Below are 68,472 nucleotides of genomic sequence, written 5' to 3'. Positions count from 1 at the left end.
AGAGTGAGTTCTAGGGCAGTCAAGGCTACACAAGGGAAACCCTGTCTGAAAAAAAAACAAAACAAACAAAAAGGATCATGATACGTTTCAGTTTCAGAGAGAACTTTGTAGAGGGTCAGCTAACTATGGTGGAGAGTGGGACTAGAGGCAAAAAGGCTCTTAAAGAGAGAGGCAAGGACTGCATGAACTGAAACAGTAGATACAAACAGATGTAGAAACTGGGAAGGATTGCTAGATAAGTTGGAAACCCCTGACCACAAAATCTATGCTCACTAACTGCTAGTTTTCTATGGCTATAGTGAAAGACACTGGAGACCCTGGCTTCTATTCTTTTTGTATTTACTAGCCAGCTGTGGGCTCTTCAAGCAACCCATTTTTCACTCTTTCAGTCACATATGTAAAATAAGGATGAACCAGGTAATCTCTCCAGACTCTCCTGGCTTCTAAATATTTTTAAGGTAGACATCAACACATCCTACCCCAGCAGTTCCTGACTAAATGATGGCCCTCCCTCCCTCACACTGTTCTGTGCTGCTTCCCGTACCGATGAGGGGATATCCATGCAACTTTAACATCTCAACTCTGGATGAAGGCGTGGGCACAGAAAGCACATCTAAGCACAATGAGGTTGTGTGAACCTAAGTATGGCAAGGTTGGACACAGGATCTCAAGTGTGCTAGGATATCCTGAGAATCAGCTGGTCACAAAAGGCAATTGATCAGGACCCAGGGGAGACAGAGGAACACTGGAAAGCTAGGGCTCTCACTGTAGTACCTTCACAAACTTCTGATACAGTAAACTGGGCTTGGGATGATTGCACTGGGTAGTCTCCTTGGAAAGGCGCCTTATCTGCACTCCATCCTGTTAGAAAGTATCGGTGAGAAAGTGGCATGCTGTACCTCCCTAACCCACCCCAGGTCTGCAAGTTTCTGACAAGCTCATACCTTTCCTGTGTCCACTACCAAGCTGGCTGCAGTCTTGTTGAAGAGATCACTCCACCAGTGGTTTGTAAATTCCTTGGCAGGGTCGTGTCCCACCTCCAGGTGAATAATAAATGAAAGTCAGTTTGAGCACTGCCCACCTGCCCTCACAGGTCCCCTCTCCCACTCATGCTGACCACCTCCCAGTCTTACCCCATGGGTATCTTGCTTCAGTGTCACCTTGAGGGCCTGGGTGATGCCATTCTCTTTCCTGCCCAGGCCCTTGCCTGCAGAGGACAGTGAGTGATTTATTTTGTACCCTGCCTTGAGCCCTCACCAAGTCTTCCTCAGCTTACCGCCATTCCTTACACCAGTCACTGGGTATACTCTGCCTTTCAGAAACCTACCTCACTCCATTCTTTCTAGTCCTGCCCACTCAATGAGTTCCTCTGTCTGAGCCAGACTATCTTTTTTTTGTCATATCTCTTTACTGCCTCCTCTAGCCTGCCCAACCACTTGTCCCTCATTATCTCCCACTGTCCAAAAATGGGAATTTTCCCATTCTTTCCTTTTCCAGATGGGCAGAAAAGTTGTACTTCTAAAGATTTCTCTTTAAACTCGTTTCTCCTATTACTGAACTGACATGGGGCCAAAGGGAGTTGGGAGGATATGGAAGAGGCTCTAGAATACCTTGAGTCCATCCATGCTTTAGCAGCTGCTCTTCAGCAAACTTCATCCCACGACTCTTGACCACTGGGGTGATACTCATGGTGGGCAGAGGGGCTCCCACATCAGGCTCTTACCAGGGAAGATGTGGTACCATCCTAGAATAGGTAAATAAGGGGCTGGAGATGCAGCTTAGACAGCAGAGTGCTTGTCCAGCACACACAAAGCCCCAGGTTTCAACCCCAGCATCATGTGAAATAAGGCATGGTGGCATACAAGTGTGATCCCAGCACTTGGAATGTGGAGGCAAGACATTCAGATCATCTACAACTCTATAGAGAGGTTGAGGCTAGTCTGTGCTATATGAGACCCTAAGTGAGTAAAAACGAAAGGGGTGGTATGATGGGCCTGGGGCTGTATCTTAGTCAGGAGAATGCTTGCCTAGCATGCATGAAGCCAGGGTTCAATCCCCTGCATTTCATAACCAGGTGTGGTTGTGCATGCCTGTAATTCTAGCACTGGGGAAGTGGCAGCAGAAGGATCAGGAGTTCAAGGTCATCCTTGACTACAAAGAAGCTTGAGACCAACCTGGAATACATGAGACTCTGCATAGTGCCTAAACTACATAAAGCTGCTGTGTAAAGCTTTTCTTTCTTTAAAAAAAAAAAAAAAAAAAAAGCTTATGTGTATGTATGTATACCAAAGTACATGAATATTCACTATATGCATGCAAGAACTGGAGTTACAGTTGTGAGCTGCCATGTAGGTGCTAGGAACTGAATCCAGGTTCTCTATAAGAGCAGTGAGTGCTCTTACCCACTGAGCCATCTCTCCATCCTCAGAATTTTTTTTTTCCTTCAAGACAGGGTTTCTATACATAGCCTTAACTGTCCTGGCTGTAGACCAGGCTGGCCTCAAACCCACAGAGATCCACCTGTGGACTCCCTGAGTTCTGGGATTAAGTGCACCACCACACCTGGCTCACTCCAGAATTCTTTTTTTCTTCTTTGGGGAACCCTCTTTCTGGTCAAAAGAGCCAAAACCTAATACAAAGCAGGATGAAGGAGCGCTAGTGTTCGTCCTGCTACCCAGATGTGTGGCATCAGGCTATGCTGAAGCCTTGATGTGAGATTTTTCATTTCACCTTGCTACCCTACTCAGGGTACAAAGTAAGCTGAGCATCAAACAGCTTAGGTGGTGTGATGGTTGTTATTAACGGACAACATGGCAGCAATCATCTAGATGGCAAGCCTCCAGTTACACCTGCAGAGGATTATTTAGATTAGTTAGCCTCTGTTCAGGTCTCTGAGGGATTATCCTTTTCAAATTAACTGAAGTGGGAAAACCTCAGTCAGTGGCACCATTCAATGGGCTTGGGCCCTGGACTAAAGAAAGCTACGCCAGAAAGATGGCTCAGTGGTTAAAGGTGCTTCCTGTCAAAACCGATGACCTGAGTTTAATCCTAGGGACACACTTGTGGACTGCACTCTTGGGAAACACACAGCAAGTGACACAGGAGCTTCTAGACTTAAGGAGCTTCTAGACTTAAGGAAAAGGTCATTGATCGGAAATTCAGTGGGACCAGAGTCTGCAGGGGAACTTAAATACAGAAGCCAGGCAGAGTGCTGATTATGCAGGTCACACAGGGCAAGGCCAGCACCTGTAACCAGGAAACTGGAGGTACGACTTGCATATGAGACTCAGACCTATGAAGTGCCACCCACTGCCCAGACCATAGCTTTAACACTAGCTCCCAAAGGCAGGCTTCTGGGAACCTGGGAAGGAACCCAGAGACTCAAGACTGAATCTAGCAAGCTAACCAAAGGCCAGACTGCTTTCACATTCTCCAACACCCCCCCCCCCACACACACACACACATTCCTCCTTTCTTTAATACCTGGTGTTAGTTTAGAGGCCCAGCTCTGTCCTGTTCTGCTTCTCTCTCCTTTTGCCTTTTCTCTTCCCAGAGAACACACACTCACCAGATCTACAGGACCTCATCTATGTTTCAGGTTCCCAGGGGCTGGGAAAGTCCTTCAATATTTTTCTGTTTGGTTATTACTGTGTTTCATAGTAAGCCTACTCTTTTATACTGACTGTGCAGGCTGCATTCTATTTCGGGAGAGCAATGGGGCTCAAGCTGTATGGTCAACCATCAGTCTAGCACAGGAAAACAGCACCTCAAACCCAGAACAACCTTGGCCCTAGTGTATATTGTAAACACTTCTGAAAGAAAAAACTTTTTTTTAAACTTGAAAAAAAAAATAATTTAATTATATGAGTGTTTTGTCTGCATGTTTGTGTACCATGTGCACACAGTACCCTCAGAAGTCAGAAGAGTATGTTAAGATGCTCTACAACTGGTATTATAAGTGGCTGTGAACTACCATGTAGGAGCTGAAAACTCAAGGTTCTCTGGAAGAGCACTAACTCTTAACTACTGACCCACTCCTGCCCATTAAATAAATTCCACCAATGATATAATCCCTGATGTGCAAATCTCAAGGAACACAAAACACCAAAGTAACAAAACTCCAAAAACTGAAGAGACCAGGAGATTAAAAAGTGGTCAGGACATTAGTACAGGACTTCAAAAGCACCATTTGTACTTCTAAGCCCAGCAAGAGCCAGCCAGTCTAATAAGATGTTAGAGACTCTGTTTCAAAAAACAGCTGGCTAATTCCTAAGGAATTGACCTATGGCCCCCATGTGTATGCACACCTATACACACATGACATTCCTGCACATGCACACATGTGCACAAACACACAGAAAGAAGCAAACAAATACCCCAGGGGCTAAGAGCACTGGCTGCTCTTCCAAAGGACCTGGGTTTGATTCCCAGCACTCACAAACTTTAGTTCCAGAGGATCAGGCACCTTCTTCTGGTCTCCTCAGGGAACCAGTCATACATGCGGCACACAGAGGTACAAGCAGACAAAACACCCATACACAAAAATTCTTTTTAGATTTATTTATTGAATTAAGCCACTAAATCTGTAGTAATTTGTTACATAGCAATGAAACTAATGCACAAGATAGCAGCTGGCAAGAGTCTATTGGGGAGATGAAATTATTGGTGTGATGTATAAAACAAGTGGGGCCTGGAGATATAGCTCAGTGGCTCAGAGCACTGGCTGCTCTTGCAGAGAATAGGGGTTTGGTTCCCAGCAAGTACAAAGCAGCTTACAACTCCCCACACCCACTTACTGGCATCACACATGCACTGAATATATATACATACAAGCAGGTGAAACACTTGTGCACATAAAATAAAAATTAAATTATTTTAAATAGCCAGCTGTGGTGATAGACACTTTTAATCACAGTGATAGGGAGACAAAGATAGGTAAATCTTGGCCTGCCTGGTCTACAGTTTCAGGACAGCCTGAGCTGTTATACAGAGAAACCCTGTCTCAAAAAATTTAAATGTAATAAAACCACAATTCTACCAACCCTGTGTGTGGCATATCTTTAATCTCAACACTTAGAAAACAGAGACTGGGGCTGGAGAGATGCTCAGTGGTTAAGAGCACTATCTGCTCTTCCAAAGGACCTGGGTTCAATTCCCAGCACCAACATGGAAGCTCACAACTATCTGTAATACTGATTCCAAGCGCTCTGACACCTTCACACTAATGCACATAAAATAAAATTAAATAAATCATTTAAAAAAAAAACGAAAAAAAAAAAAAAAACAGAGACTGACAGATCTCAGTGAGTTGGAGGCCATTCCCATTTACACATTGAATTCCAGGCCAGTAAAGAGGACATAATAAGACTATCTCAAATATAGATCAATGATAGATAGATAGATAGATAGATAGATAGATAGATAGATAGATAATATTAGATTGGATAGCAGTTCTCAAAATGTGACCCAGGGCCTCCTTTGGAATGAGACTTTTCCAGAGACCTATGAGGTCAAGCTCTTTTCTCAGAAATCCTCCCATATTACTTGCCTTTTCTCTCTTCTTTCTCCCTCCCCCTCTCTCTCCAAGGTTTCTTTGGGTAGTATTGGCTGTCTTGGAACTAGCTCTGTAGACTACTAGGCTTGCCTCAAACTCACAGAGATCTGTCTGCCTCTGCCTCTCAAGTGCTGGGAGTAAAAGCATGTACCACCAATGCCTGGCTCCCTCTTTCTTCTGACATCATAGACTATAGTTTCCCAGGTAACACACCAGTGATAACATTGCTTTGTTAAGGGAATATACTCTTGTGTATGTGTACTCCAGTGTCTAGGAACATTTTCCAATTCTGCATAGCTAAATGCCAGCAAAGCTCACAAATGTTTTTTTCCCCCAAGGGTTTCTCTGTATAGCTCTGACTGTCCTGGGACTTGCTCTGTAGACCAGGCTGGCCTTGAACTCACAGAGATCCTCCTGCCTCTGCTGGTATCAACGGCATGACACACCACTGCCTGGCTGCTCACAAACCCTTTAAATTGGGGCAGGGTATTAGTAGGTGTCTCAGGAAGAATCTCATTTCTATCCACCCTTCCACTGAAAAGGATGATTACATGAAACCCGAATGATAACTCAACCTGAGCACAACAACAGAAAAACAGGGTGAAGAAGTGGTCTTACCCTTTTTTTTTTTTTTTTTTTGAGATAAGGTCTAATTAGCCTGGCTGGCCAGGGATAGACAGGTGCCTGCCTCTCTTCCTTGCCTTTTGAGTTCTACCTTGCTTCTTGATATGGAAACACAAGTAAAATTTAGATGCTGAGGTCATCTTACAACTGCCACATCTCAGAAATTATCTCTGACTATTTTAACAGTAATAATAACCATACTCCACACTTGTAGTGCAATGACTTAACACCAACCTGCTACTAACTGCTTCACATGGATCCTCTCTCTGTAAAGAATTATTTATTATGTGTACAGTGTTCTGCCTACATGTATGCCTGCATGCCAGAAGAGGGCAACAAATCTCATTCTGGATGGTTATGGGCAAACATACGGTCGCTGGGAATTGAACTCAGGACTTCTGGAAGAGCAGCCAGCGCTCTTAACCTCTGAGCCATCTGCCCAGCCCCCGGATCGTCTCATTTATGCCTTCGAACAATCTTATTAGAAGGTATTACTTATCCTTAATTTACGAAGAAATCGAGCACTGATAATTTTAGTTACTAGTTGAAACCAAACTGGCAAGCAGTAGATCCAGGATTGGTCGAAAGCAATTTCAGAAGCAGCTACTTTGGGACTTTACAGCTTGTTGCGCTCTCTCCTCTACGTAAGACTTTCCACATCCTATTCTCTGTCACAGTAATTAAAAACCACACTCCCCGGAATTCGGAGACACACTTTATTTCCCAGCCCGTGACAATTACAGCGAGAATGCGTTCTGCGTTGAACAGAATGACACAAGCAGAAATCGCGTTTAACGCACTTGCAATGGACAGGCGTGGGCAGACGCAACCAGATCTGTGAAGGCTGCAAGTACACTGTGAGGTGCTGTCTCCTCTCCAGCCAGTTTTCAGAGCCACCCGTTTGCAGCAGCCCAAAGGGGCCACAGCCGCAGTATCAGCAGGGTAGAAATACTCTCAGATCTTCGTCTTTGCTCCCGCCCCTGAGGAAAGTAAGCCCCTTACCGTCAGGACGTAGTCCTCCCTGTAGAAGCACGTGTCACGGCCGACTTGGGCGCCACCATCTTCCCGGAAGTGCACTTCGGTCCTTCTAGGATACGGAAGGCATAGAGATGCCCTGACAGAGGCCACGCCTCCAGATGGTTGTCACGGACAAAGTGCAAGCTTCCTCTTTGTAGCCGCTGGAAGCCAGGGCTAGGTCCTGAACTCGGTTTCTGGTCCCTCCCCGAACCAATACCGAGCTTTTCAGAGGCCGTGCGACGCCTGAACTTTATGGTCACGAACACTAGGCTCTGTACCTAACTGAACCGCTGTAGTTCAGTTGGACCAGCACTGCTTGACACACTATGTTGGGTCAGGACATTCCTCGATACTTTCTGAGAGAGTTTTAGTCCTAGCTAATCTAAAACTTGCTTTGTAAGTCAGGTTGGCCTTGAATTTGCAGCAATCCTGCCTCTGCCTTCTAACCTCTGGGCTTATAGGAATACATCACCAAGCCCATTCACACATTGTGGGTTTTATTATAGTGTTCCAGGGCATGCCAAGAAAATTCTACTGTGAGGTCCTCCCTCAACTTTCAGCACCATTCCCCCTTCATCTCTTCTACTGGAGTCAGGCATAGTAGGACACACTTGTAATTCCATGACTTAGGAATACTGGATCAGGGGAATGGCTACAAGCTCTAGGTCAGCCTGGGCTATGTAAGGAGACTGTGTCTCAAAAAAAGAAGAAACTGATGGACATGGTGATGTGTTGGAGGATGTCTTTATACATTGTGTATTCAAATGCTGATTTCTGTACCCAGAGATCTGGTTGCAGTCCAGACTTTGGAATTGCCATTTTTATGAAACATCTCCTGTCTCAATGTTATATAAAAAGTGTTCTCCAGCAGTTCTGATTGATTAATAAAGAGCTGAACAGCCAATAACTGGGCAGCCAAACTTATAAATCCAAAGCTTATAATGTTGTATTTGTGTTAGCAAAAACTGACTTAAGATGTATGTTTAGTCACTTATGGCTTTGCTAACTTTTTAAGCTTTAGCTATTTTAAGAAAAAAAAAAAAAATATATATATATATATATATATTAAAAATACACCATAAGACGATTAGAAAAATGAGTTTTCCAGTGTCTTCATGGGCTGTATTTATGGTTCAAAATGTACTTGAAACTAAAATACTTCAATTCAAAAGCTCAAAAAATTTCTCTCTCTCTCTCTCTCTCTCTCTCTCTCTGAGACAAGGTTTCTCTGTGTAACCCTGGCTATCTGGACTTTCTTTGTAGACCAGACTGGCTGTGAACTCACAAAGATCTGGTATGAACTCATACCTCTGTCTTTCAAGTGCTGGGCTTAAAGGCGTGTGGCACCACACCAGGCTTTAGCTCAAAATTTCTAACAGATTGTAAAAATTCTACTCTTATGAGAGTTACTAAAGATAATTAAGACAAAATTATTGGTCAGTCACCTTTAAAATGATCAAATTCTTTAATATGTTTAGAACTATGTTTGTAGTCATGTTAAATACAAATGTAATTTATTTACAGAGGATGTGATGGCTATTCTTAGTTGTCAATTTAACTACATCTGGAATAATTGAGACTCAAGCTTCTGGATACACCTGTGAGGGATTTTCTTGACTGGATCATTTGAGGTGGGATTTGAGATAGGAAAACCCACTTTAAATCTGGACTACACTATGTGGTGGCAGCCTACATAAGGGTCATGGAAGAAGGAAGCTCTTGCTCGTTTCCTGCTTGGTCTCACTCTTACTTGCAAGTTCATTTGTTGGTATAATGTTCTTGTGGGATGTATATAATTTACCTTTGTTCATTCAAATGCTGATATCTCTACCCCACTATCTGGTTTTAATCTGGACATTGCATTGTGATGTTTATTCTAAGCATCACCCGTCTCAAATTTGTGTAAACATGTCACCATTTGTCCTCTGTATTTTCAATAAAACAACCAGCCAATGCTCTGCAATGGAGAGAATAGGGTGGGACATTCTGGTCTGGAGGGGAGGAGAAGGAAGCAAGTGGAGGGAGACAGCAGAGATGGGTAGGAGAGGACTTGGAACCACGAGGAGAGATGAATCAGACCTAAGATATGACTAAAAGCAGCTATAATGTTGGAAATTCTGAATGGGAAGAGGCTATGCAGGCTTGGAAGTTTAGGATGGAGTAATCATTGCCCAGCATTGTACTCTAGGTTAATTAGGTAAATCCTAGTCTCTGTGTGGTGATTTGGGTATACAGCTGGTTTAGGAATAACCACTGTTTAACTAAAAGATAAATCAATAATAAATATTAATAACCAACAACATTCATTCCTGCATTGGCATTAGCACTTCTTCAACATATAGTGATGACTAACTGAGTTGTCCAGCCTTGTGGACTAAACAACTATGGGAATCTTGGACTTTCATCAGGAGACCACCATTGTTGGAATAATTGGACCACAGCCTATCAGTATCTCTAATAAATAAACATGTGTGTGCATATAGTCATTTAAATATTTATCCTATCAGTTTTGTTTCTCAAGAGAATCCTGACTAATACAGGTTATTTTGGCTCGCAGTTTCACTTCCACAGGGTAAAATGCATCACAGTGTGTAAGTCAAGATAGCAAGAGCATGAGGTAGCTGGTCACATCACATTCATAATCAGAAAACAGAGTCTAATGAATGCTGCTTCTTAGTCCCCTTTCTCCACACACACACACACACACACACATATATATGAAAGATATATATATATCTTTCCAATTAAGAAAGTCCCCTTACAGGCCCAGAGTCCATCTCCTAGCAGGTGATTGAGTCTAGATCTCATCAAGTTGGCAACTAAGATTAATCAATTGTAGGCACCTTCACCTCAGTCTAGCAGATTGAACCCATTCTTCAGTTCCCAGATAAGTTCTGTTCTCGTATTCTCTCCAGACCTTTGAAAGCAAACTGAATGCAAGTGGGTCTCAGAATAGGTCTCTGGGATGATAGCAGGACTCCAGGCTTACAGAAGTTCTATGTTAAAATTGGACAGGTTTATTCCCCTGCAGGACATCTCAGGGTGTCTTTTCCATACATACTCATTCAGACTCATCTAGAAAAATTGTGGCAGCTCAGCATAGCTGTTTCTAGAAGCACCCATCCCAATCTTTGCTATTGGAAGGAATAAGTTGCATGTTAACCTCATTGCAGGACAAAAACAAATGTGTAACAAGGCCCCAGACTGTAGGCCCCCAGACCTTAACACAACTTACTCCATAATAGAAGTTCCATTCAGGCTGTAAAACTCAGCATGTAGACAGCACCACCTGCCAAAACTAAAACAAACACCAAATCTATCAAAGTCCATAGTTCAGGAAAAGTCTCTAAATAAACTTTTTAGCTTCTGGAGCTCTGCTTCTGACTAACTGTTCTTGTTAATTGAAGTATGTCAACCCAAAACATGTTGTGTGTGTGTGTGTGTGTGTGTGATTAAAAGCACACCCTGAGAAAGGCTCAAGGCTACACTGGGATCCCAAACACCCAGTGTAGTCACTGGCTGCCTAATAAATACTTTCTATTGGCTTAAACTCATGTCTAAGCAGTCTTTTATGGTGAGTATCTCACAACACATGGGGAAATAAGACCTTCCAAAAGTCAGTCCAGATCTGGTATAAGCAAAACCATAAAAACCTTCTCCTCATCTGCACCCACATCCTAAAGTTCTCAAACAACAGAGAAGCAAATAGCAATTACTCTGCCCTCAGTGTCTCTGGAACTGATATATGGGGATGCTGTGAACAGAGGAACCTTGTACACAAGCCTACCACCTGACTGGGTCCTCAGTCAAACAGTTATCTCCCTGTCCAAAACAATAGCCTCAAACACTGAAGGGGGCTAAGGGGGCTTCCAAGTGTTATATAGGAACTTGGCAGAACATCTCAAAATTATTTGGCAGAACATCAAATCTTATCAGGGTAGAGGTCATGGTATAGGGTGTGTAACATGTCAAATTCCAGAAAAATGGGTCAAGGCATGGTCAAATTTAAGTTTTTACAGAAAACAGGAATGAACTTATTTTGACCTTGTAACAAGATGGCTTTTAATCTTAAGATGGAGTCAGGCTGGTCCATCCTCCAATAAGGTCACACCTCCTAATCCTTCTCAAGTAGTGCCACTCCCTAATGATTAAGCATTCAAATATATGAGCCTATGGGGGCCTTTCTTATTCAAACCACCACATCTTAAATCAACTCTATTCCTATTTCCACAGGCTCATTCTGTCTCTCCTGCCTGCACTTCTTCTCCTCTCTCCACTGTTGCAGGAATCAATAGAAAGGTGTTGGGCTAATATTATATATTATTTGCCCTAAGATTATCATGGTGATATTAATTAACCTGCTATCACAAATAATGAGACACAAACACCTGTTAGATTTATAATTGCCTTATTTACCTTGGGCCAGGCAGATATTTCACTTGCCTGCTTCAATAACCTCACTACCCATATCCATGTCCCAGCTCCCATCCAATGCCATCCACCTTAATTCTCCTCAAATGGACTACCTTACATCCATAACCCAGTGGTACTTGCTTATATTCTCCATCTGGGCTTTTTTATGCCATTATTGGAGTCCTTCATTGGCCCATGTGGTGTTTTCTCCAGCTAACCCATCCTGATGTCCTTTTCCTTCTTCTCTTCCCATCTGTCTGCCCTTCCCATGATTCTTCGCAGGATTCTCCAAAGCCTGGGAACATTAGCCACATCTACCCCATTCTGTTCTGCCCAGGAACAGGCTGTTTAATCAATCAATCAATCAATCAGACGTGTCTAGGCAGGTTTACAAAACAAAGATAGGTGTACCTAGATCTTAAGTGCCAGTAATGAGGGTTAGACCAACCTCCAACACTCCACCTTCCTGAGCAGTCTCTCAGTTTCACTCTGTTTTCAGTCCACTAGTGATTATTTTTCAAAAGTTTCTCCAGGAATGAATGAGAGCAATTGCATGATCCATCACAGCCAATCAAATTAAAACTCTCCTCCTGCTAAATGATTAGATGACCCACCTCTTCAACACACCCTGAACTAACCCTCCTGACAATCACCCCCTCACCAATGAGGCAAAGTGTACAAAACTCTACCATCCCTAGGCCTCCACCCACAATCAGCAGGAAGACACCCCCCCAAAAAAAACTCCAGCTCTATTTCTGGAACCCCCCCATCCTCTGACCCATTCCTTATATCTTAAGAGTTGGGATATGTTAGAATATAGCCTAAATATGCTCTGAAGACCCTGACCATGTTGTAACTTTAGCCCCTCATTGCCATTGCCTAACTCAGTCAGCCACAATCACCTGTATTCTGGTAGCTGGGGCAAGGTACTTTCTAAATATAAAATGGCTTTGCATGGACAAACGACTCCAAAAACTTCAAGCTTACACATAGCCCCAGCAGATGCTATCTTAACTTTCCTTTCTCCAAACCCGCTATATAAACTTTAACTTTCACTCTTCAGCAGACAACCTTTTTCTCATTGCATTAGTCAGGGTTCTCCAGAGAAACAAAACTGATAGAAACAGTGAGCTTTGAGACCCAGGAGAACAAGGTGGGCTAACAGAGTGAGCGGTCAAGATCTTAAATTATCTAAAAGGGCAGTTGGGCAAAAATTTGGTTTAATGGCCCACCTAACACAGCAGTGGATTGACAGTTGCAAGCAGATGGTGGGTGACATGATTGTTCATAAGCAACATTCAGTCATTGTATCTTCAACAGCTCTGAGAAGAGCTCCTGGACCTCTGGGCCTCCCCTAGGTTGGGGAGAAAACATAATGTCAGGAAAGACCACCCCCATCCCCAAGCTCTGCCCTCACAGCCTCCTTTGGTTCTGAGCAGGTACTGGGCGATTCCTCCTCAAGGGTTCCAAATAATGGGATCAGAGTGGAGAACAGTTTGCTAACTCTCAGCCAGGACTTCTAGGCTGGCAGGGCAGCGAGAAAAGGCACAGTCTCTTGCCAGGGCAGCGGCCTCTATATAGACAGTGCAAGGAGGCTATGCCATATTTTGCCTTCCTCTCTCTCTCTTTTCTTCCTGCCTTACTTCCACCTGAGAAGATGTGGTTGTTGCGAGTTACTGGTGTCAAGTCTCTCAGTTCCCCGACCTTCGCCCTTGCCTTTCTTCCTATTTGAACCCTCACTTTAACTTATCGCGGGCGCTTTAAGCGTGATGTCCTCGTGGCTCATTCTCAGGCTCACCCGTTGGTGTGACAAGATCCAGCCACCTAGAGAAAACTGTGGATCCAGATGTGTGAAAGTCACTGAAGTGGAGTGGAGCCCTGCCAATCACACCTACCCCTCCCTCAGCCCCTACAGTGGCATCTTGCCAGCCTTTCTAGCAACTCATGCGACCACCTGGTAGTAAACTGGCACCACGATTAACTTTACCACGGCCATCAAGCCGGAAGCTGCGGACGGAGAGTGCAAGCCTCTCTGGGGAAGAGATGTGAATTCAAACCAGAACACTCACCTGCTTCCTCTTCACAGGGTCGGGAAACCTGAGCTGAAAATAGCCTTGAGTACACAAACCGGCGTTTCAGCATGTGTTCTTCCCTCAGTCTTCCTCAGAGGTCTTCTGCAGCTAGAATAGTTCTGAGCTGGCCAAGCTCAGTCCTTCCCAGCTGTAGAAACTCAGTGTACCGCTAGAGGAATGAAGGCAGATGGCCCCAGAGCACTCTAGACTTGCCCCTCCTCTCCTCTGTTTGCCTTGGTAGGAGCCAATCGGATGCATCGGATTCGACTGTCCTGAATCCTGAGAGAGCAGACTCTTCTCAGCAGTGACGAATGAATAGGTCACGGGAGAAGAGGAGGGTTTTAGTATCAGGATTGGGGGGTGGGGAGGTACGCTTAGAAAAGGGCGGTCAACCTGGCTCTGAATAGTGTAACTTACCCCCTTGGCCTCTTGTTAGGTATGCCCAAATAAGTCTCTCAGACTTAGAAAGACCAAGAGAAGAGCAGAATTGTTAGCAGAAAAATTGTAGGGCTGGAGAGATGGCTCAGTAGTCCATAGCACTGGCTGCTCTTCCAGAGGACCACCTGTAACTCCAGTTCTAGGGGATCTCATGCTTTCTTCTGACCTGTACAGGTAGCAAACATGTATGTGATGCACAAACATACATACAAGTAAATCACCTATACACATTTAAGGGGACAGGTACTGGCGGGGGGGGGGAGCGGTGCTTAAATGCCTTTAAACCCAGCATTCAGGAGGCAGAGGCAGGTATGAGTTTGAGGCCAGCCTGGTCTACACATCAAGTTCCAAGGCAGCCAGGGATACATAGTGAGACCCTGTTTCAAACACAAACAAGAAGTCGAAAAGTTTAAGTCATAATTTAGCTTTGGTGCACAGCATCATCTTTCTCATCTTTAGGGGGCTAGAAAGATAGCTCAGTGGTTGGGAGCCTACACTGAAGAGCTCCTGGACCTCTGGGCCTCCCCTAGGTTGGGGAGAAAACATAATGCCAGGAAAGACCACCCCCATCCCCAAGCTCTGCCCTCACAGCCTCCTTTGGTTCTGAGCAGGTACTGGGCGATTCCTCCTCAAGGGTTCCAAATAATGGGATCAGAGTGGAGAACAGTTTGCTAACTCTCAGCCAGGACTTCTAGGCTGGCAGGGCAGCGAGAAGAGGCACAGTCTCTTGCCAGGGCAGCGGCCTCTATATAGACAGTGCAAGGAGGCTATGCCATATTTTGCCTTCCTCTCTCTCTCTTTTCTTCAGCAATTTAACCTGAGTTCAGTTCCCAGGACCCACATCCAGGGGTCACAACTATTTGTAACTCTAATCCAGGGGGACCTGACACTCTGGCCTCCTCAGTAGCTCCCATGCACTTACTCATATTCAGACACATGAATGCCTAAAAATAATAAATGAAATCTCTTTTTTTTTTTCCCTGAGACAGAGTCTCTCTATGTAACCTTATCTGTCTTGAAACTTGCTATGTAGTTCAGGCTGGCTTCAAAAGAACTGCCTGCTTCTGCCTCCTGAATTTTGAAATTAAAGCCGTGTGCCACCATTCCCAGCTAAAAATAATAAAATCTTAAAAAGGAAAGGAGGAGGAGAGAGGAAGATGAGGAGGAGAAGAAATTTGAAGCCTCAAGTTCTTCTAAATTGCTGTCTTGGTGCATGCAGGTCCTCTGCACTGATAGAAGTCAAAAGTCTTATCCTGAATTGTTGATGGGCACCTGTCTATATGGTGTACAGAGATGAAAACCAAGCCCAGTTTACACCTCAGCTCTGTGCATGTGTATGAATTGTAACTCAGTCTGTAGGAGTGGACTTCAGCAGGAGTTGAGGCCAGGGAGACTGTACAGGAAGTAGATTTCTACCTAAGAGATTAAGGATCCTCCTCTCCAGAATTATTTTTAAGATTTACTTATTTATTTTATGTATATGAATGTCCTATCTGCACATTTGCCTGCATGCTAGAAGAGGGAAACGGATCACGCTATAGATGGTTGTGAGCCACCATGTGGTTGTTGGGAATTGAACTCAGGACCTTTCGAAGAACAACCAGTACTCTTAACCACTAAGCCATCTCTCCAGCCCCTTCTCCAGAAATTTATTTTTATAATTTTTTTTTTCAGGCAGGGTTTCTCTGTGTAGCCCTGGACATCCTGGAACTATGTAGACTAGGCTGGCCTCTTGAACTCAGAGAGCCACCTGCCTCTGCCTCGCAAGTGCTGGGATTAAAGGTATGTGCCACCACAGTCGGCTATTTTTATAATCTTATTATTTTATATGTGTGAGAGTTTGCCTGTATGTATGTCTGTGCATCATATTTGTGCCTGGTGCCAGAAGAGGGTGTTGGATCCCGTGGGACTGGAGTTATAGTTGTGACCTGCCGTGTGAGTACTGAGAATTGAACCCAGGTCCTCTGGAAGAACAGCCAGTACTGTTAAGCTCTCTCTCTCTCCGTTTTTATTTGTTTTTGAGAAAGGTTTCACTCTATAGCTCAGGCTGGTCTCAAACTCATGGCAATCCTCCTGCTTCAGCATTTCAAGTGCTGACATTACAGATCTGAACCACCATCCTTGGCCTCTTCAGAATTTTAAAATGTTATTATTATTATTGTATGAGGGACTGCAGGTTGAATTTGGGTGTGGAGGTCACAGAACAACTTTTGGGAGTCAGTTTTATCTTTCCACTGTGGGTTCTGGTGATTGAATTCAGGTTACCAAGTTTGTGGTTTTACCTAATGAGTGTCTCACCAGTCCTCCTGAAAATTTAAACAAAGTTTATCCAGTGGTACAGAATGGAGGAGGAATACGTAATCAGATGACTTCTATTTTAGAGAGCTTCCAAGGAGCTGGAGAGATGGTTCAGTGCTTAAGAAAGAGCACTTGTTGCTTTTGCAAAGTACCTAGCTTCCATTCTCAGCACCCAAGCTGTGGCTCTCACAAGCCATAACTTCAGTTCCACGGTGTCTGGTGCCCGTTTTGGCCTTTTTAGGCACTACAGGTGTGGTACACAGACATATCCACCACCGTACATCTAAAATCAACACTCATACATTTAATAATAATAAAATACAATAATAATAATAATAATAATAATAATAATAACAATAACTGAAGAACTTCCATCGTCCCTCCTTGCTAATAAGAGTCTCATGTCCCCTCCCAAGGACAGAAATATTTTCATGTGATTTCTACCTCTCCAACAGCAATCCAAGTTGCTCCCCTATGGCCCATGGATGAGGTGGTTCCCCAGTATCATACATAATCTCTTTATAATCCTAGAGTTTGAAGCAGAGGGTGCCCCATTTCAATCTTCGCCTGTCCTCTTCTCCTTGGATGTCAATTTCTGCTCTGATCCAATCATCCACCCAGGCCTTTTTCCGGTGGTTTGTGCCAGCCTGTCCTGCATCCCACATCCCCAGCTGTTGACATTTCCATGTCATTGCCCAAGGGATGAATAAAGGGGCCCTGTTATCCAACAATAGAAGAGAAGGCAGAGACAATAGGAAATTGTGTTTCCAGTGGGGTGGGGAAAGAAAGGGACAGACAGACAGAAAGAGCCAGGGTCCTGAAGCAGCCTGACATCCTGAAAATTTGAGTCCCATCTTGAGAGTCTCTTCCAAAAGGCCATATGTAGCCTGGTACGGAAAGCACAGGTGAGGCCTTTGGTGAGGGGAGGGGCAATTCTGTTATTTGGATGAGGTTCATATAGAAATACAAAGCTGGATTCATACCTAGGGTTTGTCCCCACCCCTCCTGGCCCAACACCCTTGTACTTTCAGTCAGACTGTCCCATTCTAAGGATAGAAGTACCAGGGCCTGCTTTCTGCATTGTTCTAGGCAATTGCCTGGGTTGCTTGCTCTGTCCCCCATCATTCCAACCCAAGTCTTGACCTGGCCCTAGGACATCAAGTGCCACAGATGCAGTCATGGCTTAGTGTGTGTTGAATGAACATAAGCCTTAGAACCTTGGCTTCTTTGAGCACAGGAAATGAGCCTCTCTGGAAAAGCATCAAAGGAGCCACAGCACTGATCAGGTGCCCAAGCCCTGAGACTTTAGGGTGCTTTGAACCCCCAGGATCCTTAACAGAACCTCCACTGGAACTTCTTCCTTCAGGAGGACAGGAAGCTGCTGCACACTGCTGCCTCCCTTTGTCTCTGAGAAAAGATCATCTTACAGGTAGGCAATGGGCTGCCAGCTACTGTATTGGTTTCTCTCTGCAAGGGGTATGAAAATGGTATATGTGTGCTTATCTTGAAATACAGAACTCTAGATCAGTGACTAAGAGCTTGAGCCGGTCCAATCGATCTGGATTCAAACCCAGCAAACCCTCCTTTCACAGCTGTTTCTGCACCTGTGGCAGTTCATTGCCTCCCTGGATGGCCAGAGGAGTAAAACCATAAGAATATACTGAAGTGCCTAGCTCGGATTGGATTTTAAAACACGTCAAATGGTAGCTTATCCTGGATCACTCGTGGTCTATTTTTTTTTTAATTTTTATTGCATTTTTTTCTTAAATTTGTGTTCGTGTGTGGTATGCTTGTGCCGTGCTTGTGTGAATGGATTCAGAGGTCAACCTGTGGGAGTTGGTTCTCTCCTTTGAACATATGGGTTCCTAGGAAATGAACTCAGGTCACTGGGCTTGGTGGTAATCACCTTTACACACTGAGCAATCTCACCAGCTCCTAAAGATAAAGGTCACTATTATTTACCAGGTTGTCCTATATGGACTCTGGTCCCATACACTTTTTTTTTTAATTGAGAGTCTCTCTGTTAAGCCCTAGCTGCCCTAGAACTCTCCATGTAGACCAGGCTGGCTTTGAACACAGAGATCCACTTGCCTTTTTCTCCTGAGTGCTGGAATTAAAGATGTCTGCTACAATGGCACTTCCCTTTTTATTATTGGAAAGTTGTTTTTTTTTTTTTTTTTTTTTGAATTGTATGTATGCTAATATGGGTGTGTGCTCATGAGAGTAGGTGCCCTAAAGGTCCAGAAGAGGGCACCAGATCCCCTAGAGCTGGAGTTACAAGCAGTTGTGAGCTGCTTGGCATGGGTACTGGGAACCAAATTCAGGTGTCTCCAGGCCCAATTGAAAAGTTCTTTTTTGTTTGTCTGGTTGGTTGGTTGTTTTTTTGTTGTTGTTGTTTTGTTTTGTTTTGTTTTGAAATAGAGTTTCTTTGTGTAACCCTGGCTGCCTCTGCCTCTTGGGTGCTGGGATTAAAGGCATGAGCCACCACCACCCTGTGGAAAGTTTTTGATGTAACTACTCTGTTTCTCCAGCTACAAACTGGTCTTTGGAGCCAATGCATTAAATATTCTTCAAGGCCTTTACCCAATCCCATTATCCTCATCCCTCCTGCCCTTAACTGTTTAATAGTTTAACAGTTAAGCAACTATTTAATTGTTTAATAGTTCATAACAAAGCAAACACACCTTGGCCCTGTTCTATCTTCTAAAGCATGCATTACATGCCAGGCACTATTTCAAGTGTTTCACAAGTACATGACTAAGTTGCCTAATTCTTGCAACTGCTAAGTGTAGTGTGTTAGTCATGCTTACTATTGCTATGACCAAAATATGCTACAGAAGCACCTTAAGGAAAGAGATTAAGTTTGGTTCACAGTTCCTTGCGGGGAGTGTATAACTGCAGTTCTCACCTGGATGGGCCAGGAAGGGAATCCTGGGGCTTCATGTATTTTCTTCTTTTTCCTTTTTTTTTTTTTTTTTAACTTGGTGCTCTGCCCATGAGAATTCATTGCCCAGGTTCAGGGAAGGTTTCCTATTTAGTTTGTTCCCTTTGGCTACATCCTAGCAGACGGAAACAGAGGTTTTCCTCCTCAGAGTCTACTATGTAACTCTAAGTCCTATCACCTTGACAGTGAGGACTAGCATCACAGGTGGGTACTACAATTACTGCTCTTCTGATCATGACACTGAGGCTGGGGCTAAGTTACCTGTTTAAAGTTATGCAATAAGCATATGGAAAAGCCCAACTTGTACAATGAATTTAAATGAATAAAAGGAAGTTAAGGGGTCATCAGTCCACCACTTGTTTTTTAAAAAGTTCAAAGAAACTACAACGGCTGGAGATATGCCTCAGAGGTTAAAGAGCACTGGATGCTCTTCCAGAGGACCTGGGTTCAATTCCCAGAACCCACATGGCAGCCCACATCTGTCTAACTACAGTCCCAGGGGACCTGGTGCCATCTTCTGGCCTTTATAGGCACCATACACACATGGCGAACAGACATGCAGGCAAAATACCCATATACATAAAAATAGATAAAAAAAATTTAAAAAGAATAGAAACTGCAGGGGGAGGGGAGAATTCATGGCCCAGACAACTGCATTTGAAACTGTTTCTGTAACTTTTGTAACTTGTATAGTGTAACTGTATAATGCATTGTAACTTCTGGAAAATCTGTGTCAGCCAGTAGTTACCCAGCCTACCGTGCATCTGCACTGCTTTCAAATTCAGGTAGTTTAGACAATGATAAGGGTCTCAGGAAAAAGCTCCTAGTCTGCTCCAGTAGACTTCATACATCACAGTGAGACAGGCTCGAGAATGAGAGGAGGTTTTCCAGAAGTAAGGCCCAATTTTATGTCTCTCAAGTCCAGTGTGCCTGGACCCCAGTGCAGAGTCAGGGTTAGGGTAGGGCAGACGTTGACAGCAGGGAAGGCTGGATCCTGGAGCCTTGGAAGCTGCATGAAGGTTCAACTTTATCAGCAGGCGAGAAAGCCAGTCTTTCAAACAGGAGAAATCATACTGAATTTGGCTCTGGGATAGAAAGTGATGCTGGCAAATGAATACAGAGATTCAAATCCCAATGCTAGGCTTGGGAAGCAGCTGGGATAAGGAGTCCCAGAAAGGAGATGCTAAGTCAAAACCTGCTGACTGAGAAGACCTGTTATGTGCCCCATTGGCTCCCACCTGGACAGATGCCTCCATATACCCAGCAGAAAGCTGATCCTCAACTCTGCTCTCCTCATCCTCCCATACAGTGGTAAGGGGTGCCTACTATCTGTGCCCTGCAGACAGTGCCTGCTGACACCATCATGCCAAGCCGGATACCTGTCCCTGTGCTCTACTGCTTCCTTCTCCCCTGGGCATTCACCATCCTTCACAAAGCCTTGGGGAACCCGGGTAAGACCCTAGCCCAGCCCCCAATCAGTACACTAGGGGTGGGAATCAAGGGATGCAGACCTAGAAAGGGAGCTACTGAAAGTAAGTAGGAAGAATCGGTAGGGAGAGGTGAGGGTGGTGCCAGTGAGCGGAGGAAAGCCTCTGGGAACTAAGTCTGAATGGGCACTTGGGGCAGGGAAGATAAGAAGCCTGCCACTGTGGCCCCTCTGCTTAGCCCTCCACCCGGGTCCCCACTATCTCCTGCCCCCCATCCATGAGGTCATTCACTCTCGTCGTGGGGCCACGACCACACTGCCCTGCGTCCTGGGCACCTCGCCTCCCAGCTACAAGGTACGCTGGAGCAAAGTGGAGCCCGGGGAACTCCGGGAAACGCTAATCCTCATCACCAACGGAATGCACGCCCGGGGCTATGGGCCCCTGGGAGGACGCACCAGCTTGCGGAGAGGGCATCGGCTAGACGCCTCCCTGATCATCAAGAATGTGCGCCTGGAGGATGAGGGCCGGTACCGCTGCGAGCTCATCAATGGCATCGAGGACGAGAGCGTGGCACTGACCCTGCGCCTAGAGGGTGAGCTATTCTGCACCAGCCCTGCTCTTTGTGGCCACCTCGCCTCTGCCGGCCTCGCTTGCCGGCGCTCCCCGCCGCATCCAGCTGCCCTACCCAAGCTCTCCACTCCGCAGGTGTGGTGTTTCCGTACCAACCCAGCCGGGGCCGCTACCAGTTCAATTACTTCGAGGCGAAGCGGGCATGTGAGGAGCAGGACGGACGCCTGGCCACTTACGGCCAACTGTACCAGGGTGAGCGGCGGATCCCCGGCTGATGACCCCCGGCTGCACACCGGCCCCGGCGAGCTTGGAGGGAGCTCGAGTCTGGCTTGCGCCGGTAATTCCCCTTCTCCCTGCCCCCTCCTCCGCCAGCGTGGACCGAGGGGCTAGACTGGTGCAACGCCGGCTGGTTGCTAGAGGGCTCGGTGCGCTACCCTGTGCTCACCGCGCGCGCACCATGCGGCGGCCAAGGACGGCCAGGCATCCGCAGCTACGGACCCCGCGACCGCAGCCGCGATCGCTACGACGCCTTCTGCTTCACCTCGGCCCTGGCAGGTGAGCCAGCTGTGTGCAGGCGGCGCCCGGCCAGGGGTCACCGCCAGGAGGAAAGATTCGGCTAGGCCGAGTGAAAAGACCTCAGGAGGTGGTTGGAGTTGACGCTATGGACAGGGCGGGGACCGTTCAGAGCCCGGGGTAGTAGGCGGAGCCTGGAGAAAGGATGGGGCGGGGCCCAGTGTCAGAAGCGGAAAGGAAGTGGGTAGTGCCGCAGCCTAGGCGCGTTGTTCCTCCGGACGTCCGAGAACACCGTCTTGCCAGGGTCTTGCCATTTCCGGAGCTTCGTGGCCACGGCCCCGTCCCAGGCCCGCCTGCTTTGGCCGGCCGGTCACTCGCTCACGTTCCTAGGCCAAGTGTTCTTCGTGCCGGGGCGGCTGACGCTTTCTGAAGCCCACGCGGCTTGCCGGCGGCGCGGAGCTGTAGTAGCCAAGGTCGGGCACCTCTACGCCGCCTGGAAGTTCTCAGGGCTGGACCGGTGCGACGGAGGCTGGCTGGCGGACGGCAGCGTTCGCTTCCCCATCACCACGCCACGGCCGCGCTGCGGAGGTCTCCCTGACCCCGGGGTGCGCAGCTTCGGCTTTCCCCGGCCCCAGCAGGCGGCCTACGGGACCTACTGCTACGCCGAGAAGTAGGAGCGCACTGCCCGGCCACGCGCGACAGATGGCGGGTCCCCTCTAGACAGAAGAGGGCCGAGCCCCACACCTGCCTTCCCAGGCCAGCGCGGCGCTCCGGGCTTCCGGGTAGAGGGGCGCCCCGGGCATTAACTGACCAATAAAATAACGTGGCATCTCCTCTGTTCGATAAGTTGTAGGGCTTGGAGTACGTGAGTGAGAGGGTCTGGCCCTGGACCCAAAGTACCTACTGCACGCCTACATTTTGAAGGTTTTATTTATAGAGGTTTTATTGCCTCTATGGTCCAGCAAAATACGGGGTTTGTGATGAGAGGGTACCAACAGCGCAAAGGAGAGGAAAGCTCAGCAGGCCCAGCCTGTCTTTATGTCTCTCGCCATCTCCCCAAAGGGTTCTCATTCAAATTTTCCGGTAGCACTCCAAAGTCCACAACTGTTTGGACACTACAGAATAGATACTCCATGGGTCTAAACACATTTTTAATGAACTTACAATTTCTAAGGTCTGCTTTATTTAGTTTATTAATTTTACTTGTTTATTTTGAGACAAGGTCTCTCAATTCATCCCTGGCTCTCCTGGAACTCCCTATTGTTGATCAGGCTGGCCTTGAATTCACATAGATCATTCTACCTCTGCCTCCTGAGAGCTGGAATCAGACCCAGCTAAAGTCTTCAATTAAAGACAGTAAATTCCGTGTGGAGTGAAAGCACAGCAGTTAAGAGAACTTGCTGCTCTACACCATCTGTAACTCCCATTCCAGGGTCTCCAACGCCCTCTTTTGACCTCCATGAGTACCAGACAGGCACATGGTACACTTGCATACTATAATAAATCCACTAGGGAAAGATACAGGCAACTATGCCCATTAAGACAATTACAAGTAAACAAGTCCTTGTTTTTGGCCTGTGATCAGGAGTGGGTTTGTACCGCTGGGTTTCTCAGTGCCCAGGCTCAGGGTACAGCATTTTTAAAGGCACAGACCACAGTTACACCAGTGTTAGATGAGAGTCAGGGTAAACTTTAAACACTTGTTTTTGGCAGAACATAGTAGTTATTTTATGTATAACATACCAATTATTTTTTTACTTATACCTTCTTCATTTATTGTAAGCATTAATTATTTTGATTAATACATCTGGACCATGGTCAGAGTCATGGAAATCCCCAATGTGTAGCTAAGCCAGATGTGACTGTGGAGGAAGGGGCAGAGAGCTCAGAATGGAAACAGGACAAGACATTCTTACCTTAACCACTTCACTTATTCATTTATTTAAGTTACTTTTAAATCGTTGATTTTTATTAAGGGTAGCAATCAGTTAATTAGGGAGGGCCCGATCATTACACCTATGAGAATAAAAACAAACAGACCAAGGGGACCTGTGAGTCATGGATTCCAAAGAAACAGCTATGGTACCAGGGATTATTGGTCTTTTTATTATTTTTTGTTTGTTTGTCTGTTTGTTTCGTTTTGTTTTGTTTTTGAGCTGGGGTTTCACTCTTTAGCCTTTGGCTGTCCTGGACTCTCTTTGTAGACAAGGCTGGCCTTGAACTCACAGAGATCTGCCTGCTTCTGCCTCCCAAGTGCTGGGGCTAGAGGTGTGTGTTCCACTGCACCCAGCTGTTTATTATTTCTAAGGGCCAATTTATTTGAATAGTCAGGAATGCATTTTAAAGAAATCAGGTAAAAAAATTAAATCTATTGTTTTTAGATACAGCAGAACTAATAAAATTTTGTCAGAGTCCAGTCCTGGAGAGCTGTCAGGGTTACCCTATAGGAGGCATTACAGCTAACATTACCATGAGTCCAGAGGGAGGAAGGGGCACTATAATCCTTAAAGAAATAACCCTGAACAAACCCTGCCAGACCCTCACCAAGGAACTTTCAGTTGCCCTAAGACTTGCTGAAATCCCCTGTCCTTATGCTGAAACTTCAGTCCTTTCCCCCCTCACTGCCATTGCCTAACTCAGTCACCCTCTAACACCTGCTTCCTGATAGTTGGGACAAGGCAGTTTCTAAAGCTAAAATGGCCTTGTCTGGACAAAGCTCCAGGAAATAGAGACCGCAGAATGGCAGGTAGCCTCATGCAGCTGCATTTAACATCTCCATTTCCAAACCCCTTATGTAAATCCCAAGCGTTTCCTTCCCTTTTTGAACTCACCCTTTCCCCTCAGGAGAATGTCTGCTATTGGCTGTTTGAAATAAACAGTCTCTTTTGCCCAGGTTAGATTGGTTTCTTTTTACTTCTGTCTCTTTATGATGCCTCAGGGATCTAACCATCCCTATCTCCAGGTGTCCACTGTCAGATTTCTTAAGCTTTACTGTGGGAAGGCCCCCTGAGTTCAGGATTTCTAACAGCAGGCTGGAGAGCTGGTCTCCTTTGTCTCTGGAAAGTGACTCTGAGAGGCTGGTCCAGGATTTTTCCTTCTCAGGCAGTGTTGTCTTCTTTACCCAGTCATGGTGGGTCCACGTGACATGAATAACTTAGTGCTTGAATGAATGTCCTTAGTTGAGCCTGCTCTGCTGACTTACCCTGTGGTGGAGCCTGTCTTATACTATTTGAAACCCTCTGGGGATTTCTAACAGAGGAAGAATTGAAAGCCAGGGTAGGAGGCAGGGACAATTGCAGGTCCTATCCCAGGCAGGTGGCAGCCTTAAGTACAAGAGTCCTGTGTTCACAGCATCCCCTTATGTCAGTTTAGAAGGCACTGAGAGCAGAGTAATTGCTATTTGCCTCTCTGTTGCTGGAGACGTTTAGAATGTAAATGCAGATTGTAAAATCCTTTTCTGGAGATGGGAGAGTCCATCCCTTGTCATTTGAGACATGAAGAATCATTCATTTTCTCTGTAGATAAGGAGGAGGGTTTCCAGGTCTGACCTACACAGCCAGAGACAGGAGCAGCAGACTTCCTGTAAGTATAATTCCCATTCATTCTTCTCCTGTAATGAAGCTAACATGCACTTGCCTCTGATGGGGTCTGTGTCCCATCCAAGGAAGAAGGTATTATTTGAGCCTGGGGATGTCCTGCCATACAAGTGTATTATAATTTAAGCCATTTTATTCAAATTTTCATAACCATCTTTTAAAATATACCTGATTTTAATATTATTTTATATTAAATAAACTTTAACTTTACTTTAAACTTGTTTTGAGTTACATGTTTTAGGCTTAACTGACAACATAAACAGCTACATAATGGGAACTATAAATTAGACTCTCCCTCTAAGCTTATCTCTGTAAATTAATTACATTTGTTCTTAGCTTGACTACAAACACAATTTGGGACACATTAACGGTATTTGATTACTTATAAGATCATTATCTTTTCAGGAGAGTGAGACAGAGTTTCTCTGTGTAGGACTGGCTATCCGGGAACTGAGAACTTTATCTATAGACCAGGCTGGCTTTAAACTCAGAGATCCACCTGCCCAGGTGCTGGGATTAAAGGTCTGCACCACAATGCCTGGCTTTATTATCCTTTGTGTCTTAAATGCCTTTAACAGCTTACAATAAATTAGTAATCCTCATAAGATTAGAATTTTATAATTCTATTCCTAAGATTTTTCAGCCTTAAAAATTATAATTTTTAAAATTGAATCTCAATATTAAACTAAACTTTAAAACATAGATATACGAACACAGGGAACTTCCCAGAAAATCATACTCCAACCAAGGACTATTCGTGGAGATGACCTGGAACCCCTGCACAGGTGTAGCCCATGTCAGTTCAGTGTCCAAGTGGGTTACATAGTAATGGGAAGAGGGACTGCCTCTGACATAATCTGATTGGCCTGCTCATTGATCACCTCCCCCTGAGGGGGGAGCAGCCTTACCAGGCCACGGTAGAGGACAATGCAGCCACTTTTGATGAGAACTGATAGACTAAGATCAGAAAGAAGAGGAGAACCTCCCCTATCAGTGGACTTGGGGAGGGGCATGCATGCAGAAAGGGGAGGGAGGGTGGGATCGGCAGGGGAGGAGGGAGGGGCTTATGGGGGGATACAAAATGAATAAAGTGTAATTAATAAAAAAATTTTAAAAAAGAAAAAAATAAAATTAAAAAAAAAACAGATATACTTCATGAAGAAACTAGGAACTTCATTTTCTGATCCTTTTATAGCACTTTTATAAAATATCACAGTTCTTTTATATGACTCAATTTCTTCAAATGGCTAAAACTTAATAAAATTAGCAAAGACATAATGATTAGACATATAACTTTAAGTCATTTTAAAGCATGAATAGGTCATTATAACCCTAAGAATTTATAAATGTTAATCATCAAACATATATAATTCTTAAATCACATCCTCCATAAACCTTGTGAAGCTTTCTCAGATCTTCTGTGAGTTGGCTTTGAGCTTTCATGGTTTCACACTCATCTATCATTTTGATCATTCTTAGGGCATCTCTCACGGCATGATTGCACATGCATGCAACCCAGCACTTGGGAAGCAGACTTTGAGGCTACCCTGGTTTACAAATCGAGTTCCAGGACAGCCAGGGCTACACAGCGGAAACCCTATCTTAAGAAAGCCAAGACAACCCAAAAAAACAAAACAAAACAAACAAACAAACAAAACAACCTGTCTTTGTTTGTGAAGCTACATCATGACCAAGACAATTTATAAAAGACAGCATTTGATTGGAAGCTTGCTTGTAGTTTTGTTATGCCCAGTTTGTGAGACCCCCAAAGACCTCTGCTGCAAAACACTTGAGGGTTTATTGGATACAAGCTCAAGCCTGAGTCACAAAGCTTCCTGTGGAAGCATGAGAGGAATGTGGCAGGGTGGTCTAGGGAGAACAAGGTTTTTTTTTTTTTTTTAATTACACTTTATTCACTTTGTATCCCCCCCATAAGCCCCTCCCTCCTCCCCTCCCGAACCCACCCTCCCTCCCCCTTCTTCACGCATGCCCCTCCCCAAGGCCACTGATAGGGGAGGTCCTCCTCTCCTTCCTTCTGATCTTAGTCTATCAGATCACATCAGGAATGGCTGCTGATCTGTGGCCTGGTAAGGCTGCTCCCCACTCAGGGGGAGGTGATCAAGGAGCAGGCCAATCAGATTCTCTCAGAGGCAGTTCCTCTTCCCATTACTATGTAACCCACTTGGACACTAAACTGCCATGGGCTACATCTGTGCAGGGGTTCTAGGTTATCTCCATGCCTGGTACTTGTTGTCTTTGCAGGGGACCAGAATTTGGTTCCTAACACCCACATGGCAGCTTCCAACTGTCCTTGACTCCAGTTTCAGGGGATCTAGTTCTCTCTTCTGGCCTCTGAGGACACCAGGGACTTACTAAGTGCATATACATACATGCAGGTAAAACATTCATAAACTTAAAATACAAATGATAAACAAATCCTTTAAAATTGCTTTCCAAGGTGATAACTGCTAAACCATTTTGCTATAATTACTAAAAAAGAAGTCATCCCGAGATATCATGTAAGGCTCAGGGAGTGAGCAGATAAACAGCACCTCCAATAGCCAACAGCAAATGGGAAACTTGGACTCAGTTCTCCTCAACTTGGTCTCCTGGACATGCTATGGGTCTTGAGACATTGCACAAGCCAGGTAGCAAATTCCTTGTACACACAATTGCCTGTAGCAATTAATAACTACTGACAATAGTACAGCAGCCATCATCATCCTCATCATTTAGGATCAGCTAGATTACTCAGTCCTTAAATTCCAAAGGTTGTCCTTTCACCCAGGATTTCTGCTTCCTCATAGAGGGGTGCTTATCACTTTAACTATTCAGGGCCCTGGACTGCAGCCCTGGAATCCCAGCATTCTGGAGTCTGAGGAGGAGGACTTCCTGGAGTTGGGGTCCAGCCAAGTCTGCATAATGACTTCTGGGACAGCCTAGGCTGTTTTATGAAAATAAAAAATAAAAAGATAATCAAATGTCATCAATCATCCAGGCAGAAGAAAGAAAGGAAAGAGCATTGGAAGAATCTCCTACCCATGTCTCTCTTGGGTTTTCCCAGCCACAAGGGGGCAGAAGAGAACAACCTTACTTTGGTGGGAGAGCCCAAAGTTTGATAAACCACACCAGCTCTGGATTCTGGGTATATTGACAGCCACCCCTTTACACTTCCTGAGTTTGCAAAGTTCTGGTATATGGTGAAATTATAGTCCCAGAAAGCCAAGATCCAGGAGTCCAGCAAGTCAGACAGCAGGAGACTACCTTCCTTCAGGGCAACAGTATCAGGATTGGTCAAGAGATCATATCAAGTGCTGGCTATGGTGTTGAATGCCTTTAATCCAGCTCTTGGGGGTGAAAACAGGATCAGAATTCAAGGTCATCCTTGACAGAGCAAGTTCAAAGCCAGGATGGACTACAATAAAACCTTACCTAAAGAGGCAGCAGGGTTTGGCAGAGATGGCTCAGTGGGTAAAGTGCTTGCTTCACAAACATGAGGACCTGAGTTCAAATCCCCAACACTCAGATGAAAGCTGAGTGTTATGGGAGTGGAGACTTGAGGCTTCCTGGGGCTCTCCATCAGCAGTCTTGTCAAACCAGTGGCTCCAGTTCAAAGACCTTGTCTCAAAGGATAAAGGTAGAGAGCAATAGAGGAAGATGCCCCATATGGACCTCTGGCCCGTACATTCATACACGAGTGCGTATATACATGTGCACACACAAGTAAGTCCCACACCAGAGATGGGAAAGGAGAGAAGAAAAACAAATAAACCACAAAACAGAACAAAACTGGGCCATTTCCCCCTCAAGTTCCTACACTCTAGATTTTTGGGTTTTTTGTTTTGTTTTGAATTTCTCTGTGTAGTCCTGGCTATCCTGGAACTCACTCTGTAGACCAAGCTGGCCTCAAAGTTACAGAAATGCACCTGCCCCTGCCTCCCTGGGTGCTGGGATTAAAAGTGTGCACCACCATCGCTGCTGCCCCGACCACCGCCATCTGGCCTTCCACATTCTAGATTTAACTGAGTATCTTTGCCATGTCATATGGCACGATCCTCTGCCCCTGCAACTATATTTAAAAGTTTGATTAAGTTCCATTCACTTTTTCCCCAGGAAGAGTCTATAAATGGCATTGTCAACTTCTCTTTTGCCACACTGGGAAGCACACTGTGGCAGCTGTTCCTCGTGATGCTAAGACTGGCCAGTGATGCTGTCCCAGAATGCTGTCTACCGAGTCTTTATGAAATGCACCATTGGAAGTCTCTTGCGGCTTCTCATACGACCACAGATTTGGTTTAAAACCACAGAAGTCAGAATCACAGTGTGAGCAGAGGTACATTTCTGAAGCAGCTTTGCTTCCTCCTCCCCCCCGAGCCCTACCTCTGTGGTCACCATGTCTCCTCCTCCTCATGTACATGCCTCTTCTGTTTCTCAAAAGGATACACCTTGAGATTTGCCCACTTTGCAATCTCAAGATAGTCTCATCTCAAGATCCTTAGCTGAAGTTAAATATGTGTATGTGAGGTGGGGGGAGAGATTGTGTTGTGCAGGGTTCTCAACATATGGTCGTGACCCCCTTTGAGGTCAAATGACCTTTTCACAGGGGTTGCATATTAGATATCCTGCATATCAGACATTTGCATTATGAGTCATAACAGTAACAAAATTACAGTTATGAAGTTGCAATGAAACAATTTTATGGTTGGGGGATCTCCACAACATAAGGAACTGTATTAAAGGGACACAACTTTAGGAAGGTTGAAACCACTGGCTTAGCATTTAAGAATGATAGTCTTTCAGAGGACATGGGTTCAATTCCAAGCACCCATATAGTGACTCACAACCATCTGTACCTCCAGTTGCAGTGGATCCAACACCCTCTTCTGGCCCCTCAAGTACTACATGCACACGGTGCACAGACATGCAGGCAAAGCACCTGCACTTAAAAGATGGCACCAAAGACCCCACCTTAAAGTAAGTCAATCACAGCTTCCAGGGTTAGGAGAGGGCACCCTAAAAGCCAACATCCACCGATTTCCATGTGAAAATGGCATCTGTGCACATTCAGTGATGAGAATGCTCTCCTGCTACCTTACTCACAGCACACTTCCCTCCTTGAAGTTTTGCTGTTCTAAATACAAGCATTCAGAAAAGAAAGGCTCAGTGCTTGGCCTCTGTTCATGTCCTGGGTAGGGCTTCCCTGAAGCAGGTCTTGACGTGGAAACAAGTGAGTAGCTCACTGGGGAAAAGGCTTTTGGACAGGAATAGGGCAGTGGGGCAGAAAACCAGTCAAAGTTCTCCAGAGTAGGAAAGCACAGGGGCTCACTAGAGAAATCAGGGAGACGGGATTATTACCTCTGGAAATCCTTTCTCCATGGCAAAGGAAGTCAACAGTGACCTGGGCAGCTCCCTTTTGGACTGCAGGTACCTTCCTGGAGTGTTAATTTAGCATTCCTGCTTTGCCCTTGATCCAGACAGCTACCCTCACCAGAGCAAAGCTTCACAAGAAACCAGATGGTGTCAAGAGACTGCTCGTGAGGGTGAGTGCTGAAGGACATGGGTCATAGCCCTGCTGGATCCTCGGTGCCTCATGCTGACTCCATCTGTTTTGTCCCTGATACTTCAAGGTGGTGGCCTACTATAATTTATTATTTATTCATTTAGAGACAGAGTCTCACTATGCATCCCATGCTGGTCTGGAACTCTATGTAAAAGAGGCTGACCTCAAACTTATGGGGATCCATCTGCCTCTGCCTCCTAAATGCTGCAGTTAAAAGCCCATGCCACCAAATCTGACAATTCTGATTTTAATTTAAAAAAAAATTTTATTTTAACTCATGTGTATGTAGTGTGTCTGTGTGAATGTATGCCGTGTGTGTGTGTGTGTGTGTGTGTGTGTGTGTGTGTGTGTTTGCACGTGTGCACCTGTATGTGTAAGAATGCCCATGGAGATCAGAGGTGTGGGATCCCTTGCAGCCTGGGTTACATAGGGAGGAACTCCTGTCTCAAAAGAGAGAAAACAGAAAGGAAGGAAAAGAGAAAGGGGTGGGAGAAATGGAATGAATGAAAGGAGGAAGAGATAGAAGGACGGATGGAGGGAGGGCTGGGGTGGAAAGGTGAGACTTAGCTAAAATGCTTATCACACAAGCATGAGGACATGAGTTCTGATCTTCAGCCTTATGTAAAAGCCAGGTGTAGCTGTGAGCTTCTGTGATCCTAGCAATGAGAAGACAGAGACAGGAAAATCCTTGGGGCTCACTAGCAGCCCTCACAAGCTCTGGGTTTAGTGACAAGGTGTATCTCTCTTTTGTTTGTTTTGGGGGCAGTCACTATTATGTAGCTCTGGCTGTCCTGGAACTCCCAGGCTGATCTGCAGTTCACAGAAATCTACTTGCCTCTTTCCCTAAAGTGTTGGAATTAAAGGCATGTGCCACCATGCCCACCAGACAAAGTCTATCTCAAAAATAGGTGGAGGAACATAGAAGGAGACACTCAACATTGACCTTGACTACCATGCATGCACACATATATGCATGCATATACATATATGCACACTGATGCATATATGTATATATGTATATGTCCTCTGAGCCAATCATCTTCAGGAGTTCAGCTATGTAAAAAGATCATCCCAGCTGTGCTTGTTGTTTACCCTTCATAAAAGAAGGAGTGTCAAGGGTCAAGAGAGCCTCACCTGAGTACCAACGACCCCTTACCACCTGTTTGTTGTCTTAATTGGGGTTTTATTGTTGTGAAGAGACACCATGACCAAGGTAACTCTTACAAAAAAAAAAAAAAAAAAAAAAAACTAACTTGGGGCTGGCTTGCAGTTTTCATGGCAGGAAACATGATAGGGTGCAGGTTGACAAGGTGCTGGAGGAGCTAGCTGAGAGTTCTACATCTTGATCCATAGGCAACAGAAGGAGGCTGTGTGCCACACTGAGCATAGCTTTAGCATAGGAGATCTCAAAGCCTGCCTCCACACTGACATACTTCTTCCAAAAGGCCACACCTCCTAATAGTGCTAATAGTGCCACTCCCTATAGCCAAACAAGCAAACACATGAGTCTATCTGGGCCATGCTATTCAAACCACCACACCTGTTGTATGCCATTTTTCCCTAAGTTCATTGCAAGTGGCCTGAAAGGAGTCAGAGGAGATGAGGGGCAAGAAGTTCCATCTAAGCAGCTACAGGAAAGCCCACATTCCTGCTAGGTAAAGACTTTCTAGCCTGAAAGTCTTTCTTTGGCAGGAAATAATCACCCACACTCCCATAAGTTGCTCCTCAGTTGTGCTGTATAAGAAAATCTAACGGGACTGGAGAGATGGCTCAGTGGTTAAGAGTACTGTCTGCTCTTCCAAGGGATTCAGGTTCAATTGCCAGCACCCACATGGCAGCTCACAACTGTCTATAACTCCAAGGGGTCTGTCTGTTCCAAGGGGTCTGACACCTTTATACTAATACACATAAAATGAAAATAAAAAATTTAAAAAAAAAAGGAAAAAAAGAAAATCTAATGAACTCATTGGCTCCCCAGAACGAACTCTGGTGAAACTGAACCTCAGTTTGTCACTGAAACCTTGAGGGGGGTAGACTTTTATATGTCTCCCCTGGGGAAGAATTTTAGCAACACACACATTAACATGTGCATACACGAAAGAGGGAAAAAATGGGAAGAAAAAGAGAGTATGAGTGTGCTGGGGTGGCAACTCCAGGTTTTTGAAGAGCCCATGGCCCTGTGGACATCTCCTCCACTGTAAAATGAATCCTCTTGCTCAGAGGTCATGATCTCAGGGACCTTGCAAGCACTCATCAGTTCTTTTCTGCTGTGGACATTGGTGCTGGCTAGGTGCTTGTGAGGACAGGCAAATCTGTTTTTTGTTTTGTTTTGTTTTGTTTTGTTTTTGTTGCTGTTGTTGTTTTCTTTTTTAATTTATTTATTATGTATACAGTGTTCTGCCTACATGTACACCTGCAGGCCAGAAGAAGGCAACAGACCTCATTACAGATGGTTGTGAGCCACAATGTGGTTTCTGGGAATTGAACTCAGGACCTTTAGATGGCTCTTAACCTCTGAGCCATCTCTCCAGCCCCTTGTTGTTGTTTTCGAGACAGAGTTTCTCTGTGTTGCCCTGGCTGTCCTGAACTTACTTTGCAGACCATGCTGGCCTCAAACTCACAGCAACCCGCCTTACTCTGCCTCTTTGAGTGCTGGGATTACAGGTGAGCTCCATTGTGCCCAGCCACTGGACAGGCAAATCCGGCTCAAGATCTACACTGTTCCCTCTGGATCAAGAGATGTGTGTCAGTCAGTCTGCCCCAAAGCAGCTGGTAGGTCCCACGGACTGCCATCCTGTGGAGGGCCAAGCTTCCATCATGGAGCATAGGAGCAGCCCTGGTGAGAGGACAGTCCTGCTGAGGAGGTCCAGCAGGGCCTTCACAAGCACCTTTGGTGACTCTGCTTGTGGGCCCATACTGCATGCCCTGACATGGGCACAAGGGCTAGTTGTTTCTCCCCTCCCTTCTGAGTGTTCTGAAATGGGACTGACATGACTGTTCACCATCAAAGTGCTGGGCGAAAAGCATTCTATGCAGGGGTTGAAGAGATGGTTCTGCCATTAAGAGTTCTTGCTGTACGGGCTGTGGTGGTGTACATCTTTAATCACAGCACTCAGAAGACAAAGACAGGAAGATCTCTGTGAGTTTGAGACCAGCCTGGTCTACACAGTGAGTTCCAGGACTGCCGGGGCTACATAGAGAGACCTTGTCTCAAAAGAGTCAAAAACAAAACAAAAACAAAAAGCATTTGCTGTTCTTCCCAAGAACCTAAGTTCAGTTCCCAGCACTCACATTAAGTGACTCACAACCACCTGTAACTCCAGCTCCAGGAGGATCCAATGCTTTTTTAGGTCCCAAGGGCACCTGCACACAGAGATAAAATTAAAATAAAATAAAAATAACACATACATGCTCTAACATCAAGACCACTCCAAAAGGTGTTGGCACCATCTTGCGTATGGAGACACTGAGGCTCAGGAAAAAGGTGCATGCTCCAACATCACAGAGGATTGAGGCTGCAAGGAAGGTGATGCACACCTTTTGTACCTCTGGTGGTCTCCTGCGAACCTGCCCCTGGTGCCACATGCTCAGCTGCAGATCCAGCTCCAGGCTCCAGCTCCCCCACAGCTGTAGCATCTTCCAGAGCCATGCCCTGACATTTCTATGCTGGTCCCATACTTCCTGGCCCTCTTCTGAGGCTATCAAAGTCCCCATTCTCTGAGCACAGCTGTGCCAGCACTCAGCTCCTCCCAGCCAAGAAGCCAGGTGTCTGAGCCCTGTGGGGGCTGGCTGCTAATGCAGGAAAGGGTGCAAGTCTGAACAGCCCCTACCAGTGGCCACTTCAGATGGACACACAGTGAGAGCCAGGGCTGAAGAGGGGTGTTTGGGAGGCAGGAACTTTGAGGGCAGCTTGTGTTCTCATCACAGCTTTGGCCTGTATGGGAGCTATTGGACTCTGGAAGCAGCAGGGGATTGCTGGTTCTTCAAGAGAGCCTGGAAGAGTCTCCAGGGCAGGATGGGAGGCAGCCAGCTGCACCATGTGGGGAGGCAAGTCTGGCCTCCTCCTAGCTCGCCTCTCCTCCTCCCTCTTTTCCTGAGCCCTTGGTGCAGCAGTCCAGGGCAGGCAGCTTCTGATTCAATCACCAGCCCCTGTGATGCTGCACCATCCAGAAGATCCCTGAGACTATGTGAACCATCATACTCTGTTGCTAGGACACAGGTTTGCAGCAGGAAAGCTGCCTTTCCTCTCTCCATTGGCTACCAGTGCCAGGATCCATTGTCTAAGATCTAGAGGGGCTGCACTAAGCAGGCCTGGGACCAGTAGCCCCCCAGATGGAGGTTAGAAATGGGTCAAGATGCCAGACTCCATAACTGGAGAGAAGGTACCTAGTGGAATTGGCTACATTTGAGTCTGGCTAGACTCCATGCAAATGTCCACAGCTGGCAACAAAGGAGGTCTTCATAATGCCCACTTTCTAAAAAGGGCTCTCTCAAAAAGACCCAGACCCTGTGGGCTGCTGAGCTCCTAGTCAGAATGACTGGGGCAGACCTTCATAAGAGTGTGAATGATTTCATAGGGGTAATAGGGACCCTGCTGGGTGGGTGGGGTTACAGCCCAGAAGTAGAAGAGGGTGGTTCAGAGCCCAGGGTATCCCTAACAGATAGCTGCCTGCTCTTCTGGCCTTAGGAGCCTGCCTCAGGAGTCCCCCAGGCTGTGCACTGTGAGCAGGGGAAGGAGAGTACAGAAGACTCTTCCCCTGTCTTCCCTGGTCATAATCAGCTTTTCCCAGGCAAAGATTGTGCTATATCTGAGACACCAACTGAACTGAATTGCAGTCCCTTGCTTTCCAAATGACACCTGGTGGACCTGCAGCCCCATGAACCCTACATGAGCCATGCAGGTGCTTCACAGACCTGGCCCCCAGAGCCTCAGGGTCCTTCCCAACTGCTGACTCCACTAGTTTTAGGGCCCCAAACAGGGTCGGGTCCACAGCTGGCTTTTGGTTTACAGCTTAAGGGGTGAATAAACGAAGGTCTCCTGTCCAGTTTTTCAGAGGCCCCACTCTGTCTCCTCCCTTTTGGCACCACTGCTTGGCATTTGTCTCCCTGCGTTACTCTGCCCTGGGTTCCAAGGTCCTTCTGTCCTGTCCCTACAGTGGGCAGCATTAACTGGAACTCTCTCTTTAAACTTGTAAGTGTTGGAGAGGAGTTTGTTTTTTTAGAGGTTCTGAAGGCGTTTGGGAAGTAAGTCCACAGCAAGAGGGTGGAGCATGGCTAGGAAACTGTCCTGACGTTCCTTCGGTCAGTCGCAGGTGGGCAGGCTGCCTTTGGGGATCTAGAAATGATAATATCAAGGTCTCCACACTGGCCTTGCTGGTGTCCAGAAGACTGAGGCCAGGGACCTGGCTGAGTCGCCCACAGTTGGTGCCAAGGCTTTGCCTAGAGTCCCAGGCGACAGAGGAGGAGAGGAGAAAAGTGGAGAGCCTGGGAAAGGAGGGAGAAGGAGGCGGGCAACTGGCAGTCGTCAAGGCCCACCCCCAGGCGCCTGGCTGCACACTGGGCAGCCCAGTGGGAACTAGAAGGCTCTCGCTCTACACATTGGTTTGTGCAAACCTGTGATGTGTGCTTCGTTACTCACTGCCACTGTCACTCATGCGCCTAGACTTGCATTGCCTAACCCGTGGTTCTGCTGTCTAACCTCCACCCGGCCAACGACTGCAAAGTCAGCTTTCTCTGAGCAGGGAGAGGGAGCACTCAGGAAGCACAGTAAAATCAAAGCTTCCTCAAAGGGGGTGGCTGTGCTCATCTGTACCTTATCTGGCCTCAGAAAAAGGGCTTCCTATTTTTACCCAGCAGTACCCTCTTTCCCAGGGCAGAGCTCCCAGCTTCCCTCCATCCTCTACTCTACGAAGTTTGAGAAGGTCCTCTTCCCTTTAACCAATGAGAAGTCCCCCCGCCCCGCCCGCGACGCCTTCCTGCGTCGCCACAGCGCCCTCCACCGCTCCCTCCCTGTCCCTTCTACTTTCCCCCACCCCCACAGCAAGTCCTGGGCTCTCGTTCGTGGAACCTTGTCCTACTTCGCTTGTCCTCCCTCTGGCCGCGCAGAGAAGGCAGCGGGTCCCGTGACCGCGCAGAGCCCCCCGCGGGGGCGGCAAGAGCCGGGGACGGCGAGGAAGGCGGGGCGCGTGGGAAGAAAGGGGGTTTTGTGCGGCGCCCGGCGGGCTGGCGCCCCCGTCTGCGTCCCGCGCGCCCGGCCCTGCTCACGCCTTCGCATTGCGCCGCAGTCTCAGCCCTGACTGCAGGACGCGCGGTGTGCGTAGGGAACCTCGCAAGGTGAGTGCGGAGGCCTGGCCGTGTCAGCCGCTTACTTGCTGTGTGACCTTGGGCAAGTTTCTTGACTTCTCTGAACCTGAGGATCCAGGCGTGGGTGAGGGCGGGTCGCCCACCACAGCTTCCAGGGGTCCCCCGAGCACCCGAGGGCGGTGCCTCACCGAGGGTGGGCGCACAGTGGACTGTGCGGGCCTTGGCCCTCTGAGCCACGAGGCTGCTCACCAGCCCGTCGCACAACCTTCAGGAGCCAGTAGGCGGCTGGACTGGAGAACGGCTGAGGATGCCCGCAGGGGGCTGCTGTCACTGTCGTGGCCTTCCTCCGGGAAGTGTCAGAGCGCCAGAGCTCAGAAGAGGAGCCGCTCTTGCCCACTTGGGTCGGAAACTCAAGTCCCAGGGCAGTTGAATCCTCTAACCTCAGGCTTCCTCTTTCGTCCCCTGCGGTCCCAACACGGGTAAAAGGGGGGGGGGGGGGGGGGGTCCACGGGGCCCAGGTGTGTGAGTAGCTCCTGCTCCCGCCCCGGAGAGTAGCCCGACTCCCTTCATCAGTCTCTCCAGCTCAGAATGCCCCAACACCTGGATCGCTTCCTGTTTCCCAGCGATTAACTGAGTTACAGCTCACATAGCACAGGCCACAGCAGTGCTTAGCAGAGGAGTCTGGCCTGGGAGGACCTGAGAGGAGGAAATTTCCCAACACTTAGGCTCAGGAAAGAGGTGACTCTGAAGGCAGAGTGAGTGAGGGCTAGGAGTGGGAGATGAGCCAGTGGGACTAAGTATGATGGGTATTAAGTCTTGCCTGGTGTCCTAAGTGATCCTGCCATATGCCTGGGCCCCTGAATGCTTCCAAGTCTGGCCTGGCTCTTAAAGATTGTGTTCATTAGCTCTGCAGCTTTCCTTCCTGAGGGCACAAACAGCCTGACTCCTGATTTAGCTAATCTGGTGGCCCAGAACTAGCCCTAGGCCCCTCTGGGCATCCACCTCACTTTTCCTATGAGGGTGTAAGTGCATTGGGATCCTCAGAAAGAGAAACTGTTTCCAGAGCTGATGGCCAGGGAGGGGGTGGGGGGTGGCTTGTCCAAGTTGTAGGCTTTTACAAAAGACGGATGGGGGAAGGAGCAACTGGAACGAGGCCAGGGACTGGCAGGGACAGGGTCTTTGTCCCAGCTGGCTTCTGAGCCAGGAGATCCGGTGGGAAAGCTCGTGCCAGGCAGAAGGCAATGGCTAGGAGCAAAGTGGGAGGGATGGAGGGGGGAGAGGATGTTGGGCACCAAGGGATGTTTTCTTACAAGTCCTGGAGGGGAGGAAGGAAAAGGAGAAGGCTGCAGTGACTGGGTTCAGTCTAGGAGGCCCTCCTGGAAGAGGAAGGGCTAGGCAGGGAAGGCTGGGGAAGGAAGCTTCAGGTTGGCACCTGAGGGTGCGGAAAAGTGGAACCACAGTTGTTTTCTCAACCCCACCCCATGCATCTGTGGGTTTGACTTTCAACCCCCAGTGGCTGCCTGAGTCTGAAGGTGCTAAAGCCCCTTCTTTTGCATGTCACCTACACATGTCTCTCATACATAGGAACTGGTCTCTAGGTAACTTATAATTCCTAAGTGTATACATACTGTTGAGGGAACAGTGACACCCCCCCCAAATCTGAATGTGTTCAGCAAGACTCCCCCCACCCCAATATTTGACAGGTGGTTGATTTGGATGCATAGATTTAGAATACAAGTGCATGGAGTGTTGATTCCACATGCTGCTCATCACTGTGCCTCTATAAGTATCTACTGTGTGTGCTGTACACAGTATGCACATATGCACATATGCACAGGATGATTTCTGTTGTAGATTAGATAGTTAGGTATATAGATAATAGATAATGATAACTATGTATAGATGACAGCTTGACAGGTAGAGAGTCAGAGTTCACTCAAAGCACATGGCTTCATCAAAATTCATAACATGGTAATGATGGTGCTTTTTTCTTTACAGTTAAGAAAACACAGGCTCAGGGACAGTGAGTTGACTGGGGACACCTCTTGGTACTATGGAGAAAGGGATCAGAAACAGAGGTGAGGTGATTCTGGTATGTGCTGTGACAGAGAACCAGAGGAAGTCCACCACAGTCTAACCACAACTTTCCTCTTTCCTCCTCAAGTTCTTCCATCAGTTAGCAGCATGGTCCCACTGCTTCTGTCCCTACTGGCGGCCCTTGTCCTGACCCAGGCCCCTGCAGGCCTCGCTGATGACTTGAAAGAGGACAGCTCAGGTGAGTAACCCTCCAAAGAACCATTGTCTCTCGAAGCTGCTTCTCTCCCAGGGCAGAGGGCCTGGGAGTTCAGCCCCAGCCACCTGCTTCCAGCCCGGGGACCCTGTGGGCGAGGACTGGGGCCAACTGCAGAATAAGGATGAGCTGGGGACCCTGATAGATAGGGGAGTCTTGGGGTCAGGGCTGCAAAAGGAGCTCTGCAGGAGGTAGGAGGCTAAGGGTGGAGGATCAGCTTCAGGACCCTGGGCAGGGCTCAGCCCCCTGAGAGGGGCGGAGCACCTCTGGCGATTCATCCTGGAGGACGGCTCTTGGAGCCACTCGCACAGTCGCACTGCGTCCTGCGTCAGGTTGCATCTGCTTTTGACCCCTGTCCACAGAGGACCGAGCCTTCCGCGTGCGCATTGGCGCCTTGCAGCTGCGGGGTGTGCTAGGCGGCGCTCTGGCTATCCCTTGCCACGTCCACCACCTGCGGCCACCACCCAGCCGCTGGGCCGCGCCGGGCTTTCCCCGGGTCAAGTGGACCTTCCTATCCGGGGACCGCGAGTCGGAGGTGCTGGTGGCTCGCGGGCTGCGCGTCAAGGTAAACGAAGCCTACCGGTTCCGCGTGGCATTGCCCGCCTACCCCGCATCGCTCACGGATGTGTCTCTAGTATTGAGCGAGCTGCGGCCCAATGATTCCGGGGTCTATCGCTGCGAGGTCCAGCACGGTATCGACGACAGCAGTGATGCTGTGGAGGTCAAGGTCAAAGGTGAGAGGAGAGAGTAAGGTGAGGTCCCAGGAAAGAAGCGGGAAAGGACACCTGCCCAGCAGGGTGCTGAGTGTGAGACGGCTTTGCGAACCCCGCAGGCGAAAGGCACAGGCTGAATAGAAATGGGGGGAGGGGAGAAGAAAGGCACTCCATAAACTGTAGAGTGAGCATAATCCGACTTTGCCTTTTGTGAACCGGAAGTGACAGGGAGGGAAAGGCTCGTCAGTGTGCTGGTGATTGCCAAGCTCAGGAATCCTCTCTACTCCTCAGGGGTCGTCTTCCTCTACCGAGAGGGCTCTGCCCGCTATGCTTTCTCCTTTGCCGGAGCCCAAGAAGCCTGTGCTCGCATAGGTGCCCGAATCGCCACCCCTGAGCAGCTCTATGCTGCCTACCTCGGTGGCTATGAGCAGTGTGATGCTGGCTGGCTGTCCGACCAGACTGTGAGGTGGGCTGGGGGTGTGGACCAGGGATTTCTGTTCTCACCAGGGTGCTTGCTACCTTCACCCTCCACCGAGGTTCCCCAGGGCTCCCTGCCTCAGGAAGGAAAATTGGCCTGAGGAAAGTTGATGAGGCCCTGCCCAGGGCTGTAATTTCCTGCATCCTGACTTCCCTCTCCCCACCTGTCACACAGCAGTAGATTTGATGTGGTAAGGCCTCCTTCGGGAAGACACCAGTCCTTAGCCTCTTCCTTTCTTTTAGGTACCCCATCCAGAACCCACGAGAAGCCTGCTATGGAGACATGGATGGCTACCCTGGAGTCCGGAACTATGGAGTGGTGGGACCTGAGGATCTCTATGATGTCTACTGTTATGCTGAAGACCTAAATGGTGATTAGGAGTGACAAGCCCTTCTGCAACATGGCACTTGGTTTTTTTTCTGGGGCCTCCACTCTTCCTCATGTGTCTAAAGGGACAGGCAGAATATACAGGCCTTTGACATACTCCAAACACTGTCCCAGAGGCAAGTCCATGAGCAAATCTGAGAGGTAGCACCCAACTGGGGGTGAGTTGCAGTGCTGCCAACCCCTACAAAATGAGGAATTGGGGCTAGGTTCCTCTAAGCACTAATTTTTTTTTCCATCTTGCGTTTCATGCAAACTTTGGTACCATCAGGTGGGGAAAGTGACCCCATGTCAGTAATCAGCTTACCTAGGAACCTCTAAGAGTCTGGGGTAGAAGAACTGCCAACTTCCTGATGACTCAGCTCCTCTTCTCACTCAGGAGAACTGTTCCTAGGTGCCCCTCCTGGAAAGCTAACGTGGGAGGAGGCTCGGGACTACTGTCTGAAACACGGTGCCCAGATTGCCAGCACAGGCCAACTGTACGCAGCCTGGAATGGTGGCCTGGACCGATGCAGCCCTGGCTGGCTGGCCGATGGCAGCGTGCGCTACCCCATCATCACACCCAGCCAACGCTGTGGTGGGGGCCTGCCAGGAGTCAAGACCCTTTTCCTCTTTCCCAACCAGACTGGCTTCCCCAGCAAGCAGAACCGCTTCAATGTCTACTGCTTCAGAGGTGAGTGACCTCAGAAGCATCACCAGGCCTGGAAGTCTAGCCTTGCCCTCACCATCTTTTATGTCATTGGCCCATAAGGGTCTTAAATGGTGCCCAGCTTGTCATCTAGGGTCTGAGCATCTTCCCTGCAACCTCTGCATCACATCACCTACCTCCTCAGTAATCTGTACAAGCTTCTGCCAGCTTCAAAGCTGCCTCAATCCCAGCGTGTCAGCATATTGACCTGCAAAGGTGGCTAATACTCGTTCAATTCCGTGAACCAACTGTTCCATTCTTCAGTGAGCCAAATGCACCTGGGAGCATTCAAGATCCTACAGCTTACAGGTGTCATGTCTTTCAACACTGAGTACTGAAGAGTAGACAGAGGATGGTAACAGGAATGAGCCCCTTTTTTTTTTGTTTTATAACTTAAGTGTTCTTTCTGTTGTATATTTAATGTGTTCATTGCCTATGTCTGTTTTCTTCAAGACAGTGTTACCCTAGCATTCTCTATACCATACCCAGAGAATGCTTGGCCTAAAACTAACAGACACTCCACTAGTACTTGAGGAATGAGTAGTAAAGTTTCAGGGTGCCCTTGAGTTCCTATTGAGAAGCTGTGGAAGGATGAAGCACAACCCAGGGCCTGGAGGTCTAGCCTAAACCTTCAAATGCAGACCATGCCCTAGAAGGATCCAGTTGCCTAGTTAGCTTTCCATTGGCCTTTTCTTCTTGCCACAGACTCTGCCCACCCCTCTGCCTTCTCTGAGGCCTCCAGCCCGGCCTCTGATGGACTAGAGGTCATTGTCACAGTAACAGAGAAGCTGGAGGAACTGCAGTTGCCTCAGGAAACTATGGAGAGCGAGTCTCGTGGGGCCATCTACTCCATTCCCATCATGGAGGATGGGGGAGGAGGAAGTTCTACCCCAGAAGACCCAGCAGAGGCCCCTAGGACTCTTCTAGGTAACTCTAAACCCTTGCCTTGGGTTCTCACCACCTGAGAGAAGTTGGGGCAGGGAGATAAGCCCAACTGGACACTGGGGTCATGGCTGGCATGATTATGGCTTGGCCTTTCTCAGCAGCTCCACAATGCAAGGTATCTTTCCTATCACTCTCCCAAGTTTGCTATTCAAGTAAATTCCACCCCCAATTCTCTGCAGCTAGAGAAGCTTGTGTTTAGAGGGTGCTCTCTGGAAAGGAAATATGTTCCTTACCTAACCCAGACAGATTAGAAAATGTGGACAGACTGGGAGAGAGAGATGCAACTGCCAGAGGTAGAGGCAGCTTGCAGAGCCCTTCAGCATATTGCCTCACAAGGTAGCCCAGGGTCAGAGTTCTTCCCCACAGGCAATGCACTGAGAGCACCTCCTCACCCCAGCCTTTCCCTACCCTCCCCAGCGTGTTCTGGGGTGCTGTCCCTGGTGCTGAACTGTTTTGCTGTTGTCAGAACCGGAAACTCAATCCATTGCACCACCTACCTGGTCCTCAGAAGAGGAAGATGTAGCCCCGGAGGAAGAAGAAAGGTTCAAAGACACAGAGGCTCCAGAGGAAGAGAAGGAGCAGGAGGACCTGTGGGTGTGGCCCAGAGAGCTCAGCAGCCCTCTCCCCACAGGCATGGAAACAGAGCAATCATTCTCCCAGGTGTCCCCACCAGCCGGGGCAGTTCTGCAGCTGGGGGCATCACCTTCTCCCAGGCCTCCAAGGGTCCATGGACCACCTGCAGATAATTTGCTTCCCCCAAGGGAGGGGAGTCTCACATCCACTTCAGATGGGGCAAGAGAAGTAGGGGAGGAAACTGGGAGTCCTGAGCTCTCTGGGGTTCCTCGAGAGAGTGAAGAGGCAGGGAGCTCCAGCTTGGAGGATGGCCCTTCCCTACTTCCAGTTACATGGGCCCCTGAGGGTACCAGGGATCTGGAGACCCCCTCAGAAGAGAAGTCTGGAAGAACTGTTCTGGCAGGGACCTCAGTGAAGGCCCAGCCAGTACTGCCCACCGACAGTGCCAGCAGAGGTGAAGTAGCTGTGATCCCCTCATCAGGTAATTCTACTGAAGGCTCAATACCCCTGCTTCTCCTTTTTCTTCTCCTCCAGCTCTGGGCCACCTGACATGTAGGTCTTTAATCCACTTTCTCCCCAGACCCTCTGATCCTTTGCCCTTGTTCCCTTACCTGTCTCTCCCTGTGGATATATAATCTTGAGTATCCCATCTTGTCACTTCCATTCCAGTTCTCTGTTCCTCACTGCTGCCCCAGCCCCACCACTGACCCCCAGGCCCTGCTGTAGCTCACACCTCACTGGCCACACAGAATGTCCTCATGTCTCTTCCTCATGCCCTCACCACCCATTCCACCCTTTGAAGCCAGGCCCATGATCTGCTGCTCCTTCCTTGTGCCCTTTGTCCCATCCCTTTAATCACTTTCCAGTGATTCTAGGGAAGCCTGAGAAACCATACCTGCCCCTCACCCCTGGGCCCCTGGGGACCATAATATTCACCCCAAAGAGCCTTAAAGCCACTACTTCTATGAAGTATTTTTTTTGTTTTTTTTTTTGTTTGTTTTTTACTGTTTCATGGAAAACAAGCCTTGGAAATAAATCTGTATTAAACTGCTTTGTACCCAGCTGTTGACACCCTGTCCATCTCCAGCTGTCTTCTCTGCTCACTGCTGAGTTTGAATCAGGAATCTCTGGTTCTGTGTACCCTTTCCATTCCTCTGTGCCTCTCCATGTGTCTCTTTGCCACTCTTCTTTGGCCAACATCCTTGCTGCCTCAGCAGAGCAGCAGCCCCTTACTGTTCTCTCTGTCTCTCCTTGAACCATCTATACTTCCCCACATACTGCTGGGACCCCAGACTTAACTGTACATATCACCCAAGAAAGTCCCCTGTCACCTACAGAAGAAACTCAAACAGTCAGGATATGGTGTGTGACACACCCAGGTAGTTCTGCATGGAGCCAGTTCTCTGGTTTCCCAAGGCTTAAGCTTATCATCTTCCTCTGAGCACCCAACAAGAGACCCCTGTGCCAGTGTTCCCCTCTTGCACTAACCCTGCACTAATGACCCCCAACCTCAGGAGAAATGGGTTTATGCTCTTCACCCCAAAGGATCTGTCTCATGTAGAGCAGGGTGGAGTGGGTGGAAAGAAAAGGAACTGGTTTTCATCATCTGAGAGGAACCTTCTGTCCCAGAAGCCTAAGGTTCCCATCAGAATCCCTGGGAGAGGCTGAGGCCTTTCCAGGTTCTCCCCTGTATGGCTCACATAGAGTAACCTCTACATCATCATCAGTTCACCCATTTCAAGCTGTTGCCTTTCTGCCTTAGAGTGGGTGCAGTGGAAAAGGGGGCATCCCTAGAGGTCACTGTAGTGTTAGCCCACATGTAGAGAGAGCCAGAGGCCCTCTGGCCTACTGCCAGGAGGGAGGTAGGAAAGAAATACTTTCTGGCTCTGTGTGGTAGAAAAGGAGAAAGCAAAACCCAAAGGAAGATCCTTCACCCTGCACTACCCAGCCAAGTTCCAGGCCCTGTACTCCACAGCCAGGTTGAGACTTATGTTCTAGAGGACAGGGGGACTAAGGACCAAGCTTAAGAGTCTCTCTCCTAGGGTTAGAGGGCTGCTTAGGAAGGAGAGGAGACTGGAGAAGCAGAAAGTATGAGGACTTCAAGGAGCTCAGGACTCTCCCCTTCATCACCTCAGACCAAACTTTTCCTTATTTGGGAAACTGTTGGCTGAGGGAGAAGTGAGGAGGGATGCTCATCCCAGCAAATTAAATCAGGCGCAGCTTCTTCTTCCCCCTCCCCTGCTGATGCCAGCAGGAAGCACTGTGGGCCTTTTTCTCAGCTGATGCTGGCAGGGAATCATTCTAAGGAATCTGGTCTGCTCTGTTGGTTAAAGAAGCCATTTTCTCTGGTCATGTGGACCAGACAGAGTAGATGCTGACAGCTCCTCCAACACCTAGGCAGGGCCCAGAGAGAAGGTTGGAGGATGCAGGTGGGTTGCCCAACCTGAGACTGGCAGTAATCCACGTCTCATAATCAACAGTCTAGTACTTCTCCCCTTTCTTGGCCTCTTCCCATCAGCAGATCAGTGCTCACACAGAGCATGAGCCAGTGATGAACTGAGAGGTGAGAGTGAGGAAAGAAGCGTGGAACTTGGGGATGAGCTGTAGCAAGGGCTGGAAGGTGTCTAGGCTGGGTGACCCAGGATCCTCCCTAGAAGAGCTCTGTCTGCACAGCTCACCCTTATGCTCCTCCACCCACTTCTCTCCCCTGTCAGGTGACTGTATCCCCAGCCCCTGCCACAATGGTGGGACATGCTTGGAGCAGAAGGAGGGTTTCCGTTGCCTGTGTTTGCCAGGCTATGGGGGGGACCTGTGCGATGTTGGTGAGTGTGTTGAGGGGCATAGGGGCCCATCAAAAGCTGGACCCTACTCCAATATACTAGTTCCCAGGGTGGTGGAGGTCACTGGTTTGGGCCTTGCCATGAATGAAGTGCCATTCAGCCAAGTTACATAGCTGATCTGAACCTTACTGTTGCCATCCTGTCTTCCACATGGAGGACTGCACAGGCCAGGGCTGGAGAGCTAGCTGACCTAACCACTGCCCAAGAGCCCTCCAGGCTAGAACTTCTGGCTGTACTAGAGTGGCTCTGACCCCTCCCCTCCTATGCTAGCCAGCAATCGAAGAAGCTGAAGAAGCCAATCTGAGACCTGGCAGCCTAAGACACTCCCTCCCCTGTGCCCCAGGCCTCCACTTCTGCAGCCCTGGCTGGGAGGCCTTCCAGGGTGCCTGCTACAAGCATTTTTCCACACGAAGGAGTTGGGAGGAGGCGGAAAGCCAGTGCCGAGCGCTAGGTGCTCATCTGACCAGTATCTGCACCCCTGAGGAACAGGACTTCGTCAACGGTGGGTGGAGCCTGGCTTCCTGAGCATGCTCCACAGCAAACCCACTCCTCACTCCTTCCTCACCTACTTCTTTCCCACTCATTCCTCCCTCCCCCCACTTCTTTCTCACTCACTTTGTCCTCACCCACTCCTTCCTCCCTCATTCCTTTCTCAGTCCTCTCTCTTTCACTCACTCCTCTCTCACTTCCTCTTTCCCTTCCCTCACTCCCTTTGCCTCTCACTGAGGGGCCTGCTGTGGGGTGATTGGGCTCCCTAGTGTCCTACATTTGCGAGGCTGTCTAGGTTGCTGGGCTCCCTGTTTTCCCAGGCACATCTGCTTCCCTAACTCTGTAGTGCAAGGTTTTCTCTTCTTTCCCCTCCCAAGTGCTATTCTCTACCCGCACACCCTGGCATTCGTGGGTGTAGAGGTTACTAAGAAAGTAGGGAGACAGGCTAGAGAGATGGCCCATTAGCTAAGCGCACTGGCTGTTTTTCTGAAGGACCCAGGGTTTAATTCTTAGCTCCCACATGACAGCTCACAACCATCTTTAACTCCAGTTCCAGGGAATCTAATGTCCCCTGGCCTCTGAGGACACCGCACACAAGTGGTACATAGACACATATGCAGGTGAAATATCCATATGCATAAAACGATATTTTAAAACTTTCATAAGGAAAGAATTTAAGAAGAGCCTTTATGATATTAAATATAATTCTCTTACCTGGTAGGAAAAAAAAAAGAGAGAAAGAGAGAGAAAAGGGAGATGAATGCAGTCCATCCTTGTTTGCTTTCCTGGCTGTTCCTGAGCCAGCAGCTACAAGTCAGCAAGATTTGGGGAGAAGGTTTTTGGATGGGCTCCCCATCCAAAGGTCAATCACTGGCCCAGGAACACAGGGCTCACTGCTCACTGCACCTTCGGCTTTTCTCCTCAGATCGCTACCGTGAGTACCAGTGGATTGGGCTCAATGACAGGACCATCGAGGGAGATTTCTTGTGGTCAGATGGTGCCCCTCTGGTGAGTACTCTTACTGCACTGTAGTCTAGGTCACTTCCTGAAAACCTTTCTGCCCTCAGTAACAGTCACTGTCTTTTCCTCCTTTTCTGTCCCTTTGTCCCCATCATTCCCCTGGACCCTTTCTTTGTGCTGTCTCATCTCTGGCTCTTGTCACCTTCCTGAAAAGTCTCTGTCCTCTTATTTCCCCTCCCTGTTTGTTCCAACTACCCGACTCCTGCCCTTCCATACCCTGGGGTACCCCCAAGTCCCCCTTTCAGCTCTCTGAGGGCATTCCTCCTTGTACTTACGGGTTTCACGCTTCTCACCACATCCTCCACTCCCGATTCCCAGCTTTATGAAAACTGGAACCCTGGGCAGCCTGACAGCTACTTCCTGTCTGGGGAGGACTGTGTGGTCATGGTGTGGCATGACCAGGGACAGTGGAGCGATGTGCCCTGCAACTACCATCTATCCTACACCTGCAAGATGGGGCTTGGTGAGGGCTGACGGGGGAAGGGTGGCTGGGACTGCCACTTATAAAAGGAGAGCAAAGCTACTGAGAAGAGCCTGTGAACCAGACCATGGGGGGATAATACATTACAGTTGTCCACTCAGAACCCCCAATTTTTTTTCAGTAGTAGCCACTTCTTTCCTCCCCCATCAAGTTTCTGGGAACCATCATCTACAAAGCCAGGCTCTCAACTTCAAATTGTGTGCTCCTTGTAGTGTCCTGTGGGCCTCCACCACAGCTGCCCCTGGCTCAAATATTTGGTCGCCCTCGGCTTCGCTATGCAGTGGACACTGTGCTTCGATATCGGTGCCGAGAGGGACTGGTCCAGCGCAACCTGCCGATGATCCGCTGTCAGGAGAATGGGCTTTGGGAGGCCCCTCAGATTTCCTGTGTGCCCCGAAGGCCTGTGAGTGACAGGAGGAAACAGGTGGAGGCAACCAGCTATTTGGAAGCCTTGGGCTCAAGACCTATTCTGCCTGTCATTCACTGACTGTGTGAGCTTGTTGACCACTGCCTCTCTCTGAGGTTAATAGAAGGAAGTGGGCTGGAGCTCTAGAGACCCTTTAGGTGCAGATGGCTGAGAACATGCAACCATACTTGGGCCCCTAAGGGCAGGGCAAGTATTTCGATAAGGTCGGGGGTTAAGTAGCAAGGACCCAGGTTGCTGTGGAAACTGAGGAGTGCAGGGTGGAGGATGAGTATGTGTGTCTTCCTTAGGCCCGTGCTCAGCGCTCAGTGCAGAAGGATCACGGGGACAGTTCTGGAAGCATGGGAAGGCATCTCTCTTCAGTCTCTAGGAAGTAGGCCTGGAACAAGGCTGCCCTCAGCAAGGCCCTCTCACTTCAACTGCCTATGCTCTTCCCATTACATGGAGTGACTTGAGGGAGGTGGGACTGGAATTCAAAGAACAGTGCCTGAAGGGGTTTCTGGGAAACACTTGAGTGGCTCGCCCAGCCTAGGCCCTGTCTCGTCCCACCCCACCCAACCCACCCCATACATGGGCCTCAGGTTTTACCCTCAGGACAACGGGTAAGTTCCTAAGTGCCTCAACTGTCCTCTCATGTCAGCTGTGTCTTTGTCCTTCAATTTCTTTTGGGGACACTGCTACTCATTCTTGATTTTCTACAGGTTTGCAGGGCGGAGGGCCAGCAAAACCAGATGGAAATAAAGTTGTTTAAACCCAAGCAAATTTGATGCTTCTGTGTGCGTGCGAACATTTAATCAGTGTTGGGCAGAATATCTGAAAGTAGGTTTGAGTAGAGCAGCTGCGATTATTAGCGTGCAAAAGGTTAGAGAAGTCACCAAGAAGTTGGTGAATAGAGCAATGCCTGGTGTAAAAGAGCTGCCCAGCCGGTTGAGGATTCGCCGGGTCTGAGGAGAGGGGCCCCTGGTGGCTTCATTTTGAGCTTCCGAGAGTGCTGAAGGAAAGGCTGGGTAGCAACGGACCGGACCAAGAAGCAGTGCAGGCAGAGAAATTTTAAAACAAGCTAAGGACTGACTGGACTCCTCTACCACACCAAGGGTCTCACAGGCTGCGACCAGTGGAGGGCGCTATGGATACAGATATGTGGCTCTAGAAGGCGAAAAAGACACAGACGAGAGAGGGACGGGAAGGCCACCAGGGGGCGCGATGCCCTTTCTGACCTGCGGGAATTGGCAGGAGCGCCGGACAGTTAGGTGCGGAGAGAACAGGACTTCCGGCCGGCCAGACGGGGCTGGCGCGGGTTGAATCAGCGGAGGTTGAAATGATGAGGTCACTGCAAGCTAGGAAGTGGATGACCTATGCCTGAATCAGGCAGAGCTCCATGGGCTACTCAGTGCAGCCTTGCATTGGCTGGAGTGCAGGTCTGATGAAGGCAAATTATGGCTGCAGATCCTTACCTGTGGCTCACTCAGCCTTGAGGATCATGTGGACGCACACCTTGTGCCCATTAACCCACCAGCCGACATGGAAAAAAACCAAATGACAAGGAGACAGACAGAGAACACGGAGTCCCAGATGGAGGCTCCCCTGGTCCTTCTTCCCTAAGAAGGCACTTCACCATCGCCTTCCTTCCTCCAGGCCTGGCCTCACCTGCCTGCCCACACAGGCTCAAGCCCTGATGCTCAAGCCCCTACCTGTTGCTCAGAGTGGGTCTCTCTTTTCCAATAACTGAATGGCCAGAGACTGGAAACTGGGTTTTAAGGCTCTACTGAGAAGAGTGGATCCTGCTTTATTCTGTATCAGCTTTCGGCTGCTCATTCAATGTATTTTGGGAGTTGTCAAGGCATTTAGCTGGAACTGTGAGTGGATGAAGACCCAGGATGATGGAACCTGAAAAGGAGCAGGCTAGAGAGGAGGCAATGTCTAACCTTTGGGTTCAGAACTCACTGAGGCAAAGTCTAGATAGTATGCTGGCTTTGTGGCACCCTGGGCTTCCAAGCCCTCTGTCCAAAGTTCTCATCAAGTCTCCCACCATTCTCTCCTCTGTGGGTGAGGAGAGCTCCAGAAGTAGATGGAGGACTAGAACCAGAATCCTCCACCACCTGCTGAGCCTCTCTGGCAGGGAAGCAAACAGGAAGCCTCCTTCTGGCTTGGTTATGCTTCCTGGGGAAGATGGGGGGGGGGGAAAGGGGGGATGTCCTTGATGACCTGACCAGAAGGTAGTTCTCCAGTTCCTCAGAAGAGGTCACATATGGAGCACCAGCATACCTCTTTGGAGAGATGGAACAAAGCCCCACCTCTGGTCACCACTGCCAGCTGCCATGCTGTCAGGACCCTAACTGTGTGGCCCAGCTCTCAGCCTCGTCCCAACAGGGTGTCTTGTCCCCCCCACCCACCCAGGACTGGGAGGTATTGGAAAAGAGAGACCCACCCTGGGACAGATAGGGGCTAGAGCATTGCCCAGGGGTGTGGAAGCCTCTGGGTACCCTGACACATTCCACCTCCCAGTTCTTCAGCATACCCTTGCCTCCCACTGCACTGCCCCAACCTCACTGGGGCCTTTGTCCCAGCCCTGAGGCCCTGTCTATGGGCCTGACTCCTGAATGGGGAGAGAAAGGGTCCTATTGTCCTAGTGTCCACAGTGACTTAGCAGTTCCCAAAGACTTCTAAAAATGCACCGCCTGTCAGAGATCTTTTTCAGGCTCTGTAGTCAGATCCTGACCCTGAGCGCCTGCTCAGGTTCCCCCTCTGTCAGGACCTGATGCAACTGGTTTTCCCTTACCCAGATGGAGGGCCTTCCTGAGGGCTGGCTTCTATTTGGCTTGCTGCAAAATAGCTAGCTTCCTCCTAGGCAGAAGAACTGAAAAAGTTCAGGGACACAGCAGGAGGAAAGGCTGGGAAAGAGAAAAAGGTAGAACATTTGGACGCTCTCCCACTAAACCAATAGCTCAGGCAATAGGCTAAGTGGGTAGACACTAAGACTCTGGCTACCCAGATGGCCTGGTACTTAAGTGGGTTGTTAACAGAGAAAGCTGCTGACCACTGAAGACTAGAATTAAATATTACTCATATTTAATACCCAACATAAAGCAGCCCAAAGTTCTCTAGCCCATGTTCTGCTGACCCCAAGTGGCATCTAGAGACACTACATCATTGACAAGATGCATCACTCTGTACCTCAGTTTCTCCCATTAGAGTCAGATGAAGTTCCCTCTAAGGAACAATCAGAGAAATTCTGGAGAGACAGCAATTCTGGAAGGCTAGGGAGGAGGGGAAAGAGCTAAGAGGCAGGGGAGTTGAAGGGATCCCTGAGTGCTGAGGGAGACTTCTATTAGTGGGAATATAGAGCCCTAGAGAATCCAGGAGTCTCCTAGGGAGGCACCCCTCCTGGGGCCCAGGGCCAGTGGATTGTGAGCAGCTGAGCCCACAGCTGCAGGGAAGGGGGTTCCTCGACAGAGGCCTCCTGGCACCTGCCTCAGTTTATTTATGGAGCCACAGCTGAGTAATAAGGGTGGGGAGGTAGGATGGAGCTGGGGAAGGGAGTTTATGACTGAAGGAGGAGACTCTGAGAGAGAAGAGGGTGCCAGAACCTGGGGTTCAGACACCTGAGCCCCATCCTTTGAGGACAAGATATGCAGAATGGCAGTTAGATTACAAGAGGGGCATTGGAATTGGAGCCCCTGGGCACCTGGCCTGGAAAGGGCTGAGACTAGTGGCAGGTCTATCACCCCTGACATGCTGGCAGATGCTAGTTGTGTGGGTGTTGAGTTAGAAGGTGGGATGAGGGGGTTCAGGGTGAAGGAAGCAGGGAAGCTAGAAGAGCAAACACCATTTCCATTGTCTGTCAAAGCAGACTGCTGGGGGCCTCACCCCGCTTCTGCTCTCCACCTGAACCATTGTCCATGGTTCTAAGGCAGCTTCATGCTCCAGTGTGGTTCTAAGGTGACCTTGTGGGCTCAGGGACAGATGCTGGCAGACTTTTTTCACTATCTGAACCAGAGAGAAAAATGCTCTTCTCTCTCCTCCCAGGAGGGCTCAACTCTAACTTCCAACCATCCTGCTGTTGTGCCCATCCTAGAATTCAGCCCTCCCCTGAGAGGTGGAATGGCATACAGTAGGAACTTGGGGGCTGTCCCTAAGCCATCTTTGGTTTTCTGGGCTGAATGAGCTCCTCCTCTACAAGGAGTACAGACAGCACATTCCAGACAAAATGAAATCGCATTCCTTTGTCCCCCACCAGAGAGGATAGCATGGCTGACAGCAGCTGCAACAGTACAGGTCAAGTGGCAGCAGCTGGTGTGCCAGGGTGAGGCCGGGGTGTGGGCTGTGGGCAGCAGAAGAATGAGAGGGGGGTTTTCTTTCAGACAGTTAATAAATCCTGTTTCTTTGACCTAGAGGCTGAGCACTGTGGGGTTGAGGGTGATGTCATTTGTGTCAGAACTGTTTAGAGTCTCAAAGAAGGATTCCATTCACCCAGTATCTTACAGGTGGAAAGCCCAGGCTCTGGGGTATTGAGGGACCCAAGATCATCTTCTGAGAGTCCCACCCAGGATGGGTGCCCACAGCAGGAAGGCAGAGGGAATGCTTTAAGAGGCCACACTCCGAGCCGGAGGGCCTTTGACTGTAGCACAAAGCCTAGACTTTGATTTCCTTTGAGACTTTGGCAGCTACAGGCACACCATCAGGCTGGGCTAGAGGGAGCCTCTGCCCCTGACCTCACCATTGGAGGCGCCTCAGCCTACTCAGCCTTATAAGGAAGTACCCCAAACAAACTGAGGAAGCCACCTCCGCTGCCCCCCCCCCAGCCCCAGCCTGTCTCTGGCTAGCTCAGAGGCTATATTTACCAGAGGAGGTTCCAGAATAACCTTCCACTGTCTCATGCTGTGTGTACGTTGAGGAATGTTTCCTCTCTTTCCCCTCCTCATTTCTGTGGGGACTCCACCCTCAGAAGTGTGTCTGGTTGTCACTCATTCACTCTTTACTCAAGGGAGACTTCCAGGCACCAACCAGTTCCTTGCTTCCTTTTTCTTTTTTTAATTTTTTTATATTAATTACAGTTTATTCACTTTGTATCTGGGCTGTAGCTCCCTCCCTCACTCCCTCCCAATCCCACCTTCCCTCCCTCATCTCCTCCCATTCCCCTCTCCAAGTCCACTAATAGGGAAGGTCCTCTTCCCCTTCCATCTTCCCCTTCTCATCAAGACTGGCTGCATTGTCCTCCCTGTAGCCTGGGAAGGCTGCTCCCCATTTGGTGGGAGGGGTCAAAGAGCCTGCCACTGAGTTCATGTCAGAGACAGTCAGTCCTTGCTTCCTTGAAATGGTGTAATGCCAGAGCCTTCTGAGAGGACTTGCCGGGGTTGTTTGTTTGTTTGTTTGTTTTTATTTGTTTTTTGTCTCCTCTTGAGCTACTTTGTCAGCCTTCTGGGAGTTCCCAGGTCTCTGTGAGCCTCTCCTCTATCCTGTTCTCTACTGAGATTCCAGCTCTTGTCTCTACTTGGTCCTCTCTCCTGAGTCCCAAGCATACTCTGCCCTGTCCTAAGGCTCCTGCTCAGGCAGTTGGTTCTCTGCTTGATTCTCTGTTGGATTTGGCATGTCTAGAAGCTTGCATGCAGCCATGGGACAGCTGTCTGCTGTCCTGTGCTCCTGTCTCCCACACAGCTCCCAAGAGTTCACTTTGCTCCCTCATCTCCTACTCTCCCCTCCTGCACCTTGATCTGCACCTGCACCCCTGGCTGACTCCAGGCTGTTCTGCTCAGCCTGTTCTCAGGGAACCTGGAAGTCCTGGCAGCAGCACCTGTGCATAAACCCTTCAGAAGTTCATGCCTCCTGCCAAGGTCTCCTGCGATCTCCCCAAGGCCTGCTTCCCTCCCACCACTCTGCCTGCTTTCTGTCTCTCACTGCCCCAGATCTCTTCTGCCCTAGGCCCTGCTGTTTCACACACACCAAGAAATCCCTCCCCAGCAGTGGCCACTCAGAGCAGCCTGCCCTGCTCTGCACCCCTACACAGCATGCATCTGTCTCCAGAGACAATTTCAACTTGACGGCCTTTGCGCAGGAGCAGTTAAAGCCTCCTGTGCAAAGAGCAGTGTTATAAGTTGTCAGCATTCCCAGAGCCTGCACTGTGTGGATGGCCAGCAAAATGACAACCACACTGATGATCACAACCAGGGGTGATCCTGTCACTGTCCAGCTCTTGCTTCTCTGTTTGGACATAGGGTCATTTCCATACTTACCATACCTCCTGTTTATACCCTTAGGGAAGTCCTCACTTCTAACTCACATCCAACTTACTTCTAACTCCTCACTTACATCCTGCACTGTAGGCAGTGGCCACCTGGGTTAACTATGGAGGACCACAGGCTCGTGAGAATGAAGGATGGGGATCCACTACAGGGCAGAGCTCTGTTAGCTCTGTTCTTGGTGTTCACCCAAGCAGTGGTAACCAAGGGCCTAAAGAGAGGAAGCACAGGATGTCTTGTCCCATTAAAGGGGCAGGCTTTGCCTCCCTGATGCCAACATGCTGGTCTCTGCCTGTCAGCTGACAAACAACACAGGAGGGACTTGTTATTAGTGTACAGGAAGAAGAGAGCGGAGGCTTGGGCTGCCAGGAGGGTGGAGAAGGAGAAACAGGATCCTGAACCCCAGGGGCAAGGGTGTGGATGAAATGGGCCCCAGAACAGATATGAAGGGTGTGTACATAGGAGCCCACAGTGCCAGTTGGCTAGGACATCCCTTGTCTACCCTCTTTGGGAACTCTCAATCCTAAAAAGAGAAGGAACCTGCTCTTGGCTTGTGATGGCCTCCATGTGTGGGCCAGCCTATCCCTTCCCCACAGAGGTCTGTGGGCACCTAAATCTAGGAACCTCTGGCATCTGCATGCCCTGTACAGATGTTGGGAGAGAAGCCTTCAGGCAGGACCTAGCACCCCTAACACTGCACAGCGGCACACTGCACACAACACCAAGCTCTCACCTGGCAGCTCCCTCACATTCCGCTGGCCCTGCTATCCTTTCTTCCCTGTCTCCTGCTTCAGCATGTATGGAAAGTGCCATGGCAGACCTCAGTTACTGACTGCAAAGGCTTCCCCTGGCCTCTCCCCTGTTCTCCCAGCCCCAGGTGACCACCCAAAGCATAGGGCAGTCCAGCTTCCCCATGTGTGTGGCTGAGTTTAAAATTCAGAGAAAGTAACTGTTGACCTGAGACTGCACAGGTGAGGCCTCTCTCCTCCCTCCTCCTACTCCAACCCAGTCAGTCATCAGAGGCGAGACAACTGTTTGGGTTTGGTAACCAGGGGGCTAATTATGCTGGAGACACTAAGGCCTTACTTAGGACATTCAGGAGAGAGGACCCTGTAATCAGTGCTGTGGGCACAGATGACAACCTGGCCTCTCCAAGAGGCAGCCCCTCCAGGCCTGGCTTCTGCTTCCTCTCCCAGTCCCTCCACTCCAGTGCTTCTCAACCAGGGGGATCCCCTGAAGGCTAGAAGAAAGCAGCCAGACTTTGTAAGTGGGAATACAACTTTATTCAAGCAAGAAAGAGCAAAACAAGATCTCAGCAGGCTGAAATGAGACAAGGGGTTGGTCATATTTGCTGCCCTCAGCTCCTCTGGGCACAGGCTAGGCCAGACCTTGTGGGGGTGGCACTATTGTAGACAGAGCTATCGAGCCAGAAAAGCCTCATGGGAAAAGCTCTAGGCCCAGGCCTCTTCCAGCATGTGAGCCATAGAAGAAAGGGGGTCTAGAACTACAGGGGTTCAGCTGACATAAATAAACCCTTCAGGATGGTACAAGTAGGATCTCATCTTGCTCATCCAGCCATACCTCTCCAGGACAAACACCACAGGTCAAGTTATCAAAGCTAAGAGTGAGGGCCCAGAGCAGGGAAGAACATCCCCCATTAAGTCCTCAGTGTCAGAGAAGCATTCCCTAGTCTTCCTCTGAGGACCAGGAATCTCCATCAGCTCCACTCAGAGGGAACTCCAGGGACTGGCTTGGGCCTAGGTGCACAGGAGACCCTACCAAGGGGGCCTTTAGGCTACCCACCTCCAATTCCTGTAAAGGGAGTCCTTGATCCTGCTCCCCACCCAGAAGCCCCTGTTCCTCACACTGCTCTAGTCCATTCTCCATCCTCCCATTCACATGCTCTGACTCCAGGTTGGGGCCCTGGCCACTGGCATCAAAATTATCTCCTGCCCCTGGGACCATGCCAGTCATCTCTTGGGGGGCACCCCAATGGTCGGGCACTTTATCCTCCCCCTCCAAGGAAATAGACTCAGACCCTTCTGACCCAGAAGACTCAGCACTGTCTTGAGACACAGTCTCAAGGGCAGGCGGAGGGATGTTAGCTGCAGCACCCCTCAAGCCATCATGCCAGGGACCACTGACACCCACAGATTCATGTCCCAGGTCCCTTCTTTGGGTGATATCCTGGACCTTGAAGCTGCCACCAGAGGTCCCTGGCCCCCACCACTGAGTCCCTGACTCTGCTCCTTCCTCATGCTCTTCTTCCTCTCCCTCCTCCCCACTCTCTTCCTCATCAGCAAATCCATCAGACTCCTCACCCTGATCCCAGCATGTTGGATCCAGTACTGGGGGCACCTGGCCCAGATCATCTGCCACCTCCTTGGAAACCCCTGGAAGAAGAGAGGCCTCAGCTGCCAGGTCCTCAAATTCCTCAGATGACAGCTCAGAGTCATGGCCTTGCTCCTCCTCTGGTGGGTTGCTGAGGCCCTGAGTAACCAGGACAGCAGGACTCCAGCCTTCCTTCCTGGCCTCCCCTTGAGGGGAGAGCCTCTGCTCCCCAGCCAGGTCCCACTTTGGGGAGGCAGGGGACCTCAGGTAGAGACCCAGGGGAGTAGAGTCAGGGAGAGTTTCCCCTAGCTCATCAGCCTCACTTTCTTCTCTATTCTCCTCCCAGTCCCGGAGGCCTTCAGGGATCTCCCCAAGACCAAACTCCTGACCATCATCTGCCCTTTCCAGTGCTTCACACCCACCTTCTAGCTGCCACCCAGTCTCCTGGGTCCCCTCAGCCTGGGGATGCTGCTCATAGTCATCTTTCAGGACCTGGATGGGCAAACAGGGTTCCATAAGCTTGGGGCCAGGGGTTATCAGTGCTGCCTGTGTGCCCTCATCTTCCTCTGTCTCTGGGGACCTGGGCTGAGGGACATCAGTGCCTTCATGGTCTGAGGTCTTCACTGAGGCCTCCTCTACTCTCCAGCCCACCGCAGGCTCTGCCTCTTTGCAGCCCTTGGGTTCCAGAGCAGCACTGTTAGTCTTGGGCAATTTGAGGATCTCTGATTCCAGAGCACCTGCTTCCTTTGGTTCTTTTCCAGGCCTTTCCAAGCCCTGAGCTATCTTTGCCTTCACACTTTCCTCCCCCAGGGATAGGTCACTGGCAAGATGCCTTGGGTCCTCTAGCTCTACCACTTCCTGCTCCAGTCCCAGTCCTCCGGTAGCAGCAGCCTCTAATCCCAGAGTCACTTTTCTGGAGTCTTGTTCACCTGCTTGGGCTATATCCTCATCTTGCTCTGCCACCTCCAGCATTCCCTGAGTAACTAGGACTTCTACGGCCCCCATCTGCTCTGGTTGTCCCTCCAGGGCCTCAGCATTGCTCTTTCTGTTACCTTCCTCAGCAGGAACCCTCTGCTCCTCCAGCTCAGAGCTCCCCAGACTTGAGGCCTCCCTCACAATGTCTTGCTGCAGCTTCCTTTCCTCTGCAGCTTCTTCCTTATCATCTTGCCCACTCAGACATAGCTCTGCCTCATCCTCACTTTCTATTCCTGTTTTACCCAGAGGTGGGTCCTGACCCACTGCTCCATTCTCCACCACCACATCCTCCCACCTTTGTTGTTGGTGTTGATTTCCAGACCCAGACAGTGGCCCCACCTCTCCCAGAGACCTCAGTGATTCTTGGTGCTCTTCCATCTCTAGGCATTCTTCCCCTTCCAGGTGCTGCTGTCTCTCCTCTATCCCTTCTGGAGACTCCACAGTCTCTGGGTCCCACTTGCCCAGAGATCTCAGTTTTTGATTCTCCCTTTCAAGGGGTCTCAGTGTCTCTTGGTTCTCATCCACATACCCCAGTAATTCTTGAATTTCATTTTCTAGAGGTTTCATTGTCTCTCTAGTCACTTCTGTAGACCACAATGGCTCTTGATCTTCTATAGAGTTCATTATTTCCAAATCCTCTTGTACATTCTTCAATGGTTCTGTGTTCTCTGTTTTTGAAGACTTCACTGGCTCCATACTTCTTTCTTTCAGTGACACAAGTGACTCTTGAATCTCTTTTTCAAGAGATCCAACTATTTCCTTGTCATTCCCAAGAGGCTTCAGTAACTCTGAATCCACCTTTTCCAGTGGTCTGGTTGCCATCTGGTCAACCTCCTCAGCCCTTGGTGTCTGATGAGTCTCTTGTTCAAGTCTCTGTATCTCTTGGTCCTGTCCTGACTCTGGATTTCCCAGAGACTTGAAAGTCTCCTGGTTCTCATCTTCAATAGACTTCACTGAGTCCTGACTCTTTTTTTCTAGCAGGTTCTCAATCATCTGGTCCTTTTTTTCTACAGAACTCAGTGGTTCATGGTTCTCTCTTTCCAGAGATCTCTCAGTCATCTGTTCTTCCTCTTCTAGAGACCTTTGGAACTCCCGGTTTTCTTTTTCTAGATGTTTCACAATCCTCTGGTCCTCCTCTTCTAGAGACCTCAGTGAATCCTGGGTCTCAAGTTCTAGTTGTGCAACAGTCTCCTGGTTTCTATCTTCAATGGACCCCAGGGACTCATGAGTCTCTTTTGCTAACAGGTTCTCAATCACCTGGTCATCTTCTAGAAATTTCAGTGGCTCCACACTCTCTTTTTCTAGAGACCCAAGGGAGTCCTGACTCACTTTTTCTAGAGGTTTCACAATTTTCTGCTCCTCCTTTTCTATTTCTAGAGCTCTCAGTAGCCTCTGGTTCATGTTTTCTGGTGGCATAATGGTCTCCTGGTTTTCATCAAGAGACCTCAGAGATTCCCGATTCTCCTTTTCTAGAGGTTTCACAATCCTCTGGTCCTCCTCTTCTAGAGACCTCAGGAACTTCTGATCCTCTTTTTCTACCAGTCTCTCAATCATCTGGTCTTTTGCTTCTTCAAATCTTAATGGCTCCAGATTCTCTTTCTCCAGAGTTTTAAATGCCTCCTGGTCCTCCTCTTCTAGAGACCTCAGGGACTCCTGGTCCTCTGGTTTTATAGCTCTCTCAAACACTGGGTCCTCTTCTTCTGGACCCCCCAGTGGATGCTGGTTATCCTTTTTAAAGGCTGTCAACAACTCTAAGTCCCCCTCTTCTGAAGACTTCACTACTTCTTGATTTTCCTTTCCTACAAACGAAACTGTCTCCAGTTTACCTTCAGGAGACATTAATTCTTGATCCCTGATTCTTGCAACTTCTTTTTCTAAAGGCTTAGATAGTTCAGAAACCCCATTTTCTAGAGTTTTCTCTGCCTCTACATCCTTTTCTTCTAGAGACTTCAGTAGTGTTTGTTTTTCTTTTTCTGGGCTTTTTAGTGTTTCCAGGTTCTTTTCTACAGACCTCAGAGACCTGCAATTCTCCTTCCCTTGTGTCTCATGGCTCTGGGTTTTCAGATGCATCAATGGCTTCTCTCCTACAGCCTCCATCGTTTCCTTTTGCAAAGGACCCTGAGAATCCTGGATTTCTTCAGTGTCCAGACCACCTTTTTGTGTTTCCTGTGCTAAGCTGTTTTCTGCTTTTGCCTCTATGGCTGCTTCTTTCTCTCCTAGCTCCCAGATTTGCCCTTCATTTTCCTGGAACATGCTAGATACTCTAGACTCACTGAATTCTCCATCTTTATCCTCTAAAATAGGGTGGTGAGGGTTGAGGGATGGGGCCAAGGAGGCTGGATCCTCAGGGAAGTGGCCGGGCTGTTTGCCCCCAGGCTCCTCTAGTTCTGAGGGGCCTTCAGTAGAAATAGGCACTGTGACTTCAGCACAGAGAGGCTCTAGAGCCTGTTGCCTCCCACCCTGTGTCTGGAGCAGAGAAAGAGGACCATCCTGGGCTCTGATCTCTGCATTTTTAGAAGGACAAGGAGCCTCAGACATGAGTGGGATGGGAGTGCTGGCCAAGGTTGGGGTTTGGGCCTGAAGGAATTCCTGGGTCTTCAGAAAGGCTGTCACAGGAGTCTCAAGGGTATCAGGCAAGGGGGAATGGAGGGATGTAGGGCTGAGGACAGGGAGCACAGATCCTAGGTGCTGGTTCTCTGGTGTCCCAAGGAAATGCAGCTTCAGCTTGGGGTCTGGAAAAGCAGAGCAGGAAACATTGTAAGTATGCCCTGACCTCACCAGAGAGCAGCCCTCACACTGGCCAGACTACACCAGCCATTTTGTCTGACTCCCTGCTGGCTAGACTGGGAACACTGGTGCAGTGGGGGCCAGGGAGTGAAGACTTAGATTGGTGCTGCTTAGGAAACAACTTCCAAGAGAAAAGGGTAGAGCTTCCAGGAGCAGCTGGCCCCACTTCTTACCCTGAAAGCCAAGGAAAGCCTGGGAACTTCGACCAGGTGTCTGCAACCGGGAGTTCTCAGCCTCCAGCAGAGTCCTAGAGGGGAGAGGAAAAAAATGGGATTAGCCCCAACTGAGGCTGCAAGTCCTGACACTGCAGGCTCACTCTTTACTATGACTATTGTCTTACGAAAGCCACACAGTCATATGCCCACAAACATCATATACTTGGTCACAGCCATAGCTGAGACACAGGGGGACCTCACATGCAGATTCCCACAGTCAGATGCAGAGCCAAAAGAACACTTTTTAGATCAGACGCCTTAGATCAATCTCCGCCTCCCCACCCAAGGCCAAGGCCGATGACCTCATCCTCCGGGAGGGAGGCTGATTATCATGCTAATTTTGCCTTTTGTCCACACTACCCTCTGGAGGGCCGGAGAAGGGAGGGGCTCCTCAGGGGAAGTGGGAATTCTCAGGCTGTTCCCATGGGATGGCTCCCTCCTCTGCCCCCAGAGCTGACGACAGACAAAAGCAGATGAATTCCGCTCCCCTCTCCAAATCCTTTTCAAACCTCAGACCCCAGAGGGTTACATTCCTCAGCGCTGCGTGGACCTTTTCCCCAAGAGGCTTGACTGGGGGTAAGGCCCTCATTTTAGGATTGCAAACCCTTCAGGACACAGGTCTTTCGATTCATGCTCCTGCCTCAGGGGCCTATGGAGCTCATTGGAGGAGACAAGAAAAATTAATTCAAAGGGGATTCTGAACTAGTCTCTAGTTTTTGCTCATGACCTCTGAACACATTTGGTGCTCACATTTGCAGCTTTTCTTCTGTCCTCCCGAAGCCTTTGCCTCATCCTTCTTAGACTGGCTCCCAGACTGGCTTTCCTTCTCTGGGCCCTACTTCCTGCTCCTCTCCTACACCTAGCTCATGCCAGTGGATTCTGGAGAAGAGGGATATCCTGTCCTGACCCCATACTCTGGAGTGATATCCTCCGCCCTCGGCATCGGCCTTTTCTCACAAGAGACACAGGCTATATGCAGAGGCTATACAACCAGAACGGTTCCACTAGGTCTTTCTGAAATAACCAGAAAAAGGGCAGGGAGCTGGGCAGAGCCAGTGAGTGACACTGGAGCTTGAAAGGAAACAGAAGGCTGGGAACTCAGATCAGCTTTTACCCTAGACACAGCTGAGGCCCAGGTCAGGTCCACATGATCAGGCACACCTGCAAACTCTCTTTCCTGAGACTGCCCAGGTGTACCCAGGATGTTTGCACAGAAACTGGAGGTTGCCTGTCTTTGAGAGAAGTCATCTGCAGGTGCCTGTAACCTCTGATCCCTCCCTGAAGACTGAGTTGTCTCTTTAGGAGGCTCAGGTGGAAGTCTAGGTATGAAAGTGACAGCTGAGGTGGCCCAGTGAGATGGCTTAGTGGATAACAGTCCCAGCTGCCAAGCTGGATAACCTGTTTCATCACTGTGACTCAGAAGCCTCCATCATAGACAAATACATAAATAGGTACATACATAAATAAATAAACAAACAAACAAATAAATAAATGTAAAAAAAAAGTTTAAGTGAATCTGAGGGCTGAGCAGATGGTCAGAGGTTAAGAGTGTTTGCTGTTCTTTTTTTTTAACTTTGAAAATCCTAGTTTTATTTATTTCGAAAAAAAAAAAACAGCAACATTTTTTTTTCTAGTTTGCTGTTCTGTGACTGTGATAAAAACATTCTGACAAAAGGCAACTTGAAAAGGAAAGGGATTATTTCAGTTTACTCTTCCAGGTCATAATCCATCCCTGAGGGATGCTTGCTGCTCTTAACCACCTGTAAGGGACCCAATGCCCTCTTCCTGCCTCTTAGGGTACCTATACACATGAAGCACATACACAAATACACATAAATAAAATAAATATTTTTACAGAGCCATAGTTGAGAGTCACGGAAAGTACATAGCCAAGTTCCTGAGCCCTTCAGCCAACGAGTCAGCCCTGTGTGTTCAGCTATGTACCTGTATGTAGCCACCTCCAGACTAAGGGACATCTTGAGGTGTGCCAGCTGCTGCCCACCTTCCAGGACCTGAGCAATCTGGCTCTGTAGGTTCTGCTTCTCCTGTTCCAGTGCTTCCACAGTCAGCTGCAAAGCAAGCCATAAGTGTGAGTGGAAAGGGCCTCCCCTCTGGGTCCTGACCCTTTCTGCTCACTTCTTTGTAGGGCAGACTACTCTCCTTGCCCCTATGTCCTCCCTGCCCAGAGCACTGGACTGGACCCCCAGAGCAGCACAGGGATCACTCCAGGCCTCTCCTAGACCAGGCTGATCTTGAGGGTGCTGATTAAATGGTAGCACATGTTGAGAATCCGATTCCCACAGGAGGGAATGGGGTAAAAGGACAGGAAATGGGTTACAGAGAGGAAGAGGGGATAAAGTGGAAACAGAAGGAAAAGTAATTTTCCTTTATTTATTTCCATCAATTTATCGAATCAGCTTGGAAGGACTTGGAAGGAAAGCAGTTGGGCCATCACTGTCCCCAGCTCAATATAGCAGGCTAGGTTCCTCCACTTCCCACGTGTTGTTCTGGAATCTTTCTTCTCCAAGAGGAGTGGGGAGGTGGCCATGTGCAGGCCAGGCAAGAGGCTGTTTTCTCAGCTGTTGGTTACATCTGTGCAATATGAGTGGGAGAGTGCCCCCAGGCCTCTGGAATGTGCTCCAGGGAGCTGAGAAGCCATGACACAGAAGCTGGTGGTCAGTGGTGGCTCATCCCTCCTTCTTTCATCATGGTTGCTAGGGACCTTCTGACCCTGAGGTAGCATGTGCTGGGCATCTTCTGATTGATAATAACATAGGGAAGGGCGCAGGGAACCAGCCTGAAAGAAACTTGCCATTCCAAGAATGAAGAGTTGCTACAGTGGGTCTCAGCCTGCAGGCCTTCTAAGTGGACTGTGCGACAAGGTCTCAGAATTCCATCCTACCCTGCCTGGACAGGAAAGTCTAGAGCCTGTACTTGCTCTGGGCAAGGGCTCCTGAATACAGCTGCTCCTGCCCTTACCCCCACTCCCTTTCCTGAAGGCCTCTTAGCATCCCAAGCACTTCCTAGAGCCTGGTCTTAACCGAGTTGGTGACCTTCCTCACCTGGAACTTTTCAGTGGTCTGCAGCCGGTCCTGCCAGCGGCCCTCCAACCTCTGTTCCAGGGCATCTCTGCGCCCCTGGAGACTGTCGCGTTCAGCCTGCAGCTGCTGCAGCTCTAGGCGCCCCTCCCGAGCTCCCCTCACGGCTCGGTCCAGCCGCTCACGGGCCTGGCCCAGCGAGCTCTCCATGTGGGCCACGCGTTCCTGGTAGTCGCGCACCGCCCCGCGCCACGCTTCGCCTAGCCGCCAGGCCAGCTCCTCCACTTCGGGGGCCCGTGCAGGGGGTCCGCGGGGCGGCGCGGGGGACTGGCGCGGCGCACAGACTGCCTGAGCGGTCAGGTGTGAGCGCTCTTCCTCGTGCGCGGCTCGCAGAGCCTCTAACTCGCGCTCCAGCTCTGCCGCCTGGGTGCTCAGCCAGCCCCGCGCACTCTCCTCCGCCTCGAGCGCGCGCCGGCTGCGGGCGAGCTCCTCGCAGGTCCGCTCGCGAGCCAGCCGCACCTGCTGGCACCGGCCCGCCACGCCCTCCAGTTCTTCGGCAAGGTTGTCTCGCTGCACCTCGGCCGCGTGCTTCTCCCGCCAGCGCTCTTCGACGAGGACCCGCAGGGCTGCTAGCTCGTCGTCGGCTCGAGCCCGCCAGGAGGTGTCCCCGGACTGCGCCCGGAGTCCCCCAAGCTCCGCACTGAGCAACTGGTTCTGCTCCTCTAGCGTCTTGACCCGGGTTAGGTAGGCCTCCAGGCGTCGGTTGAGTTCCCACATCTGGAAAGATTCCTCTCCGACGCAACCTTCCATGTCGCTGGTCTGGCCCCCGAGGGCGAGCACTGTAGAAGGGAGTGGCCCAGGGAGCTTTTAGCGGGGAGAAAAAGGAGGCGACAGTGACCTAACCTAGCGGAAGCGGAGGACTCCAGCTGAGAGCTGGAGCGAGGGTATTCATACACCCGCCAGCCCGGCGGAAAAGGGGCGGCACCCAGGACTTAACCCTTTAGGGTTCAGCGCAACAAGCAGCCTGGATCACGGCTTCCTCTTGGCGTAGAAGAGGAGAACCAAAGTGCCGCCTGGCCCTAGGGGATCCAGTCCGATGCTGTGACTTTTGAGGGAGGCTTGAGAAACAGTCAAACGCCCCTGAACACCCTAAGATGCACAGAATCGGGCCTACGAACCTCCTTTCTCTACACACCCTTACTCGAATCTTCAGTTTCTCATCTATAAAATGGCTCAGTGTTGAAAACCTCATGAACTGTTGAAAAAAACGGACAATGCAGTGTTTTGTGTGAAACAGTAAATACGCAACCCCAAGGGGGGCAGCGTTGCAGAGACGCCGCCTGAAGCAGGAAGAACCCACTAGTACTGGGAGAAGCCTCCCAATGCTCCGGAGGCTGAGGTAGAATTGAGGCCAGCCTGGGCAGTAAACACACACACACACACACACACACACACACACACACACACACACACAAACACTTTTTGTTTGTTTGTTTGTTTGTTTTCAGTTGGCCGGTATCAACATGTAGATCCTCTTGCCTTAGTCTCCCCAGCGCTAAGATTAAAGCCCAGCTGATATTAACAGACACAATTAACAGCCTGTTCATACCCGCACAGGCACCCTGTTGCCCTCACCTCCCCGAATTAGGAAGAGAGTGACAAGGGATGTCAAAGGCTCAAGAAACTTTCCTCCTTTGTTATTCATACAACTTTTTCATTTACTCAGGGGAGCCACCTGGTGGCTAACGATGACATCTAGAGAAGAAAGGAATAAAGCTGTGAAATGACAAGGGATCCTTAGGCCCAATCCGCAATTGGTGGGCCTGATTGAGAAGGACTTAGGAGGTGTGACCTTGTTAGAGGAGGTGTGTCACTGGAGCGAGCTTTGAGAGAGACTGAGGTAGCTCCCTCTGCCTGGTGCTTGTGGATTGAGATGTGAGCCGTCAGCTACTGCTTCAGTGCCATACCGGCCTGCCTGCTGCCATGTTTCCTGCCGTGATGTTCAGGATCCACACAGTGAGAAGAGAACTGACTCCCACCAGTTACCCTTCACATGGTACACTGTGGCACACATGCACCTGTACACACACACACACACACACACACACACACATAAATGTAAATTTTACATACAGCTGTTTGAGTTGTTGACTGGAGTTCATCAAAATTCATTCAATGAGGCCAGTTTAGTGGCACACCCCTTTAATGCCAGCTCTCAGGAGACAGAAGCAGGTAGATCTCTGACTTTGAGGTAAGCCTGTTCTACATAGCCAGCAAGTTCCAGGACAGCCAGAATTACACAGTAAAACCCTGTCTCAAAAGGTTTAAAAAAAAAAATCATTCAGTGAACTTTGGCTTGAGATTAGCACATTTCCAATAATTTCTGAAATGGCCCTAACCATACTTCTGATAGGGGCATAACCATCCATTCAAGTTGGCTTTCTTAGCATTGACAGTTGCAAAATCAGAGGGGCTGGAGAGATGCCCAGCAGTCATCTACTGAGAGACTTCCTGCTCTTCCAGAGAACCCAAGTGCAGTTCCCAGCACCCACCCAGGTGTATCAAAGGCTTCTGACCCCTGCACAAATCCATCCACACACAAATGTGCACACTCATGCACAGACATATACATATTAAAAAATAATAATGAACTATGTTTAAAAATAAAGTATGGATCAACTCTGAAAACACTGAAGATGTTCCACCACGGTCCTGAAATATCAAATGTTCACCCAAGACTTAACTTATTATTATTATTATTATTATTATTATTATTATTATTATTATTATTTGTTACTTTCCAAAATAAGGTTTCTCTGTGTAGCCTTGACTATCCTGGACTAGATTTGTAGACTAGGCTGACCTCAAACTCACAGAGATCTGCCTGCCTCTGCCTCCCTGAGTGCTGGGATTAAAGGGGTACACCACCACGCTCAGCTAAGACTTAATTCTTTACATAAAAATAAATTTAAAAATCCTTACCATTAGCAGAAAAATCTGCTTTTATCTTTAATAAATGGAAAAATCATCTGCATACCAAAGGTTTGCTTTAACATAAATGTCTTTGTGATTATCAGCATTTGGTTTGTATGCCTGTTACACACCTACTTCTCTGGGTCATGTAAAATTTTCCTCAGGCACAAAGAGGTCTCAGGAGAAAGAACATTAAGAGGTCCCACTCTGCCCTTGTCAACAGAGGTCTTTGCACACCTGCCATGTTCTAAAGAGACTGCAAGTATTCAGATTTGGCCCTCATGCTACTGTGCCTTGTACGGGGCTGTGGCTCTGACTTTTCCTCTTCTAGCTCAACAGCCTTAAACAAGTTACAACCTGTCTCAAAGGGAGCCTGTGGGCCTGTTTGGTAAGGAGGGTCACCATGACCTCATAGTTTTGTTTTTTTCCTCAGTCAGATAATACGTGGTATGGGAAGATCTTGTCCCAGAATAAGGGGACCTATGCAGGCCAGGGGCCCTCCTCTCTGCCTCTGCAAGCTCCATTGGTTACAGGATTGGAGTGGAATGGATGGAGCCCAGGGCACCATGAATACTAGGCAAGTCCCCTATCTTTGAGCTGTATTCTCTTGGCTTTGAGGAATCCGTGAGGGCTTAAAATGCAGTGTAGTTATTGTTATTTATTATTATTTTCCCTGAGCCACAGCATTCGGACCCACATGCCACTAAGTGGGTAAATACAAAGCAGATCAGCAGCCATTGAAGGAGAGACAGAGATAACAGAGACAAATAGAGATAGAGAGAGGCAGAGATACAGAAAGAGAACCAAAGACAGTAAGGTGGAGAGAGACAGAGGCACAAAGGAACAGAGAGAGGCAGCAATAAATAGAGACAAAGAGAGACAGCAAGATGGAAAAACAGTGACAGAGATCGCTAAGCAAGCCAAGGGCTCTGTGGGCAACCTCGAAAGGGGCCTGCCCTTGTTCCTGACTATTGAAAGTAGGCATGGTGGGGTGCTGGGGCCTGAACCTAGTGCTTCATGCATGCTAGACAAGCACTCAACCATGCTCAGTGTTTTTATTTTAGCCTTGAATAAAGTAGAAATCATGTTTATCAGATCTACATATAATGAAAAAAATTGAGAGATCTTGACAGAATAGGAGGGAAATGAGCTAGGCCTGGTACTACATCCTTAATCCCAGTACACAGGGAGTTCAGTCAGGAGGTCAAAAGGGCAGAAACAAGGCTGAGAGATGGCTCAGCAGTTAAGAGCACTGTCTGCTCT

General features: G+C 48.9%; 4 protein-coding genes across 14 annotated transcripts in view; 2 read left to right on the top strand and 2 right to left on the bottom strand.

Annotated features, from left to right (window-relative positions):
- Nucleotides 1-13,861, bottom strand: part of LOC129668539 (G patch domain-containing protein 4) — a 17,317-nt gene extending 3,456 nt beyond the window's left edge. The window contains exons 1-7 of one of the 5 annotated variants that reach the window (XM_055596568.1): nt 13,678-13,861; nt 12,841-12,962; nt 10,431-10,493; nt 1,611-1,744; nt 1,134-1,207; nt 945-1,037; nt 775-861 (exon numbers count right to left, since the gene is read on the bottom strand). In XM_055596568.1, coding sequence (XP_055452543.1) covers nt 775-861; nt 945-1,037; nt 1,134-1,207; nt 1,611-1,689 — 333 coding nt within the window. In that variant the 5' untranslated portion in view covers nt 1,690-1,744; nt 10,431-10,493; nt 12,841-12,962; nt 13,678-13,861. Of the gene's footprint in view, nt 1-774; nt 862-944; nt 1,038-1,133; nt 1,208-1,610; nt 1,745-7,180; nt 8,151-10,430; nt 10,494-12,840; nt 12,963-13,677 lie in introns of those variants that run through there. The other 4 variants (XM_055596566.1, XM_055596569.1, XM_055596567.1 and 1 more) reach the window with 4 other exon arrangements.
- A 3,338-nt stretch (nt 13,862-17,199) lies between these two features.
- On the top strand, nt 17,200-25,915 carry Hapln2 (hyaluronan and proteoglycan link protein 2). 6 transcript variants are annotated; one of them, XM_055596685.1, is made up of 7 exons: nt 17,200-17,321; nt 17,783-17,845; nt 20,670-20,811; nt 21,026-21,379; nt 21,493-21,609; nt 21,730-21,912; nt 22,261-25,626. In XM_055596685.1, exons 3-7 carry the CDS (start codon nt 20,724-20,726, stop codon nt 22,542-22,544), a joined length of 1,026 nt encoding a protein of 341 aa, XP_055452660.1. In that variant the 5' UTR covers nt 17,200-17,321; nt 17,783-17,845; nt 20,670-20,723; the 3' UTR covers nt 22,545-25,626. The 6 variants fall into 6 exon arrangements, 5 of the variants coding, with proteins under 5 accessions (XP_055452660.1, XP_055452659.1, XP_055452662.1 ...); XM_055596684.1 differs by having other exon boundaries at nt 17,654-17,845; XR_008718943.1 differs by lacking the exon at nt 17,200-17,321 and adding an exon at nt 25,872-25,915 and having other exon boundaries at nt 17,489-17,845; nt 22,261-25,452.
- An 11,181-nt stretch (nt 25,916-37,096) lies between these two features.
- Bcan (brevican) lies at nt 37,097-49,407 on the top strand. Of its 2 annotated transcripts, XM_055596668.1 has the most exons (15): nt 37,103-37,359; nt 39,328-39,407; nt 39,494-39,604; nt 39,982-40,353; nt 40,624-40,798; nt 41,053-41,180; nt 41,574-41,867; nt 42,588-42,809; nt 43,294-43,881; nt 46,115-46,222; nt 46,584-46,742; nt 47,655-47,737; nt 48,068-48,212; nt 48,443-48,633; nt 48,945-49,407. In XM_055596668.1, the coding sequence occupies exons 2-15, from the start codon at nt 39,383-39,385 to the stop codon at nt 49,029-49,031; spliced, it is 2,688 nt and encodes an 895-aa protein (XP_055452643.1). In that variant the 5' UTR covers nt 37,103-37,359; nt 39,328-39,382; the 3' UTR covers nt 49,032-49,407. The 2 variants fall into 2 exon arrangements, with proteins under 2 accessions (XP_055452644.1, XP_055452643.1); XM_055596669.1 differs by lacking the exons at nt 48,068-48,212; nt 48,945-49,407 and having other exon boundaries at nt 37,097-37,359; nt 48,443-48,630.
- Nucleotides 49,408-56,157: 6,750 nt separating this feature from the next.
- Nes (nestin) lies at nt 56,158-65,125 on the bottom strand. Its single transcript, XM_055596682.1, has 4 exons — nt 64,261-65,125; nt 63,143-63,267; nt 61,157-61,230; nt 56,158-60,928 (listed from the first exon to the last, which is right to left on the bottom strand). Exons 1-4 carry the CDS (start codon nt 65,044-65,046, stop codon nt 56,577-56,579), a joined length of 5,337 nt encoding a protein of 1,778 aa, XP_055452657.1. The 5' UTR covers nt 65,047-65,125; the 3' UTR covers nt 56,158-56,576.
- Between the last annotated feature and the right edge of the window lie 3,347 nt (nt 65,126-68,472).

Source organism: Psammomys obesus, unplaced genomic scaffold, assembly GCF_907164565.1.
Source record: "Psammomys obesus unplaced genomic scaffold, mPsaObe1.curated_primary_1811, whole genome shotgun sequence".
Lineage (NCBI taxonomy): Eukaryota > Metazoa > Chordata > Mammalia > Rodentia > Muridae > Psammomys > Psammomys obesus.
Note: the sequence above shows the minus strand (reverse complement) of the source record. Positions and strands in the feature narration are given on the sequence as shown.

Bases quoted from the DNA above. Each gene is read 5' to 3' on its own strand.
- Hapln2 (XM_055596685.1), top strand. From the start codon at position 20,724: ATGCCAAGCCGGATACCTGTCCCTGTGCTCTACTGCTTCCTTCTCCCC. The intron at 20,812-21,025 runs GTAAGACCCTAG...CCCTCTGCTTAG, and splicing joins CAAAGCCTTGGGGAACCCGG to CCCTCCACCCGGGTCCCCAC. The intron at 21,610-21,729 runs GTGAGCGGCGGA...CTCCTCCGCCAG, and splicing joins TTACGGCCAACTGTACCAGG to CGTGGACCGAGGGGCTAGAC.
- Bcan (XM_055596668.1), top strand. From the start codon at position 39,383: ATGGAGAAAGGGATCAGAAACAGAG. The intron at 46,743-47,654 runs GTGGGTGGAGCC...TTTTCTCCTCAG, and splicing joins GGAACAGGACTTCGTCAACG to ATCGCTACCGTGAGTACCAG. The intron at 47,738-48,067 runs GTGAGTACTCTT...CCCGATTCCCAG, and splicing joins GGTCAGATGGTGCCCCTCTG to CTTTATGAAAACTGGAACCC.
- Nes (XM_055596682.1), bottom strand. From the start codon at position 65,046: ATGGAAGGTTGCGTCGGAGAGGAATCTTTCCAGATGTGGGAACTCAAC. The intron at 61,231-63,142 runs GTACATAGCTGA...TCTCCCCTCTAG, and splicing joins CTGGAGGTGGCTACATACAG to GACTCTGCTGGAGGCTGAGA. The intron at 60,929-61,156 runs GTAAGAAGTGGG...CTGCTTTTCCAG, and splicing joins GGCTTTCCTTGGCTTTCAGG to ACCCCAAGCTGAAGCTGCAT.